Source organism: Pocillopora verrucosa, chromosome 12 (assembly GCF_036669915.1).
Source record: "Pocillopora verrucosa isolate sample1 chromosome 12, ASM3666991v2, whole genome shotgun sequence".
Lineage (NCBI taxonomy): Eukaryota > Metazoa > Cnidaria > Anthozoa > Scleractinia > Pocilloporidae > Pocillopora > Pocillopora verrucosa.
In genome coordinates, this window is record NC_089323.1 from 11917355 (window position 1) to 11989443 (window position 72089).

Sequence of the window (72089 nt, forward strand, 5' to 3'; positions counted from 1 at the left end):
GTATAGGAGAGATTAAAAAACCCTCAGATATACACCACCCAAGAGGCTATAGAAGTGATTAAAAATAACCCTCAGGTATACACTACCCAAAAGGGGTTGCAAGAGATTAAAAATAACCCTCAGATATACACTACCCAAGAGGGTATAAGGGAGATTGAAATAACCCTCTGGTATATACTACCAAAGAGTGTATAGACGAGGCTAAAAATAACCCTCAGGTATACACTACCCAAGAGGGTATGCAAGAGATTAAAAATAACCCTCAGGTATACACTACCCAAGATAGTATAAGAGAGATTAAAAATAACCCTCAGGTATACACTACCCAAGAGGGTATAGAAGAGATTAAAAATAGCCCTCAGGTATACACTACCCAAAAGTGCATAAGATAGCTTAAGAATAATCCTCAGGTAGACACTACCCAAGAGGGTATAGAAGAGATTAAAAATAGCCCTCAGGTATACACTACCCAAAAGTGCATAAGATAGATTAAGAATATCCCTCAGGTATACACTACCCAAGAGGGTATAGAAAAAATTAAAAATAACCCTCAGGTATACACTACACAAGAGGGTATGCAAGAGATTAAAAATAACCTCAGGTATACACTACCCAAGAGGGTATAGAAGAGATTAAAAAAACCCTCAGGTATACAGTACCCAAGAGGGTATAGAAGTGATTAAAAAAACCCTCAGGTATACACTACCCAAGAGGGTATGCAAGAGAATAAAAATAACCCTCAGGTATACACTACCCAAAAGGGTATAAGAGAGATTGAAAATAACCCTCTGGTATATACTACCCAAGAGTGTATAGACGAGACTTAAAATAACCCTCAGGTATACACTACCCAAGAGGGTATGCAAGAGATTAAAGATAACGCTCAGGTATACACTACCCAAGATAGTATAAGAGAAATTAAAAATAACCCTCAGGTATACACTACCCAAGAGGGTATGTAAGAGATTAAAAATATTCCTCAGGTATACACTACCCAAGAGGGTAGAGAAGAGATTAAAAATAGCCCTCAGGTATACACTACCCAAGAGGGTATGCGAGAGATTAAAAATAACCATCAGGTATACACTACCCAAAAGGGCATAAGATAGATTAAGAATAATCCTCAGGTAGACACTACCCAAGAGGGTATAAGAGACATTAAAAATATCCCTCAAGTATGCACTACCCAATAGGGTATAAAAAAAATTAAAAATAATCCTCAGGTATACACTACACAAGAGGGTATGCAAGAGAATTAAAATAACCCTCAGGTATACACTACCCAAGAGGGTATAGAAGAGATTAAAAAAACCCTCAGGTATACACTACCCAAGAGGGTATGTAAGAGATTAAAAATATTCCTCAGGTATACACTATCCAAGAGGGTATAGAAGAGATTAAAAATAGCCCTCAGGTATACATTACCCAAGAGGGTATGCGAAAGATTAAAAATAACCATCAGGTATACACTACCCAAAAGGGCATAAGATAGATTAAGAATAATCCTCAGGTATACACTACCCAAGAGGGTATTAGAGAGACTTAAAATAACCCTCTGGTATATACTACCCAAGAGTGTATAGACGAGACTTAAAATAACCCTCAGGTATACACTACCCAAGAGGGTATGCAAGAGATTAAAGATAACGCTCAGGTATACACTACCCAAGATAGTATAAGAGAGATTAAAAATAACCCTCAGGTATACACTACCCAAGAGGGTATGTAAGAGATTAAAAATATTCCTCAGGTATACACTATCTAAGAGGGTATAGAAGAGATTAAAAATAGCCCTCAGGTATACATTACCCAAGAGGGTATGCGAAAGATTAAAAATAACCATCAGGTATACACTACCCAAAAGGGCATAAGATAGATTAAGAATAATCCTCAGTTAGACACTACCCAAGAGGGTATAAGAGACATTAAAAATATCCCTCAGGTATGCACTACCCAAGAGGGTATAGAAAAAGTTAAAAATAATCCTCAGGTATACACTACACAAGAGGGTATACAAGAGATTTAAAATAACCCTCAGGTATACACTACCCAAGAGGGTATAGAAGAGATTAAAAAAACCCTCAGGTATACAGTACCCAAGAGGGTATAGAAGTGATTAAGAAAACCCTCAGGTATACACTACCCAAGGGGGTATGCAAAAGATTAAAAATAACTCTCAGGTATACACTACCCAAGAGGGTATAAGAAGGATTGAAAATAACCCTCTGGTATATGCTACCCAAGAGTGTATAGACAAGACTAAAAATACCCTCAGGTATACACTACCCAAGAGGGTATGCAAGAGATTAAAAATAACCCCCAGTTATACACTACCCAAGATGGTATAGAAAAAGTTAAAAATAACCCTCAGGTATACACTACACAAAAGGGTATGCAAGAGATTAAAAAAACCCTCAGGTATACAGTACCCAAGAGGTAATAGAAGTGATTAAAAAAACCCTCAGGTATACACTACCCAAGAGGGTATGCAAGATATTAAAAATAACCCTCAGGTATACACTACCCAAGAGGGTATAAGAGAGATTGAAAATAACCCTATGGTATATACTACCCAAGAGTGTATAGACAAGACTAAAAATAACCCTCAGGTATACACTACCCAAGAGGGTATGCAAGAGATTAAAAATAACCCCCAGTTATACACTACCCAAGAGGGTATAGAAGAGATTAAGAATAACCCATTAGTTATACACTACTCAAGGGGGGTAGAGAAGTGATTAAAAAAAACCCTCAGGTATACACTACAAAAGAGGGTTTAGAAGAGATTAAAAATAACCCTCAGGTATACACTACCCAAGAGGGTATAGAAGAGATAATAACCCTCAGAGATTAAAAAACCCCTCAGGTATAAACTACCCAAGAGGGTATAGAAGTGATTAAAAACAACCCTCACGTATACACTACCCAAGAGGGTATGGAAGAGATTAAAAATAACCCCCAGTTATACACTACCCAAGAGGGTATAGAAGAGATTAAGATAACCCATTAGGTATACACTACTCAAGGGGGGTAGAGAAGTGATTAAAAATAACCCTCAGGTATACACTACAAAAGAGGGTTTAGAAGACATTAAAAATAACCCTCAGGTATACACTACCCAAGAGGGTATAGAAGAGATAATAACCCTCAGAGATTAAAAAACCCCTCAGGTATAAACTACCCAAGACAGTATAGAAAAAGTTAAAAATAACCCTCAGGTATACACTACCCCAGAGGGTATGCAAGAGATTAAAAATAACCCTCAGGTATACACTACCCAAAAGGGTATAAGAGAGATTGAAAATAACCCTCTGGTATATACTACCCAAGAGTGTATGACGAGACTAAAAATAACCCTCTGGTATACACTACCCAAGAGGGTATGCAAGAGATTAAAAATAACCCCCAGTTATACACTACTCAAGAGGGTATAGGAGAGATTAAGAATAACCCATTGGGTATACACTACTCAAGGGGGGTAGAGAAGTGATTAAAAATAACCCTCAGGTATACACTACAAAAGAGGGTATAGAAGAGATTAAAAATAATCCTCAGGTATACACTACCCAAGAGGGTAAAGAAGAGATAATAACCCTCAAAGATTAAAAAACCCCTCAGGTATAAACTACCCAAGAGGGTATAGAAGTGATTAAAAACAACCCTCACGTATCCACTACCCAAGATGGTATAGAAAAAGTTAAAAAATAACCCTCAGGTATACACTACACCAAAGGGTATGCAAGAGATTAAAAATAACCCACAGGTATACACTACCTAAGAGGGTATAGAAGAGACTAAAAATAACCCTCAGGTATACACTACCCAAGAGGGTATAGGAGAGATTAAAAAACCCTCAGATATACACCACCCAAGAGGGTATAGAAGTGATTAAAAATAGCTTTCAGATACATATTCTCTTGGATAGGGTATGTAAGAGATTAAAAATATTCCTCAGGTTATACACTACCTAAGAGGGTTTAGAAGAGAATAAAAATAACCCTCAGGTATACACTACCCAGGAGAGTAGAAGACATTAAAAAAACCCTCAGATATACACTACCCAAGAGGGTATAGAAGTGATTAAAAATAACCCTCAGGTATACACTACCCATGAGGGTATAGAAGAGATTAAAAAAATCCTCAAGTATACAGTACCCAAAAGGGGTATAGAGGTGATTAAAAATAACCATCAGGTATACACTACCCAAGAGGGTATAGAAAAAATTAAAAATAACCCTCAGGTATACACTACACAAGAGGGTACACAAGAGATTAAAAATAACCCTCAGGTATACACTACCCAAGAGGGTATAAGAAAGACTAAGAATAACCCTCAGGTATACACTATTCAAGATGGTATAGAAGTGATTAAAAATAACCATCAGGTATACACTACTCAAGATGGTATAGAAGTGATTAAAAATAACCATCAGGTATACACTACTCAAGATGGTATAGAAGTGATTTAAAATAACCATCAGGTATACACTACCCAAGAGGGTATACAAGAGATTAACGATAACCCTCAGGTAAACGCTACCTAAGACGGTATAGAAGAGATATACACGGTATACACTAGGTATACACTATCCCAGAGGGTATGCAAGAGATTAAAAATAACCCTCAGGTATACACTACCCAAGAGGGTATTAGAGAGATTAAGAATAACCCTCAGGTATACACTACCCAAGAGGGTATGCAAGAGATTAAAAATATTCCTCAGCTATACACTTCCCAAGAGGGTATAGGAGAGATTAAGAATAACCCTCAGGTATACACTATCCCAGAGGGTATGCAAGAGATTAAAAATAACCCTCCGGTATACACTACCCAAGAGGGTATTAGAGAGATTAAGAATAACCCTCAGGTATACACTACCCAAGAGGGTATGCAAGAGAGTTTAAATATTCCTCAGGTATACACTTCCCAAGAGGGTATATAAGAGATTAAAAATAACCCTCAGGTATACACTACCCAAGAGGGTATGCAAGAGATTAAAATAACCCTCCGGTATACACTACCCAAGAGTATAGAAGATATTAAAAATTAATCCTCAGGTATATACTACCCAAGAGGTATGCAAGAGATTAAAATAACCCTTAGGTATACACTACCCAAGAGGGTATGCAAGAGATTAAAGTTAATCCTCAGGTATACACTACCCAAGAGGGCACGAAAAATTGAATTCACACTAATTTATATCAGGAGACCGCTCTTTGTCTGGACTCTTTCTTTTGATTGAAAGTTGAGGCATCCACCATTAACTTATATAATTATTATCTAGGCTAGTTTCCGAATGTCTTTGTCAAGCTCTGCTATTCTTGACTGACATCATTGCAATTTCCCATGATATTTGGACTTGAGGCATTTCCCGCCTAAAGTGTACGGTCGAGGGCGATTTGATTTACCGCATAAACAACAAGATTATATTTTGAGACCTTGCGAATCCATCTGCTGGATTTCTCCCTGTCTAATTAATCTGGCACAAGGACCAATTGAAGATATAACATGCATGTTATTTGGTTACCTGGCGTTGAACGAACAGCCTTTGTTGGCGCGCTTGAGACCTGCTGGCGGGACAGAACGTATTGTAGTCATCGCGGAATCGACGAAACAATTCGTTCTTTGCAAAAGCTTTCGGCCTGATTTCACATTAACTTTTCGTTAGCAAATGCCAGGACTTTTTGGGGTCGAGATTGGATCCCATAACTATAGAAAGCTCAGCCGATCGATCGACGACTTCAGCCTCCATGATAAGATCGCGCCAAGTGATTTTGGACCACATTTAGTATCTGGGCAACCGAGCTCGATTCATGTTCACCGTACTCGAATAGCAATTCGAGTACCATTTCAAACCAACCTCGGTTCAACGAGCTCGAAATGCAGACAATTCTATTCGAGCTCGATTCAACTATATCGTGCTCGATTAAAAAGACGAGCTCGACAAACTCAATCTGCTCTTATCGACCTCAGTTATTTTTATCGAGCTCGGTTTGCCACGTTTTCTATCGAGCTCGATTTGGTATCGAGTTCGGGGACCACATTTAGTATCTGGGCAACCGAGCTCGATTCATGTTCACCGTACTCGAATAGCAATTCGAGTACCATTTCAAACCAACCTCGGTTCAACGGACCACATTTAGTATCTGGGCAACCGAGCTCGATTCATGTTCGCCGTACTCGAATAGCAATTCGAGTACCATTTCAAACCAACCTCGGTTCAACGAGCTCGAAATGCAGTCAATTCTATTCGAGCTCGATTCAACTATATCGTGCTCGATTAAAAAGACGAGCTCGACGAACTCAATCTGCTCTTATCGACCTCAGTTATTTTTATCGAGCTCGGTTTGCCACGTATTCTATCGAGCACGGTTTGCCTCGCATTCTATAGGTTTCATATCGAGCTCGATTTGGTATCGAGCTCAGTTTAATCTTCATTCAGCAAATGAGAGGTAATCTGGTACCAAGACTTGGGAGGGAGCATGGGACGAGCGAGAGTGGCCATGTTTCTGGCAAATTTGTCGAGTTTAGTTCGTGAATTCAGTACTTTTTAGGAGTATGTTTTCGGTCGAATTCGAAAAAAAAGAAGAAGAGTGGCAGAAGAAGAGCAAAGAATGATTTATACTGCTAAGGAGATGAAGGAAATGACACTAAGGTGAGCATTGGCTCTTTACGGGAGGGTGTTCCGAGTTGCTGGTTCATAGTTTGTAGTAACGTTTTGTTCAGTTTCAAACTTAAGCTCAATCCTGGAGTGTACGGTTCTCGGTTATTTTAAATCTCAGTAGTGTAATAAGAAAGTGTCTCCCTCCATTTTACCAACCCCAAGTTTATCCCACAAAAAAGTATACATAACAACATGCAACAATACACACATTCTATATTTATTATATAAGCTCAATACACTTTCGTGTTTCTATTTTAATTGGTCGTTTGTAACGAGGAAAGGGACAGAACTCTAATGAAATATGAAAATCTTTTGGAGAATATGACAAAAAAAGTCTGAAAAGTAATGTATGTTCATCTCTTGCAATCAAATATTAACTAAAGAAGATTGACGACATTTCACGAAATTAAGAAAGTGTGGCGGGCTAATGTAATTGTTAAAAGAAGCTAAATTTTTAAATATAAAATAAACATACAGTTCAAGCTGTGTTTATCAGTGAGAGAAATGTATTTTTGAATCCAGATTGATTAAATGTTGCTAGATGAAGACAGATTTGCCAATTTTGTGAAAAGTGAGTAATTTTCAGGAATTGGTTTGATAGTTGAGAGCAAAGAGGTTTCCATTATTAACAGGTCTTAAAATGTTCGATCCAGTTATGAATGTGTTACTAGATCCACCAAAAAGCCATTAAACAACTGCAACACTTCACTTTTAACAAAATGATCAATGCTTGTTGATCTAACCTTGGTTTTTAAACGGCCTGACCTAGCCCTCTTTATAGACTGCAAAAGCCATAAAGGGGATAAGAGACTTAGATTAAGTGTGATAAACAGTTAAGGAACTAAAGTGCTCCTTTGACTACATGGTATTTGTGGCTAATTTTCAGGAAGCTCAACACTCCTAAGTCTCAATGTGAACAGTTTCCTCAAAGTGAGATTTTTTCCTCAAAAAAATAAAAACAAAACAACAACAACAACAAAACCTCCAAGAGAGAGGACAAAGTCCTTCAAACGAGGAGCGTATATCACAACATACAAGAAATAGTAATAGCTGACACAAGTAAACCAGGCCATACTGCATGTGCAACACTAACCCTATAACTCCCATGAGTGACCAAGACAGAATTTCTCCTTACGATAGTAACAAGATAAGTGATGAGAATAAAGAAAAAGATCAATTGGGGGATAATTAGTAGATCCAATACTAAATTCTCTGAACTAACATTAAAAGAATTGTACGGTTGACATTGAATAGAATAACAAATTTGATCTGGGAGTTAAAGGGTTAACTTTTAATTTCAAATCATAACTATTACTGCATTAAAGTAACAACTTGTACATCAGTTTCTGAAAAATTGAAAATCCAAAAGTAAACAAAAACAAAAGTGCAGCTGACCAGGGTCCCTTTAAAATCCTTTTTTTTAACAACTGTCCTCCTTTTCCTTTTTTCTTTTTGCTGTTGTTCTTCTGTCCTTCTTTTTCCTTTTCCTTTCAAGTTTACTACTGGTATGTTCCTTCTCCTCTTCTTCTCTATGTTCCCTCTTTTCCTCTTCTTCTTCATCTTCTACCTTCTCCTCCTCTTCCGTGTTCACTTGTCTTTTGGCCACCAGTACTTCCTGTCCTTCCTCTGGAACAAAAATATAATTTTAGAGGTTGTAGTTGACAAATAATTGTCTTTTTCTTGCTGTTGATTTAAATTATATATTACCCTATTTGTAGGATTCCTAGATAGGACAGAAGTGCTTTATACATTGCCAGTTTAAGTAAGGGCCTAAGCAAAAAGGACCTGTAGGAAACGCCCATAATCCATGGTCCTCGGGGCAATAACACTCCGTAACGCATGTTTTCTAATAGAGTATGATAATTTTGCGTGACTTGCTGATTAATTGCTTTTGGCGTAATGAATTTTGTGATGAAAGACTGCCATTGCCTCATAACACAAGGAGCTGTAATGATATATTATTATGACATAATCCCATAAAATGCAGTAGAATGCCAGTGGATCAACTACTGTCAGGGCTGGCCATTTTTACCAACATTACAATCAGGATCCTTACTAGTAGGTTAAATACTGAGTATTATACTCTTATCTATATGCTTCTTACCTGCTTGCGCAAGAACAATTCCAGGTACTGGGAGCAATTCCTGAAATGAGATAAAAAGAAAAGGGAAGTATGCCACCCACAGGAGTCACGTCTAACTTACTTTTAACAACTAACAACTTAGCCATAGCTCACAATAAAGATCACCAACAGTTAAACCAAGACATGACTGGCTCCAGCCCTTATTCCCCTTAATAGCATGATCATTATTATGAAGAGATAGTTTTATAAATTTAAATATAAAAAAGATAGATACTAATGAAACTTACATGAACTTATCTAATTCCATGACCTCATGTTTCAATGGTAAATCAAAGTGAGACATTCAATACCATTTCTTAAACACTCAGTAAAAGATGTTACTAAGCTAATTACATAAAAACATGATCTCTATTTCATTATGTCTCTAATTAACTTATGTTGATAAGTTGTTTATATAATGTCATGACCTTTATTTAAAACTATGTGGTAATATATACTGTCAGTTGCTCAACCCTGCTGTTGTAAGTATTATTTGATTAGGTGTTAATGTTAGTGTTATGCAGGAGGAAGCCATGACAGTTCTTTTTATTCACGAAAGTTTTTTTGTTTGTATGCTATTTGACGTCTTTTATAAGTACTTCAGCCTAAATGTGTTCAGTTAACATAAGTACTGTCACAAGAGGACCAGTCAAGTAAGTCTGCACCAAGTATTGCTGCTTAGGGAGAGCCTTGTCCCAAGAACCAGTCAGTCTGCCCCAAGTGTCCCGGCTCACGAAGAACCTCGTCCCAAGGGACCGGTAAGTCTGCCCCAAGTGTCGCGGCTCACGAAGAACCTCGTCCCAAGGGACCGGTCAGTCTGCCCCAAGTGTCGCGGCTCACGAAGAACCTCGTCCCAAGGGACCGGTCTGTCTGCCCCAAGTGTCGCGGCTCACGAAGAACCTCGTCCCAAGGGACCGGTCAGTCTGCCCCAAGTGTCGCGGCTCACGAAGAACCTCGTCCCAAGGGACCGGTCAGTCTGCCCCAAGTGTCGCGGCTCACGAAGAACCTCGTCCCAAGGGACCGGTCAGTCTGCCCCAAGTGTCGCGGCTCACGAAGAACCTCGTCCCAAGGGACCGGTCAGTCTGCCCCAAGTGTCGCGGCTCACGAAGAACCTCGTCCCAAGGGACCCGTCAGTCTGCCCCAAGTGTCGCGGCTCACGAAGAACCTCGTCCCAAGGGACCGGTCAGTCTGCCCCAAGTGTCGCGGCTCACGAAGAACCTCGTCCCAAGGGACCGGTCAGTCTGCCCCAAGTGTCGCGGCTCACGAAGAACCTCGTCCCAAGGGACCGGTCAGTCTGCCCCAAGTGTCGCGGCTCACGAAGAACCTCGTCCCAAGGGACCGGTCAGTCTGCCCCAAGTGTCGCGGCTCACGAAGAACCTCGTCCCAAGGGACCGGTCAGTCTGCCCCAAGTGTCGCGGCTCACGAAGAACCTCGTCCCAAGGGACCGGTCAGTCTGCCCCAAGTGTCGCGGCTCACGAAGAAATTATTATCTTTAAAACATGACAATGTAACATGCTATTTGTAGGGTTTTGATAATAAAGGCATACCTCCAATAATTTTACGTGACATGTCAATGTGCATTACTTCCCTTACCTCATTTTTATTTCCGGTGTCTTGATCTTCATCTGTTGTGACAATAATTAGTCTTAGTATGCAATATTATATAATTAATTAGTTAATGGCGAACTGTCATCCGACTGCATGACAGTTCGCCATCATTAATTTTTATGGTAATGTATTTCCCATCCTACTTCGATTTGATAAGATGAGCTAGTTGTTGGGAAAAAATCTGTGAACCAAACACTTTTGAACTTTATATTTTTTATTTCTTTGTAAACTTATGCTATTTGCTGTAATGGCTCAAGCAACACACGTGATGGTTATTAATTCATGAAATGCAATGAATTGTGTGGTGACCTCTAGACTTAAGCCTGTGAAAAAAGTGTTAATGTAATAAGCCTGTCAACATATAACATGATATATGATAGTGTTGATTTTTGGAATTTAAAGGCCATTTCTTGTGAAATTTGTTAAGAAACATGTTTTCCTTGTATTTAGGAACATTGTTAAGTCCTCATCGTTATCTCAATTTCAGCTTATTATCTCTGAGAAATGCAGGTTACCTGCAATTTCCTTTTGGATTGCATTAACCCATGTTAAGACTGGGCCTGCTTTTCTTGTCTGGTCTTAATATACTTCATCATGATCTTAGTTACATGTCTTCATACTTTGCTTCCTTTTGTCCAGTGTCATTTGAAGGTACTTCATTTTTATTCTTCAAACTGTTTTTTCATTTTCTTTTAATTATTTTTTGATATAATATTTGTATTCATCACCTGGTAGTGTGGATGACAGTTCGCCATCAGACTGCAAATCTGGGACATTTCCTTGGAATGTCACCTGTGGTAAAAATAAGGAAGGCCATTAACTGACCCAGAAGTAACAAGTCTGATTTCCTCACCATTAGCAACTTCAAAATTAATGCTTAACCCTATGAATAAAACTAGCTCATAACCCAAACTGTTAACCTGGGCATACAAAATGGATTGTCAAAAAGAGTAATGACCTAATTGAAAACATTACACTGGGTTGAAAAAGGTAGAATTACATATATGCTTAATTGGATTGATTGATTAATTCTGCAGCATTTGAGACATAATCACTTGTGCCATGTTGCTTCATATCAGCATACACCTATAGGCAGATAATTTACTGTAAATTGGCCAATTCAAGCATGCACTTTACTTATGTTGCATAGATAATTTTACTGAATGTAATTATTTTTTCCTAACCTTTGATCCCAGAAGTGATTCAATTTCTGCCTCATCCTCGATAAAAAGGATAAAAACAACATGTTAACAGAATCAAGACAAGGTTTGATACTTACTTAAACTGGCAATGTATAAAGCACTTCTGTCCTATCTAGGAATCCTACAAATAGGGTAATATATAATTTAAATCAACAGCAAGAAAAAGACAATTATTTGTCAACTACAACCTCTAAAATTATATTTTTGTTCCAGAGGAAGGACAGGAAGTACTGGTGGCCAAAAGACAAGTGAACACGGAAGAGGAGGAGAAGGTAGAAGATGAAGAAGAAGAGGAAAAGAGGGAACATAGAGAAGAAGAGGAGAAGGAACATACCAGTAGTAAACTTGAAAGGAAAAGGAAAAAGAAGGACAGAAGAACAACAGCAAAAAGAAAAAAGGAAAAGGAGGACAGTTGTTAAAAAAAAGGATTTTAAAGGGACCCTGGTCAGCTGCACTTTTGTTTTTGTTTACCTTTGGATTTTCAATTTTTCAGAAACTGATGTACAAGTTGTTACTTTTATGCAGTAATAGTTATGATTTGAAATTAAAAGTTAACCCTTTAACTCCCAGATCAAATTTGTTATTCTATTCAATGTCAACCGTACAATTCTTTTAATGTTAGTTCAGAGAATTTAGTATTGGATCTACTAATTATCCCCCAATTGATCTTTTTCTTTATTCTCATCACTTATCTTGTTACTATCGTAAGGAGAAATTCTGTCTTGGTCACTCATGGGAGTTATAGGGTTAGTGTTGCACATGCAGTATGGCCTGGTTTACTTGTGTCAGCTATTACTATTTCTTGTATGTTTTGATATACGCTCCTCGTTTGAAGGACTTTGTCCTCTCTCTTGGAGGTTTTGTTGTTGTTGTTGTTTTGTTTTTATTTTTTTGAGGAAAAAATCTCACTTTGAGGAAACTGTTCACATTGAGACTTAGGAGTGTTAAGCTTCCTGAAAATTAGCCACAAATACCATGTAGTCAAAGGAGCACTTTAGTTCCTTAACTGTTTATCACACTTAATCTAAGTCTCTTATCCCCTTTATGGCTTTTGCAGTCTATAAAGAGGGCTAGGTCAGGCCGTTTAAAAACCAAGGTTAGATCAACAAGCATTGATCATTTTGTTAAAAGTGAAGTGTTGCAGTTGTTTAATGGCTTTTTGGTGGATCTAGTAACACATTCATAACTGGATCGAACATTTTAAGACCTGTTAATAATGGAAACCTCTTTGCTCTCAACTATCAAACCAATTCCTGAAAATTACTCACTTTTCACAAAATTGGCAAATCTGTCTTCATCTAGCAACATTTAATCAATCTGGATTCAAAAATACATTTCTCTCACTGATAAACACAGCTTGAACTGTATGTTTATTTTATATTTAAAAATTTAGCTTCTTTTAACAATTACATTAGCCCGCCACACTTTCTTAATTTCGTGAAATGTCGTCAATCTTCTTTAGTTAATATTTGATTGCAAGAGATGAACATACATTACTTTTCAGACTTTTTTTGTCATATTCTCCAAAAGATTTTCATATTTCATTAGAGTTCTGTCCCTTTCCTCGTTACAAACGACCAATTAAAATAGAAACACGAAAGAGTATTGAGCTTATATAATAAAAATAGAATGTGTGTATTGTTGCATGTTGTTATGTATACTTTTTTGTGGGATAAACTTGGGGTTGGTAAAATGGAGGGAGACACTTTCTTATTACACAACTGAGATTTAAAATAACCGAGAAACGTACACTCCAGGATTGAGCTTAAGTTTGAAACTGAACAAAACGTTACTACAAACTATGAACCAGCAACTCGGAACACCCTCCCGTAAAGAGCCAATGCTCACCTTAGTGTCATTTCCTTCATCTCCTTAGCAGTAGAAATCATTCTTTGCTTTTCTTCTGTCACTCTTCTTCTTTTTTTTCGAATTCGACCGAAAACATACTCCTAAAAAGTCCCGAATTCACGAACTAAACTCGACAAATTTGCCAGAAACATGGCCACTCTCGCTCGTCCCATGCTCCCTTCCAAGTCTTGGTACCAGATTACCTCTCATTTTCTGAATGAAGATTTAACCGAGCTCGATACCAAATCGAGCTCGATAGAAAACGTGGCAAACCGAGCTCGATAAAAATAACTGAGGTCGATAAGAGCAGATTGAGTTCGTCGAGCTCGTCTTTTTAATCGAGCACGATATAGTTGAATCGAGCTCGAATAGAATTGACTGCATTTCGAGTTCGTTGAACCGAGGTTGGTTTGAAATGGTACTCGAATTGCTATTCGAGTACGGTGAACATGAATCGAGCTCGGTTGCCCAGATACTAAATGTGGTCCGTGATTTTAATGCCAGATTTCTTGTGTTTTCGTAATTGAAATTCGAGCATAGATGCAGTATTAATAATTAGGTGAACCTTTAACTTATAATCAACAGGTTTAAGTAACCGCACAGACACTTACCGACCGCAAACGTTGATGTAATTCTTCACACTGATGACAGAAATATAGCGCCTCCGTAGAATGAATGCTGCGAAATTTTTTCGGAGCCAAAGCTCCTCATGGTTGAAAGTTGCGTAATCTAATTAGTTGGTTTGAGACTTTCCCTTTTTCTACTGAAAGAGAACTATTACATGTGTGTGTCTCGACATTGTAAGACTTATAATGGGGAGGGAAAGGAAGAATTTGAACAATGTAAACTTCTAATGAAAACTAACTTAAAGGTGCCAGAAGCCATTTGAAGGCTAGTGTGAAAAAAGTGTTGTCGAAGATTGAAGATGCTGGTCTTGATTGGTGAAACGTTAAATTTTACGTTGGTAAAAAAGCTGCTGAAAAACTTCGACAAAACAGCTAAACGGCTGGACTATTTCTTTAAAGTCGTTATCAATAAACACTCAAAAGTTGCGCAAGACACTGATCTACAACATTTCTGATCAGGTTCAAAGAAAACGAGACGAAGCGAAGAAACGTTCCGACCAAGAGGTTTTTCTTATGTGGAAAACCTAGAAATTAATAACTCGCTAAAACGGGTTTTTTTAAATACTCGAAGAGAAATTCCATATCTAGCGCGCCCAGGTATTATTTCACCATTTATTGTGCAGCTGGAGTTTTTAAAATAATACATGGTTGCTTGTAGATATGAAATTTTTCTTCTCGTTTTTAAACAGACATCTCATTCGTTCTCTGCGCTTACTCGTGAGCTATCGAGTTAGGTAGTAATGTAAACATGAACTTTCTCACCACAAGGATTCCTTTTTTTTGATATGATTAATTTATGACTTTGTCACCGTTTTGAAGACTGGTAATTTTCCAAGGGGCGAAATGTCAACACTGTCTTGCTGTGTGTGTTTTTAACCGAGAGGTGGTAGTAGAATGGCCTCCTGTGCTCCTACAATCAATTCTAGACTGGGGAATTTCGTTCTAGCCTAAAGTAAAATGCCTAGATTATGATAACGGGGAGTAGGACCCTGTATTTACTTCATCCGTGATAGATAATTTCGTAGTCGACTCATTAATATCGTTTGCTATTCCTTCGGTTCACTGCGCTCGGTGAAAAAATCCATAATAAAGTTAATCAATTTTTTCATTATTTTTTTTAACAGTTTTTTTTTAAACATTTTTTTAACAGTTTTTTTAAATAAAAATTAATTTTTTAAATTATTTTTTTTCTAAATTTCTTCACACAATTTTTTTAAAACCGAACTAGTGAGCAGCACTTTGCGAACAGTAGTTGTAAAACTTCTTTATTCTCTGACGCATTTTTTCTAGTGTCGTAGACTTCGTCAGGGAGTTTTACAAGTTAAAACTAAATGCCTGTATTTATAAGTCACAGCTAGCGGCTATACGGGGGCCAGTGACCATAAAGGCTTTGCCAGACATACGAACAGGAACAGGCGAAGTTGTGAAAAATTTGAAAATTTTGTGGGCCAGGTGAGAAAAATATTTTGGGAGCCACGGTTTTAGCTAAAACCGTGGCCCCCAAAATATTTTTCTCACCTTTCCCAGATAATAAGTGAAATGCTTATGATTATGAGAAAGGGGAGTATGACCCTGTATTTACTTCATCCATGATAGATAACTTCATAGTCGACTTGTCAATATCGTTTGATATTTCTTCGCCTCGCTGAACTCAGTGAAAAAACCAATAATAAAGTTAATCAGGTTGTTCGTTGCAAAAGATTAAAAATTAACGAGACACTCTACCTTCTCTCGAAAAAATATCCTGTCAGGCAAACGGTTGTACTTAGGTATTATTTCTTTATCTCCTGTGGAGAAAGTTAATTAGTGGTAATGACCTGCAATTCATTAAAATGGCAAAACAGACTGAAAAAGGGCTTCTGTGGATACTCCTTTGAGACAGTGAAATACCCAGAGTGCGTTTGATTGTTGTTCGACCGGCTGATTTTGATTTGGACTTATGAATTTTCATTAAGCCATCATCTTTGGGGCCTTTTTTGACGAGGAAGCTGGTGGCTGTTGGAGTAGTTCATCCGGCTACATTTTAAAATAAATTGCAAGCAGAATTTAAAGAGCCAGTGTGAAAAAGGTATCAATATTGTCCATTGTACCTCAATGTTTTGTCTATATGTTTCAATGTATTGATCCAAGTGAAATTTCGATTTTAAAATGGATCACGTAACGACACTTCGTCAAGTTAAAGTGAACCAAAATGTGGATTTAAAAATGGTTTTAGGGAAAAATATTGAAATAGAAAAGGTGAACAAAGAGGGAATAAGATGGCTGAAAATGAAAAGATAGACAAATGTATAAAGTGGCGGTCCTTGAACTGATGAAACGTACATTCCACTAAAATTTACGTTTTTCCTTTTTTTCTTTCTTTCTAAAATGAATCGAAATCAATGTCAAAGGCTTACTGAATTGTAGCGATGGTGGGACGGAAATCACGGCTGCTGGACGATTACGGGATGATACAAGATAGATCTTAATCCGCTTGGATGTTTTCTTTTTTTTTTTTTTTTTTTTTTTTTTCATTATAAAGCTTTAAATATATTCATTGAAGGTGAACATTTTGTTTCCAACAATTTGTTAATAAGACACACTTTTTAAAGTCGTTTCTAGGATAAATAGTATTCATCGATTGTAATACGGGTCTGTAGTAATTAAGTTTAATTGCTAATTGGATTGAACCTGTAGCATTCCTTTATCACGCCCATTGATGTCACAAATAAATTATATATTCTTTGAAAACGTTTATCCTTCGTTTAGGAAAGGCGTTCATCCGGAGGCCTTGCAGTAAAGATATCAAAGCGGGATTCTTACGACTTTGAAATGTAAGTAAGCTACTGGGTGTCTGTCTACAATTCCAGCGGGTAAAATAGCAAATCCCCATGCGTCAGACAGAATCAAATGCTTGATTCTCGAAGGATACTTCAACGTAAACCATTTACCTATTTACATCTATTACATCTCTATTTCCTTCAGTCTATCGCTCTATCGTTAGTAATTCTGAATACTGTAAAAATTAAGTTAGCTTAAGTTTGACTAAACTGCGATATAAGTTAGTACTTGAAAGTGTTGGTTAATTAGAAATTGGTCTCTTTTATGGCAATTATCAACTATTTAGAGAGATTTTCATTCAGCTACATTGAAATCCAGTTTGCGAATCAACAAAATTTACAAAAGTAAAGAGCACTGTTTTGAAGTTGAAAGATAAAATCTTAACTGGAGGCGGAAATCAGACAGGTAGAACGAACGTAAACAACTCACCAAACGCCTTGGTTATCAAATATTAATTATCCCATGCCATACTAATGACAAACCATATTAATAATGTTGGGAAGGCTTTTTTAAGTAAGCTATGACTTTGGCTAGCTTTGGGTTGGTTTAGCCATAATACTTTTTTTTTTCTCAATTTCTTTGTGTATCGTTTTATCCTAAGTAATTCTAAATACTATAACAATCGAGTTTGACTAACTACGATCTAAATTAGTAAAATTTTGGTTGATTAAGAATTGGTTATTTTAGGCCAACTATCGACTACTAAGAAATATTTTCATTCGGCTACGCTGAAATCCAGTACACGAATTAACAAAATTCTCAAAAGGTAGTTGAGTAACAAAATCTGTACTGGAGGCGGAAATCAGACAGGTAAAACGAATGTAAACATTTCACCAAACACCTTAGGTATCAAACATTAATTATCTCATGCCCTGATAATGAAAAAACCATATGAATAATATTGGGAAAATTTTTCTGATATGGTTTCTGATACGTGTAGATACTGCTATCTTTTTCAAGGATTCCTTACAACTTTTCCACTTAAAAGTGTGTAGACAATTTTATGGCAAGGATATACCGTGATTACTCCGCAGGTGAAAGGTTAATTAAGGGGAGGAAAATTTCCTGTTGTGCTATCCGTTTGAAATGATACTCCTGAGGTGTGACCAACGGCAGAACAAATTAGCTTCGCAGTTTCGTAGCAAATCATGAAAAGAGTCGGCCGATAACTCAGGGTTAAGCAAACAGTTCTAAGACAAAATAAATTGCTTGCCCTATACGGGCTCGTGCAATTTGTTTTCTTTGAAAAATTTACTCGTGCTTATTTACTCCAAATTGCACTCGAAGCCATGTTATGACCTATAGTTATGGCAGATACGATCAGGTAAATTTGTCGAGACATAATCAAAGTCCTCCAAACTTCTCCCCGGCCATAAATAATGACTGGACCGTGGCAATAAAAAAACAATCTGTTTAACAACAGATTCACGATAGGAGAATGTGTTCTCTGATCAAATTCGTTGTCAACCTACTAAAAGTATTTGTAAACTTGCAGCACACTATTTTTTCAGTAAGACAAGGTATCGACTGATCTAAGTTGTGACAGAGAGTCGTGAACAAAAAAATATGTTGATCAACTAGCTTTCATATAAGACACGCCCAATAGTTTAATAATAGGAGCCCTATTCTTCAGGTCGAGACCAACCGGTTCATTGTGCTTGGGTAAAACACTTTACCTTTAGCAGTGCCTCCCTCCACGTAGGAGTATAAATGGGTCGCGACCAATTGTCAGGGATGCCGAATTAAATGCGGGAAGGTAATCTTGCGATGAATTTGCATCCCGTTCAGGGAAGCGTGGATAGACTCTTAGTCGCTTCATGCTACGTGGAAACCGGGATACGCTCGGGCTGGATAGGCCACTTGGCTTGGGTACAGACTTATTCTTTTACCAACTAGCTTCTGTACTTTGGCTGAACGCTTCTAAACTTAGTATATTCTTTATTTCAAAATTCAGATTACCACCGAATAACGAAATAATTAAAATGTTACACCATAAACTTTACCCATCAACTACAAGCTTATTCGCAAAGTTGAAAGAAAGGAAGAAGGTAAAGTCTTGTCACCAGCGGGGAAAAGAAAATAATATCCTGAGGCTTTCTCCACAGGTTTCTATTTGTTTTTTTCTCAACTGTTGGAATATCTAAAAACGTCGCCATGGGTTCTTGCAGTATTGGTCAGTGTTCCACTAGCTTTTCCTTTATCATTGGGAAGAACATGGTGGATGGAAATGCCCTGATTGGTTACGTGTTTGCAAATGTTTCCGTGGCAGGAGTGATGGATTGTTACAAAGCATGCCGACCAAACTGTCGGTGCATCTCGTTCAACTTCTTGACAAATACCAACCAGGACAACTGTCAACTGAATGAAGAAAACAGACATCTGAAGCCTGATGCGTTGAAACCAATGGATGGTTGGATGTACTACGACATGGTTATTGAATATAGGGTTGGTTAAAAACGATTCAACAATATTTTCCCTTGCTGTGTAAAGAGGTATTTAACGCCATTCATACTTAGACCCCGATATATTTTTAACAAGAAACAAGGATTTTTATGTGTAGAAAACCGATTAAAATAACCTTCAAAATTGCGGAAGAAAAAGAAGCAGAAACATAGTGAGAGCAAAAATGGCAAAGCAAGGGGCGTAGTGGGGGAGGTGGTGGTTGTGAGATGAATTTGGTTTTGTCAAACTGAAATTAACCTCATTTCTCTTGCGTTGTCTGTAGTATTCTAATGACCCAGTCCCCCTCCATAGGTTCTCAATATACCATAGTCCCCCCCTTCAAACTCAGTTTGAGACGGTTCATCCCCCTTCTATGTCCTACCTGAACACAATCTAGTTTCCCCCCCCCCCAAAAAATCCTCTGAGCCCCTTCCCCCAGGCGACGAATAATTACAAGTCCCTAGATTTCCATTTCAGAGGGATATTAGAAACTTTTCTGTCATTGTTGTATAGGCTTGTGCCTCGTGTTATAACAAATGCTGCAAAGATCAGCCGTGTCTGAATGGAGGAACGTGTCGGGAAAACTGTCAGGAGACTGGAAAACGATTCATCTGTGATTGTCCTGTCAAATATACTGGCCAGTTGTGTGAAAGTGGTATGAATGCACTTATTTATAGTTTTAGAGATCTTCTAAGGAGTGGCTATTGAACTTCAACTAGGCAGTCCTTGGGGAGCCATAATGATTTATTACTCTCACCTGATTAACAAAGAAATTCTTTTGAGCCAATGAAAACATTTTGTAGTTAGAGGGTGCCAAGTAAGTGTTCTCTCAATTAGGTCAAGTTAAAAGAAAATTTCTGGCTTCTGTAAGAGAGAATTCTTAAAAGTCTCAGTTCTAATGAACCCTTTTCGAATGAGCCTATTTTTTTTATTTATAAGATAATTTTCTAACTGGTTATGGACCCTAAAGACCCTGACCGAAGTATAGGTTTCAGTGTGTGATGAATACTCCCCTTATTGACTTTTATACATTTCGTTGTGCACATGTTTTATCATAGATAACCTTCTATCGCCAAAAGCCTTTTTGTCATTATTACCCGTTGGCTGGACAGTACATTTATATATATAATTACCGATCCCAGTAAAATCCTATTGTGCGCCCTTATCAGGGGTACTTCTAAACGGGCTAGAAATAATAAAAGCAATAATAATAATAATAATAATAATGGTACATCCAATATCCAGCAGTGTAGAAACCAATCCCCCTACTAGCCCCAGTCCGCGCGGCTATCCATATAAGTTTGACTTTCGCGCGAATCATGCAAATATAACGGTGTTAGCTCGAGTAGAAGGTCACCGCAAGTACTTTCTTATGCAGCCGTATTTCAAAATCGTCAAGTAAATTGCTCTATTATCGAGTATCCCGTGTTCCTTATGTTATTAGTATTGCCTATGTTATACGTATTTCTTGTTATTTCCAATCTTGTAATTAGTCGTTCCGTTCTTGATTTACTATGTTCGTAATACTCTATTTAGGAACCACTGGCAATGGCGTGTAACTAGAAAAGTTCGACCATGTCATCAAGAATTAAATTCCTCTCAAATTTATTGCTGGTGCGTTGGTCACAAGCAGTATTTTTAATATTGCAGCCGCGAACGCTTTCGATTTTATTGTTTTATTGCTTTATTTATTACAATTACACATCTTACAGCAGCAAAATTTCTTTCTTATATGAAATAACAATTTTAGTAATATTGGTTCTAACTTCGACTGACTGATTCTAGTGCTCTACATTGTTCTTTTCCTCAAAAGCTTACGCGTTTACTCTCATTTTTTTCTCTTCATTGTGTTTAACATGATTCTCAAACAACTCTTTGTCTTTTCCCTCGACATCCTTTTCAACAATTGACCAGTGACCTGTGGTTTCTACATTAACTTGTTCTGGTACACCGCTTTGGTACAACCGCGTGGCGGAACTTCGCCTGTGAGAGTGGTTTGTGAAATTCCCCTCAAATCCTGCCTTCGTCGTGATTTCCTTACTACATTTCCTAACCTTTCTCTTCGCATTGGGTTATTGCCACACTTCTCCTCTCGGTTTGGGCAAAGCAAGCGAATAAAATGCGTAATCATTAATTTCTTTAGGCACGTGAGACAAATATCTCTTATACAGCTCGACTGGGCAATGTTCTGCATAATTTATATTTTTTATATGCATATATATAAATATATAAATATCTCGAGCCAAGTGCCCCCAACCACTCGGCCACATAACCTCCACTAATAGAAAGGGATACACTCTTCATATTATAACCAATTCATCGACCATTTAGATTGCAATCGTGCTCTTGGTATGGAGAATGGTGAAATAACTGACGCACAGATCAGTGCCTCTTCGGAATACGATATTGATCATGCCTCCGTACAAGGCAGATTGAACTTCATGGGAAATCACATCAAGCAAGGGGCTTGGGTCGCTTTCCCTAGCGATGTCTATCCTTGGCTACAGATTGATCTGTTGAAGCACAACACCCGAATAACACGGGTGGCAACTCAAGGAAGACATAACCACAATCAATGGGTAACAAAATATTCGCTGCTGTACGCCAATAATGACACTGGTATCTTCCAATACTACAAAGGACAAGAGCAACAAAATGCAACTAAGGTGGGTTCGTGTTCTCGCGTAAAGATTAGCTGTAACTAAGAACAGGATGGGGCAAACCCGCTGGGTGAATTTGATTTAGACCCAGCTTTTGATCAAGTTCCCGACCTTGAAGCCGAGAGAATACATTAAAAGATTAAAAAAAAAACAAATTCTATCAAACGGCATGGTTGTAGGAGCCAACCATGCGGTGATAACCGAAATAGACATAGGAAAAAGAACATGTTATATTTTGCTTACTTAGGAATTTGCTGGAAACACTGATAGTCACACTGTTGTATCACATGACCTCATTCCATCAATTACGACGCGATATATCCGTTTTCAAATCATCACCTGGTACGCGCATGCATCAATGAGAGTGGAAGTGTACGGTTGTCATGGTAATATAATTTTTATTTTATTGTCATTTTTTTTTAAGCAAGAGAGATAGACAGCTTATAATCTCTTGTCTCAAGTCATTTCATATCCGTCAAAATTGGTGTTCAGTTTCATAGTCTGCTTTTAATTCACCAGAGGCTCTATTCCGCTGAGTTGAGAAGTCCTATCGATTAATTCAAATCAGTTAAGAACATATAATGTTGGACAAATAAAAACACTAGATAAACGTAAAGGCTTGACAGTCATACCACTATATCAGTCTAAAGGCTCGACAGTCATACCACTATATCAGTCTAAAGGCTCGACATTCATACCACTATATCAGTCTAAAGGCTCGACAGTCATACCACTATATCAGTCTAAAGGCTCGACAGTCATACCACTATATTAGTCTAAAGGCTCGTCAGTCATACCACTAGATCTGTCTAAAGGCTTGACAGTCATACTACTTTATCAGTCTAAAGGCTTGACAGTCATACTACTATATCAGTCTAAAGGCTTGACAGTCATACCACTATATCAGTCTAAAGGCTTGACAGTCATACCACTATATCAGTCTAAAGGCTTGACAGTAATAAAATTGAGGTTGGGCCTTTGAACTTTTCTAAGAACAAATAATAAGAAGTATGTAGCTCGTGAGCAAGTTCTCATTATTAGCGCTGCAAGCGAAGATAAGCGTTTTTCCACCTCCGAGAAGATTGGGGACAAGTCGGGGAGACGTTTGCCGGGGCCCTGGCAGAAATAATCATCACCAGGATTGGACCCCCTGCGAACGTCTAAACGACTCGCGTTGCCTAAGGCTCTTGCCGATCGGTAATAATCAGGCTAAGGAATATCTTAACTGTCTTTCGTTTTAACATGACTTTAAAAAGTCGTAATTTCCTCAGCAGGACACAAAAAGAACTTTAAATCTAGGAGGCAGTACATGGCGAAAAATTCGACGAGAAAACGAATCGTTTGCAAGTCGGCTTGTTGCGACAAAATATAAAATTTCATATGAAAAAATGATAGAAAAGGAATGAAATTGAGTTGCAAATTACCTTTGCCCAGCAACGAATGTAATGGAATTGTTTACTTTATAGGGAATCTTAAGAAGATGCTCCATTTTAGTTCAAAACTAACAAGAAAACTTTGACTGCTCTGAATCTGACGTTCGCACTACGCTTTGCCCGCACAAGTGCACGTGGTTTTGGAAATTCGGGAAAGTACCCAAGTGTCTCTTGTGGCTTACCGTTAGCTGCATAAGAATTAAGAGAGTGATTACCCCTTGAAGCAATTTTAAAGTGGTTGACTTGAGAACTCCTAAATCATGTCTTTTTTTTTCTAAACAGAGAACTAAAGATGAGGTGCACTTTAAGAAGATTGAACTGCTCACAGCGTGTGATTTTCTGAAGTTTAGACAAAGGCGAGGTCCTGCAACCTGTAACACCTCACCATTTGAGAGATTTTTTCTTCAGTCAACAAGAAACCTTGTAATTAAGGGGATAAAACCGAGTATATCTTTAAAAAAATAAGAATACCGTTACGGAGATTTGTATGGGTAAGTGTATATGCTACATCACAAGTTATCGAAAACTGAACATTTAAATACACATGGAGTATATCTTGAAATGAATTTGAATAGTGGTACAGAACTTTTTATGGGAAGGGTATGTGCTATATTACAAGTCAATGGAGATGTTTAATTATAAACAATTCACATGTAAACTAGGTTATGTTTGGGATCATGTACGCTCTTGTCACCGGGCTATTTTTTCTGTAAGAATAAAACTTATTACTTTTGGTGGCAACTTTTGAGATCAACAATTTCCTGTAAAATTTTCCGACGCTGAAGTTTTCGAAAGGTTAGATTGGGGGCCATGAGACTTATTTTTTCTAATAATGAATTTTTACGTTTAGGGCCATTTTGGCAATTGTGAATCATCTTCGTAAACGATCTTACACTACCATTTTTATTGCATGATTACTGCGCGGCTGAAGTTTCCTTTAGGTAGTAATGTACACATTCACTTTCTCACCACAAGGATTTCTTTTTCTTAAAAATATGATTAATTTATGACTTTGCTCCCGTTTTGAAGATTAGAAATTTTCCTAGTGGCGAAATGGCAACTCTGCCTTGTTCTGTGGTTTTTTACCCAATAGCTGGCAGTGAAATGGTTTCCCTGTGCTTTTAACATGAATTCTAGATTGATAGAAAAGGGGAGAGAGAAATAAGAGTAGGACCCTGTTTTTACTTCATCCGTAATAGATAATTTCTTGGTCGACTCGTCAATATTGTCTGTCATTCCTTAGTCTCGTTGCACTCCGTAAAAACATCCCATAACAAAGTTAATTAGGTTGTCCGTTCCAAAAAGAGTAATAATTTATGAGAAATTCCACCCTATCTCAGGAAATTGTCTTGTTAAACAAACGATTGTATTTTCATTGTTAATGTTAATATTTTTGATCTCTTGTGGAGAAAGTTGATCAGTGGTTATAACTTGCAACACACTTAAAGGCAAAACAGGTTGAACAAGGGATTCCATGGGAACTAATTTGAGACAATTAAATACCCGGAGTTTGTTAAACTATTATTCAACCAGCTGATGACAATTTGGAATTATGAACTGTTATTAAGCTATCCTATTTGGAGGCTTTTTCGACGAGGAAGCTTTTGGCTGTTAGAGTCCTTCGTCCGTCTACGTTTTTAAGTAAATTGCATGCAGAATTTGAAGAGCCCGTGTGAAAAAGGTATGAATAGTATCTATGTTACTTCAATGCTTTGTCTGTATTTTTAAACCATTGTTTCAGTGGTATTGATCTAGGTGAAATTCCGATTTTAAAATAGATAAATCGTCAAGTTGAAGTGAACCAAAAAACCAAAGTGGGTTTAAAAGAGAGGTTTACAGAAAATATTGAAATAGAAGAGGTGAACAAAGAGGAAAAGATGGAGAAGATAAACAATGTTAGTAGTTGCGTCCTTGAACTGAGGAAACGTATATTCCACTAACGTTTACGTTTTCTTTTAAAATGAATCGAAATCAGTGTCAAAGGTTTACTGAATTGAAACAATGGGGGGATGGAAATCACGGGTGCCGGATGATTACGGGATTATACACTATAGATCTTTATCAGCTTGTATGGTAAGGTTTTTTAAAATGATGAAGCTTTAAATAGATTCAAAGAAGATAAAAAGAATTTCCTTCTAACAATTTGTAAATAAGACAGATTGTTTTATCTTCGTTACTAGGTTAAATAGAATTTTCGTCGATTGTAATACGAGTCTGTAGTGATGAGGTTTAAGAACAGTGTACAGGTGTGTTTTCCTAACTGTTGGTGCTAATTGGATTGCACCTGTCGCACTCCTTTTATCAAGCACATTAATGTCACAAATAAATTAAATATGCTTTGAAAACATTTATCCTTCGTTTAAGAAAGGTGTTCACCGGAGACCTAGCAATAAAGATATCAAAGCAGGATTCTTACGACTTTGCAATGTAAGTAAACTATGACTTTGGTTAGCTTTGGGCTCGTTAAGCTATTATCCTCTTTTTTCTCTCAATACCTCTGTCTATCGTTTCATCCTGAATAATTCTAAATACTTTAACAATCGAGTTTGACTTAACTGCGATATAAGTTAGTAAAATTTTGGTTGATTAAGAAATTGGTGTCTTTTATGCCAACTATCGACAACTTAGAAATAATTTTCATTCAGCTACGCTGAAATCCAGTACACGAATTAACAAAATTCTCAAAAAGTAGTTGAGTTAAAAAATCTGCACTAGATGTGGAAATCAGACAGAAAAAACCAACGTAAACAACTCACCAAACGCCTTAGGCATCAAATATTATTTATCTCGTGCCATTATAATGAAAAACCATATAAATAAAGTTGAGAAGGTTTTTCTGATATGGTTTCTGATACGTGTAGACATGGTTTCTGAGACGTGTAGACAGTGCTATCTTTTTAAGGATTCTTTACAACTTTACCACTTGAAAGTGTGTTAAAATTTTAAGGCGAAGATATAACGTGATTACTCCGTAGAGTCAATGGTTAACAAAGGGGAGGAAAATTTCCTGTTGTGCTAAGCGTTTGAAATGATACTCCTGAAAAGAAGAGTAATGCTAATGTGCATTTCAGTTGAATGTGGTGCAACTAAAACCAAAGTCATCAAAAACAAAAACAAAAACAAAAAAAAAAGGACTTGAAATGTCAAAAGCTATTGGGGAGCTAATGAAAACTAGCTACCTGAAGTGTGGGAAGAGTGAGGGATCAAGTCGTGATGTTAATTTAGTTTTTCAATCTGATTGCTTGAGTGCGCGACCTGTTTGAACCAATCACACAGCGAAGTAATTTATCAAACCCAAACTGTTCCCGGGTTACACCTATTTCTGATTTCGTACACGGATTCTCTAAGACTAAACCTAAACTACAGCTCTTTTTTTTCTTTTAATTCCCTAACATTATTTTTCTCTATCCACTCCAAAATTTTTATGCTTTTTCTCGGGAATGGCCCGATAAATTTGAATCAAAATCCCAATTTATACGTAAAAATCATCAAAGTCGTCCTCATATTATTAGCGATTAAATTTCCATCTCAACAGGGAATCCTTTGAAGCCTGTTTTCATAAATCCGTCAGGCCGCTGCTGATAGTGTCTGCGTTTATGATTGTCTTCACCGCTGGTCTGTGTCGTATTGGGGGTTTTATCGGATGTTCCTTCATCATGGAAAGGAACATGGTAGACGACTACTACCTGGTTGGACACGTCTTCGCTAATTTTTCAGCGGCAGGAGCGACGGAATGCTATAAAACATGCCAAACAAACTGTCGGTGTATTTCGTTCAACTTCCTAAAAAGTATCAACCAGAACAATTGCCAACTGAATGAAGAAAACAGACATACAAAGCCCGGTGCATTAAAGCCAATGAATGGATCTCAGTATTACGATCTTGTCACTGACTACAAAGTTACGGTGAGACATTGTCTATGATTTTTTAAGCAACCAGTAATTATTTATCACGGGGGGGAGAGGGGTAGGGTAGAGGGAGAGGGTGTGTCACGATAAACTTTACCTGATCCCCGTTTTATACGCTATTTGCAATGACTGATCACACCTCCATTCCTCCTGAAACCATGTGATCCCCACAAAATCTTCCGTCTCCACTTCCCGCCCGCCCCCCCCCCCCTCCCCCCCCCGCGCTTTTCTTTTTTTGCCTGGATTACATGGATCTCTGGATCCCTGGATGATTCATTATCCAGTCCAGGCCTCAGACAGTTTTGTGTACACCATTTCCTGTGATATGATTGGTGTGGACAAAACCAGAACAAACTAATGTCGAAGCCAAGCTTTTTCTGTGCTTTATCAAGTGAACTGGATCCCAAGGGCCATAACTATCAGATACAAAAATACGGAACTAAAATGTGGGCCATTTGGACCGTAACACCAAGTTTCATGACGTCATGGTACAGAAAAAACTGTATATGACCCGGAATGACAGAATTACTGGATGTTTCTTGCTTTTAACACGTGTAGATACTCTTTTAAAAGCTTAGATGTCATGTATTTTGTAAAGTTTTGGACATCAAATCGCAAGTATAATGTTCTTACTTTGTACACGGAATCATGAGGGCATCAAATAAATGCAAGAAAAGCACAATTATATATACCCTCTCCTCTAGACGGCAGGTTCATCGTGTCCTTGTACCCAGTGCTCTAATAATTGTTGCAGAGATCAGCCATGTCTTAATGGGGCAACATGCCTGGAAAACTGTGAGGCGACCGGGAAAAGATTTGTCTGCAACTGTGATCCAGAGTTCACAGGCCAGTTGTGTCAAACCGTTGGTTAGTTACCTCAGATTTTATAAATAGACTGTAAATTATCTCACAGAAGTGAATTTAATCTTAAAATTAAGCTTTAACTTTGTAATTTTCACACCTTTATTACTGTGAATGGGTGACTGAGACCTTGGGATCTATTCACAGAGGGTTTAAACACTATATAAGAGGATACTACTATAAAGCTTTGAATGGCAGTTTAGACTCCACTTTGCAGTAGTGGCTCGAGATCTCAGCTAAAAATCGACAAAAACGGCCTGATATCGCTACCAGAGAACAGAAATATCATAAACAGCATTTCAAAAAAGCTTAAAGCTTATTTGCAAAACACAAACTAGTGATGCGGCATATATAACTCTACACCATATCACGGGAAGTCAAGCTAAAAAAGTAAATGCTACTCGATGCCTTACTCCAAACGTAGTTTTTGTCAAAGATTGGTGATCTCTAGACTTGTGGGATCATCAAAATCAGAACCAAAACAAACATTACTTATTGTCCATCCTTTTCCTTATAAACACAGCCAAGTATTGAGAACTCGCTCTCTTAGCTTTATCGTCTCTCGGTATTAAAATTAACAACGCGCTAAATAATTTGGTTGAGTGATTTAAAAATTCCCTTTCTCTCGAAAATGTTCACAATAAGTGTAGTCAGTTTAGAAATATGTTCACCACAGTAGTTATTGGAAAGATATAGAGCATACAAATGATTGTTGTCAAGTGACAATAGCGAAATGATCGTTGTCAAGTGCACGCGTCTCTATAACCATATACCATTAGCATGACAACAAGAAAACAATGGTGTCAACTCAGTGAGCGGAATTTCAAAGACGCTCAGCTACGCTCAAACATGTTATAGGCCGGTAACTTAACTTTTGACGATTAAGAGACAAAGACGAGAAAAGTTATGAATACTCTAGTGGAACTAATGCACTGAAAGTGTTTCGTAACTAAATTCCCTAAGAACCCTGATACAATTTCTTAGATTGACTAATTATAATCTGCAACATGTTTGCGAAGAGTTAAAATCGATTAGTTTGAATTGGGGGAGTAACAGTAGTAATAGCGCAACAATTGTGTTCTTAAATAACACGAAAGACGCTTTTGTTTTCTTATACTTTTAAGACATTCAATAATTTTATCATGACAAATTAACCCTCCCAACAGTTTACTGATATTTCGAACATAATTGATAGTAGCGGTAGTTCTTCGCTGCAGGTAAGCTACTTTCCCCGCAGCGGTATGTGTATTGACCAGAGTGCTTTATTCATTGTCGCTTTATTATGACAAAAAGAGGACTTCCCCTAGACGAAGTCTTCTTCCATGGGAATGACAAATACACAGAAACAATTTAGCGGTGCCGTTGGATTGTTGTACATGGTTTTTGATAAATGCTATTGAGACCTGCAAGGAAAAAACAATATCAGTCGCAGAAAAAGGGAGAATTGGGTTTGGGAACATGACATTATCGAAAGACGTTGGTCACCATCCCTTGATTTTTAAATGTGAGTGACTTAAAGCGATAAAAATGGGTTGGTTTGGTTGTGTCTTAAGTAAATGTGTGTATTCTTTTCCAGTTGAACGTTGCCTCGTTTCCCTCGGTATGGAAACTAAAGGAATCAGAGAAGGGCAAATCAGAGCCTCTTCAGAATACAGTGCTTCAAATATTGCTTCTTCCGGGAGACTACGGTTGCCAAGAACTTGGATATCTCAGGTCAATGACATCAATCAATGGCTTCAGATCGATCTGATGACTAATCTGTACGTTAGCGTGACACGTGTAGCAACACAGGGAAGATATGACTGGGACGAGTGGGTGATTAAATATCATCTGCTGTACAGCAGTGATACAGTTAACTTTCAGTACTACAGAGACCAAGGACAAAGTGAAGACAAGGTACTAGAACCATATTGATGTTGATCTTTTCCATGACTCGTAATTGAAATTGACGTTCAAATCAGTTGATAAGTTCGTAAGGTGGATAAATCTATATATCCACTGAGTAAATCCCTCTCCGGTGGGTCTCGGCTGAAGGCTTTGCTAACACTTATCAGCTGGATAGCGATTTATCCGTTGGATAGCGTTATCCGTCCTTTAAACAACTGAGCTCTGTGTAATTATGTGAAGATTGGGGAAGTGTGAACGGAAAACAAAAGGTCTTTCTAAGATTTCCAAAAAGTTTAATTTTTTTCTTTTTGCCGGGGGGCAAAAGCGAATTCGAACCATGTACAAGGGAGAGAGGGTAACTCACCCATATCATAGTAGTCCAACCACACGGTGCGTGTCCAAGAGCTAAAGACCACCTGGTCCATTAGTTGAAAACAATACTGTATTCTTAGAATGCGCGCGCGCTTACCCGCCTGATTAGGCGATTTTTACGCGCAATGGAAAATGCGCCGTGCAATACTGAGGAATCACTTTAAGATAAGCATTTTTTTATCCACACTTGCAAGATTTTTCCTCAGTAGCGATTAATGTCTCTTGTGCTTCTTTTACCCGTGGCGTGCTTACGTGGAAAATGAATAGAACACGTGTGAGCAAAATTTTCTTTTTCTAGATCAAGGTTCTTCTAAGATTACGGCAACAGATTTGAAATAAAAATATCTGAAAAAGAAATAACCTTGGAATAAAGCCTGGATGGGGAATCCATTATCTCAGATTTATGTTGTCTTGGCTTAGGGAATAAGGCCGTTAATAACAGTTTTATCCTTCCGATGTGTATAGGTTTTTTCTGGAAACTCCGATCGTCACAGTGTAGTGCAACATGACTTGAACCCAGTCATTAAGCAACGTTACATTCGTTTTCGACCTCTGACTTGGAAGGGAAGGATTGCAATGAGGGTAGAGCTGTATGGCTGCCGTGGTAAATATATTTTGTTTTAATCATATCCATAGCGAAAAATTTTGCCTTTTTTCTTGTAAAGCGCTGTGAGTTCCAGTGTGTGAGTTCAAGTAACAATCCATCCTCGTCAACTTGAAGTAAAAAGCCTACTCCGTGATAGAACGGTTCCGGAAACGCGAAAGGAGGTCATTCTCTATGAAGATCTCTTCTCTTTCCAGATGAATGTGTCACCTTTGTGATAATAGCAAGTCATAAATGAGCACTGAAGTTGTATCAAAGCATGCAATTCCTCTTTCTTCATGAACATCAAAAGTTTCTCGATAGTTAAATTGTGTCTACATACTCTCATTTATGAAGCCCATCGACCAACGTAAGCGCTATTACTTTTAAAAATCAATATCGGAATCTGACTTATCTGACTTACTCAATTTTCTTGACCATTCAGATTGTTTTGAAGCCCTCGGTATGGAAAGTAACGCAATTTCTGACGTTCAGATAACTGGTTCTACAGAAGTTAATAGTAATTACGCCCCTCCACTCGGCAGACTACATCTGCTGCCTGCAGTACGGGGATTATGTGGAGCTTGGGCCGCCGCCGGTGGTGATACCAACCCTTGGCTACAGATTGATCTGATTAAACAGAATACTAAAGTTAACGGTATAGCAACTCAAGGAAGGCATGACGTATCCCATTGGGTGACAAAGTATTCTTTGCTTTACAGTAACGATTCACTTGCCTGGCTCTACTACAAAGAACAAGGAGTGAAAAAGGTCGGGCCAGATATGTCTGCTTATACTGACCTTTAGTAACAAAGTTTATTGACAGCTATTCGTGGCTGGCGAAGTAAATATTGTTAAATTTTCCCTGTGCCGAAGTTGAGGGAATTATTTAGCAATATCTACTGCATGAGCATGAGGCAAAAAGTTGTTTTAGGAAAATATAAATTCATTTTATTTTTTCGCTTCCACTTGCCATGTATCAAAGAACAGATACATGGAGTCAGCGGTTAGATCACATAATCAATCTATAAATTACACATGACATAAGCGAAAAACTGATTGTGTTAACGTGCTTTTACGAAAAAAGGGAAGGTTAAGCAGGCTTAAAATATCTCAAAAGAGGCCAGTTGCAGCCAATCAGATACAGAACGTTAAATACCTCTGCTATGATCGTCTCCCATCATCTCACATGACCAATCAGAGTGCACCATCTATATTATCACTAAAGCAAATAAATGCAATGCGCGATTCGAGGTTGTATGATAACATGACGTGCGTCATTACATTTGAAACCACACTTCAGGCTGTGGAAAGCTATCTACAAAATATCACTAAAAGATGATAAATAATATAAAAGAAGTACTTGTACAGCAAGAAGGAAAAACTATTTCTACGGATGAGGAAAGTTATGGTGAAAAGCAAATGCTACACTTTAAAATTTTATGGTGAAACAAAATGCGACTGACATCCTTAAAAGAAAAAATTGAGGACAACTCAGCCAGAATCGAAGGCACTTAGGGAAGAATTAATTTCCGTGATTTTAGAGAGGATTCCATCAGCAATTAAATTTGCCATTTTACTTTTTTTTCCATTTTGCTCGCTCAGGATTTTACAGGGAACACTGACCGACTTACAGTGGTACCACATGACTTGAACCCTCCAATCACCACGCGAGTGATTCGTTTTCAAGTTCTAACTTGGTACAGCTGGTATGCGATGAGGGTGGAACTGTATGGTTGCCATGGTAATGAGTTTCTTATTTACATTCATCTTGTACTTCTCCAGAATTCTTAGTTTATATCTTTGTTTCAGCTGAGAGTTACTTTTAAAGTTATGTTATTGACAATAATGCTTTTACCATAACATTTTCTTTTCTTCGACCAGTGACTTGGGCAGGTTGTAAAGCAAAGGCAGAGAGCCTGTACGGCTGTCAAAGTAAGTGCAAAACGATGATCATTTTTAAGAAGCCGATAGCCATTTTGTGCTGAAATTTTCCATTAGTGTACCAGCCAATCTCTCTATATATACGACCGGGTAGAAATTTGAGTTTCAGCAAAAGAAACGAGGCAGGAAAAAATACTAACAAAAATTACCAAATACTAGTGTCAAGAATTAAATTAAGACTTTATTTAATAATTTCCTTTTCTGAGAAAATATCCATCTAACTTGCTTAAAAATAAGTTTTATTACAAAAGCTTAACGCAACTATCAATAAAGGGCTGATGTAGATTTACGTGGTTCTCTAAATTTATTCTGTACAACATAATATAAAATGCAAATAATCGGTTCAACAGTAACTTCAAATGCAATTTAATTCATCATCTGTGGGATAAGACAGCGAAATAGCTTTGAGAAGATAATGGCAATTTGACACGCCATCTCGCATACTATGGCAATGGTGCAAGTGGGAAAAACTTAGGAAATTGTTACTTTTTTTCCAGAATTTTATTTGAAAACACTCTGTTTTAATGGTCAGTACGTTCTGTTTTGGAAGTACTTTTAGGATCAAGAAGGATTTTTTTCTTGTTATTATTACCCCACTTACACCAGCAAAACATACTTAGTTAACTGAATGAAAGTAAGGTCTCAATTAGTCACTAATTTGCATTTTCAATGTATCAAATTTGAAGTCGACAAACATCGATTTAAGAAGCTCCTATGGTGAAAAAAAATTTATAAACCGCATCTAACAAAACAACTTTAAAACATGTTTTAAGCTTTGGTGTTAATGAGGCATATGATTGATTTTAATTGCCAGTTTGGAGAAGGGTTTATTGAAAGTATGTATGTTCACTGAGAGGTAATAATCATTTCGCATCATATAGATTGCATGGAAGCCCTTGGCATGGAGAGCTATGCAATTACTGATTCGCAAATCGGTGCTTCTTCAGAGTACAATGGCATTTACCCTGCAGTTCGAGGCAGACTTCATCTCAAGACCGTGCCAGGGTGGAGAGGTGACGCTTGGGTGGCTCATCCGGGAGATAGCACCCCATGGCTACAGATCGATCTGATTAAGCAGCGTATTAAAACTGTCAGGGTAGCGACACAAGGAAGACACGACTCACCCCAATGGGTGACAAAGTATTCCTTGTCGTACAGTAACGATACAAGTCATTTTTTGTTCTATAAAGAACAAGGGCAAAGTGCAAACAAGGTGAGTGTCACCTAAATTGACCATTTTTACGACATTAGCTGCAGTCTCTGGGGGCCTAATTCTCTCAGTTTCTCATACCAATACCGATTTATCCTCGTTTTGTTTGATTCATTTTTACCAAATTCTTATGCTTTGATGACCCAAACTTAAAAGGATACTCAAAATAGTTCCCTTTGCAACTTTTTTCCCTCAAAAACTTTAACTTCTCTGTCAAAGTATTGTATAGCATCAGATCAGTTTGCCTAGCTTTATAGCATAACAGGATTCCTTTTTTTTTATATGATCGCATGTCAGTTCGAGTCACCGGGAACATAAAGACATGTTGGACTATCTATTACTTAATTAGGAATTCAGTGGGAACACAGACCGGCGCACTGTTGTTTCACATGACTTGAGCCCAACAATCACTGCACGTTACATCCGATTTCTGGTGCTCGCTTGGAATGCCTGGCCATCAATGAAAGTGGAGCTGTACGGTTGCCATGGTAATGGAAAAACACTTTAGTGCGATATCTTGTGTCAACACTAAATCATTTTCAAAATCATTCTCTGAAACTGATTATATACAACTTCGCAGTTGTACCTTGCGTTGAACACATAAAATTTGAGTCTTCCTCACAAAACAGAGGACTACGGCATGTTTTCCCAACCTGACATCTGTTGAGTTTGTTTTCAACAAACATAAGACGTAGGATAGTTAAAAGCATGTAATCTGGGGCTAGTGTTGATGGTTGTTCAAATTTGACAGAAATAGGGTCATGACCAAGCAAAAATATGTTCGACCAATCAGCATCGCCGACGCTTACTAAATAATTATTTCGAGCCCTGTATCAGGAGAAGCTTCACGTTAATCACTTTTAGGAGTTGAAAGGTTTGTAGAATAGCAACAGTAACCCTCTATTTTTGGCTTTGATTAATTATGCACTTGATTAGATTGTCGTCGCGCTCTTGGAATGAAAAGTGGTGAAATTGCTAACGCACAAATTAATGCCTCCTCGGAACTCAATCGTATTCACGCCGCCATTCTGGGAAGACTAGAGTCCAGGGTAGTTGGAGACAAGAGAGGTTCTTGGGTAGCCCCCCACGAAGACCTTAGCCCTTGGCTACAGATTGATCTGCTGAGGCAGGACACTAAGATAACACTGATAGCTACACAAGGAAGATATGACACCGCTCAATGGGTCACAAAGTACTCGCTGCTGTACAGCAATAACACAAGTGACTTTATATACTACAAGGAACAGGGGCAACAAAATGCAAATAAGGTAGGTTGGTCCGACGGAGAAACAACTGAGAATGTTGTAAAATATATAATGACGAATGCGTCCAAATACGCTGGGACGTCTCTTTTACTCAATCTTTTCACGTGACCTGCACTGACAGCCCCGCGCATAGTATTTCTGAACAGCATCATTAAACAATCCCGTATTTGAGCCGCAAAGCTGGTTTAAGTAAGACCTACCGATAGATACGAGTTAAAATGTAAGTAGAGAAGGAAGAGAAGTAAGGGATGTCATACGATGATGAAATGATAATCGCCTGTCGCACAGGGCCGGACGTCGTGAAATCGAACCACACATTTTTATTTCTATGGCCCTCAGGCTCCCCTACTCAGTCAATGAATACAGTGCTCTTCAAAGTGTACCAGTTATCCGTTCTAAGACAAAAAGTTTATTTCTATCGCAATTTAGCAATTACAAAATTAATGAGATAAACTTATTTTGAACGATTTCTTCATCTGTAATGTGTCGATAGTAATTGCACTATACGAGTTATTTTCTGCAAGAACTAAAATCAATATATATCGAAATGTAAGAACGTTTTTATGCTGCAAGTAACGTATTGCTTTGTCAATAAATACGAAGTGAATACAAAATTGTCTTTATATGACAATACAGATTATTTTCTGCAAGAACTAAAATCGGTATGTAACAAAATATAAGAAGGTTGTATGATGCACGTAACCAATTGCGTTCTCAATAGTTACGAAGTGAATGTAAAATTGTTTTTATCTGATAAACATAAGACTCGGTTAGGATCAGGATAAGCATGACAGCAGTCTCTCTTTTTTTATTTCAACCATGTAGGAATTTGCAGGAAACACCGACAGTCACACGGTTGTATCACATTTCCTTGACCCACCTGTCACGGCGCGTTATGTTCGTTTTCAAGCTCTCGCGTGGTACCGATGGGCAGCAATGAGAGTGGAGGTGTATGGTTGTCATGGTAATGTCATAAATTCCGCCAAACTCTATTTAATTTAATCACAAGAGAAGAAATAGTCCAACTGGGGACATAAGTTCATAGGAAATCCATTTAACAATCAGAATATGAGCTCGACATTTCTACCGCACAATAGAAATCAAGAACGGATAATCTACATTGAATTGTTTATCATAAATCTACTAGTCGTTCAGAACTTGAAAACAGGGGCTCTAGTTTTTAATTTCATTTGGTACATATATATATATATATGAACACACTCTTTAGCTACTCACTCTAATCGTTATCAAGAAAAATTAATGGGACATTGTTCCTCTCGACAATATGGATCACGAGATTGGCAGTCAATCAAATTGTAACATTTGTGGTAGAACTTTATAACTATTCACGGTATCTTCATCTGTTTTAAATGTGAGATCTATTCACTTTTATTTTTACCTCTATTTTTTTTTTGCAACATTTAAATATGATACAGAGCTGTCTAAGGTTTTTTTAAAGCGCTTGTTATGTTACATGAAAGGAGGGGGTAGAATTCAAAGCTCAGCTAGCACAGGGAGTTTCAAATTTAAACAATTTGGATATTTGGAGAACTACATAACTGATTCCATTTAATTAACCAATGGACTGCCTGAAAGATCAATACCATCTCTGATTTACCCCAATGACGCTGTCTTTTTCCTCTACAGATAATTAAAGAAGAAGAGGATTTTAAAAAAATATGAACCTCACTGAACTATTTCATTAATTTTGTGATAGTCCTGAATATCAAGCGTAGTGATGTGTAAACCGTGACGAAACTACCTCAACGACTCGCAGCTATTGCGATATATAGTGACCACAGGGTCACCACACCAACATTTAACTTAACTACTCAAACATAAGTTCTTAACCACGAATATTGTACAGCCAGTAGTAATGAATAATTATTGGTATATTAATCAATGAAAGACATCGTAACTGTTTCATAGACCTGATTTGGTCCAAAGACAGTCGGCCATGTCGAATTTCGATCTTGCATTGACTTGTCCAGAATTCAGGTCAGTGAAGACAAATCAATTCACGTGGTGCATCATTATCGCAGTTTTCTCATTGGCCTTTTTCAAGTTCTTAGTGTGTATTGAATGAGATTTCTAAAAACGCTTTTAGTATGTTACCCCTTCCGACATACTTTCCAAATAATAGGAGTTTCACAAGATGAAAGAGCTGTCTGCTGACCTTTCAGAATTTGTAGAAGACACATTTTACATCTGTACTGGAATAAAACTTTCAGGCTGAAAAAATTGTAATAACGGAAAAAGAAATTTTAACCTCTCGGAAGCGTAGAAAGAGATTACAAAGAACTGGCCACAAGTACTTCTGTCAGAATGAAAAGTTGACTAAATAGGCCAGTATTCTTTCGCATTATCGCAAGGATGAAAAGGTTTCCATACATACATCAAAAATGTTTTTGGAATACTCTTATTATCACATAATATCTCCATGAACAGCTCTAGCTTAGCTGCCAACACTTTCTGTACGTTTTTTGCATTGTTAGTAGTGTAAATTTGTATTATCATTTTTGACACTCCTAATAATAGGTGTTACATTGTGTGGCTTAACATTTTGTAAAAGCGACCATTTGTTTAGTGCGTTTTCCTGCCGCGAAATATATTCTACTAAGTTGTTAACAGACCTTGAATTTTCTCAAAGATAATTATCCGAGGTGCGAGAAAACTAAGGACCACAAAGGACTAAGCAAATGCGAACGCAAGGGGTTGTGGGACGGGAAGTGAAAAAAATCGCTCTCGCACGCTCTTCTCATGATTCCTCGATTTCTCAAAATTCCTCGCTTCCGTACTGTGTCAAAAAAATCGATGAATAATCAGCAAAATAATGGGTCCTTGCAGATTCTAATCTTAACTTTGGTGGAAGAGGGTTCTTACACTGTCCCTTGTGTCATGGCGAAATTTTTTGTTTCGCTATGTTTTTAGGAATACAAACCCTGTAGATGTAATTGAAGGCAAAAAGAACACGTAGATTTATCTTTCAAGAGAAAAATGTTCCTCTCCGTACACATCGCCGGCTATCAAGTGTATTTTTGGCTCAATCACCGTTTGTATTGTTTGGCGATATGATGGAACTGGTTGGAGGTACGGTTTAACTTTTTAAGTCCCAGGACCAATTTGTAATTCTCTTCTTTGAGTGCCATTAATTTTATTGATTCCTCGATAAAAGAATCGTGTGCGATGCTAAGTTTTCACCCTCTTCCTGATAAGCTTGTCTGTTGTCATAGCCTGCTTGAAGGATAAAGTATTTTGAAATCACAAGGAGAAGTAAGCGGTGACTGTCATTTCTGAGTGCTGAAAGATCAAGAAGCAATCATCTCTTCGTACTTATTTGCTTAGGGTTAGGGCTAGGGTTAGAAACTCTTTACGGTGGACAATTTTCGTTATCAACCCAGTTGATAATACTAAACTACCCTTTTTTCAATTAATATGAAGATGGAACATTCATATACTGTAGTTTATTAAGTTACATAACTCCGATGTACTTTGTGTAACCCTGTTATGCTTCTCAGAGCGGCCAGTGTCCTGCAGAAGACTCTAACATCGCATGATTAAATCTGTTCTTACTCCTGTAACAATGTTGTTAAGAAAACAATTGGATTCAGATGTTTTCGCTTTTCATGTGGTGAGAGCTAATTAGTGGTTAATGTTATTATGGTTATCTGGATGTAGACCTGTAAACCAATTCTTTATTCTTTATTCTTTTCTGGGTTTTTCCCCTGTATTTTTTTAGGTAAATATACCACATGAACAATTTGACTTGACTGGCATACAATAAAAATCAACTCTTCATCAATTAAAAACTTTTGGCGAGGCTTTTAACTGCCCCGATCAAAGTTTTGGATAATAGTGATATGACTGTTATAACCCACCGAGTAATTTTTGCGCGACTCTATGGGCTACTTAAGCAAAATCACCCAACAGTTATCACGCAATTACCTTTATCTACTTCGATATTTGCCTATCGATTATTTCCGTCGAAAAGGAAACATAACCAATAAGAAAAAAGGCTGCTCAAGAGTTTCAATTCATTTTTGTTTCTTTACGTGAAAGAACACCGAACTCGTTTTGTAGATTCCAGGGAAAGTGACACTATAAAGTTGATTCATAATGCTGCTCCGGAAAGAACAAAAAAGTCAATAAATTTGCTGTTAACATGCGATACTGAGGGATTATTAATAAAACAATCCTCTCTCTGGTACGTCGACTAATATTTCCATGGCTGAGAGACTGTCCTCAAAATTCACAGCTTCGCCTCTGGGCCAAATATTCTTTGTAGGACAATATCTCAGCCGTAGCCATTATCGGCCCAAATACCTTCCGCCTGAAGGGGTTTATTTACTAGGCACTGCAGTATGCTCAATTCGATCAAATTTGAATTAACTTAGAAAATTCTGATAGCTTTATGAGAGAAAATTTGGTTCTAAGTTCTAAAAACAGGCTCAGCTAGGTGCATTAGAAATAAACCGGCCAAGAATAACCATATATATAGAGAAGAAGTCAAGCAGACTCCTTATAATATTGACATGATTCCGATGTAAAAATTTTCTCCATCCCGTCTCTACAAAGTGAACCAACTTTTAACCCTATTGGAACCTCTTCTAATTAATCACACCTTAACCTCTGTATAAACATTTTCCATATTGCACATTTCCTTTAGCACTGACAATGATAACTTCTTTAACAACCACGAACTTCTTCAGTTGGCCATCGTTTCCTTTATCCTCGAGCACTTAATAAGGATGATTGAATCGGAAGTAATACTGTGACGATAAATTTCGTAGATAATCGAAGTCGATTTTTAAAGCACTTTAACACAGGTTTGGTATACTAAAGTACTGCAGTAGATTCTGAAAATATTTATTTCATTCTGGCAGCGTGAACCACTGAATAACAATAGCAATTTCGTCCTCACGTCCTAAAAAAAAATGCCACAAAGTGTCCTTATGTTTAGAAATTAGTCACTGGGTCGAAGTAAATCTGATAATAGATGACAACAGATGCTCGGGTAGGGGGATTACTACATGGAAACGTAGACTAGTATTTACAAAACTATTATAATAATACAGTATCCAGTCATCGAAAACTCTCTCTTAAGCGACCATTGCACGAAATTTTCTCGATTTCTAAATTATAGAGGCAAGAAATTTTAAAGTCTCTTTCTTTGTGTGTCCAACAGCGACCATACACAAGGTTATACGAATCTCTTGCATCGCTGAGGTTTCACGGAGATCCGTTTTACAGAATGATGGAAATTGATTCGAAAAATAACTTTTAAGTGAGAGCGCAAAATCCATGAATGAATTAAAAAAGTAGCGTACTGAACTAGTTACTAATTCAGAAGACTCTTTTGTAAAGTGAGATAAGAAATATTAGAATTAATAGATCCGAGCGGTTTGATTTTTTGCATTAATTTTTTGCTTATGCGACTTCTTGTTCGTGCACAGGGTAGGTTACCATAAGATAGAATTGAATGTGTACACTCAATTGCAGAAGCGTTGGTTCCTAAATCGTATGATCCATGAGCGATGTGACCCAAGAGCGTTATGGGAAATGTTTGCACAGTTACGTAATTAGTGCTTTCCTTTTTCTATTATTTATGAAAAACCTTTTTTTTCTTATGAAAATTCTTTCCTTTCAGGAAAGCTTGGTTGGCTTCCATCGTTTAGCACGTGCAACTTTTTGTGGTTAACGCGTACATGAGTACCCATCAAGCTATTTGTCCTCGTCGTTCATTGCAAACGATTTTCACGTTTCAATGACTTTGCAATCGGGTGTGTGCAGTTATTACATGTATGTAATGCAAGTCACCCTTGTCTGTACGTTAAGTTAGAAATGTCAAACGCCAACTGTTAGCAAATGCTGCATTTTAATGATTTTGGCAATAACACCCTACTATCAGTAGTTTGAACAAACCAGATTTTCCCAATACTTAATTTTTTTCTCTGTATTTCAAGGAATACCCATAAAATTATGTTAACTATATATGTCCCAAAAAATATACTTGTCAAACTAATTATAATATCAAGTTAACCAAAAAATAAAATTTGCTTCCAGATTTCTTCAATGGGGAATTTTTTTTGACTTAGTTTAGACTTGAGAATTCCCTTGTTTCCCCAAAAACCAATCTACCCATGATTCCTCTGAGGCATTCAGTACCCAGTCCTCGGATTCATCATGTAATCTGGCTCATGGAGATTTAATGATTGTTCTTCCCTTCTTGATGGGACTAAAATCACAAATAATCTCAATTTGCTTCTTAGGCTGGCAAACCCAAACCACAATTGCAGGAAAAGTATTACATGTCTCACTTTCATAAATAATGATGGGGTAATATCTTAAATCTTGATTTAAAATATGGTAAATATCATTTTATCTCCTGAAATATAAAACAAAGTTTCTTTAAGTAAACTGTTGGGGTTAGACACCATGAGCCTAAAAGAATTCTTAGAACATAACACAGTGTCATTAGTTATCTATTGACAAGTAATAATAATTTCATATCTACTCGTAAGTTATCCACTGACAAGTAATAATTTTCTCACATCGAAGTAAATTGCGTTCTGCAAATGTGTCCAAGACAACTGTACATATCTTATAAGAACCTTTGGTGAGTAGCAACGCTGAGTGTTTTGAACGAGTGTGTCGTATTTTGAGGAGCCGGCCTATCTAATACGTAATTTATCATCCAAATGCTTTATTTTGTGCGCATTTCTTATAAGGCGTATAAAAGCGAAGCAGATAAAGAAGCGTAACTCGTGCAGCCGACTGGTAGAACAGGTGTTTTTATAGTCCAAAATAACCAACTGTCCAATATCGGGTGATTTTGCTCTCGACCCGCGCGTTACTTGTGCTCTGCTTAATGTAGTTGGACGATAAGATTTATTTAGTTCCTGCGTAATTTTCAACCTGACATATAAAAGTATACTCTATCGTCAGAGATTAAAGCAATTCCGTGATGCAGATGTAAACACAATAAAATATGATAAGTCATTAAAAATTGGATCAATTAATTATAAAATTCAAGAGGTTTCATTGGCTTCACCATCATGGGTTATGAGCCATTATACCATGTGCGCATATGAAGACGAGTTAAACCCAAAGTGTTTTTGTACATAATAACATTCCGTTTGTTCTTACAAAATGAATTTGGGAAGATTTATCTATATTTTGGGGCATTTTAATTACCACCGCTTGTGGGATATGAGATGAAAACAGCCAAATTATCCCTGCGGGCCTTGGCCTATCATCTCATATTCAACAAACGCCCACGGAATAGTTGCTCATTAACCGGTGATTTTTTATCTTCATACATGACAATATTTTCTTTAAAATTAATGAGATGTGGTTGTGCATGGAATTTTTTTCTTTCACTCTTAGGTGCCTATTTAAATACGGAAACTATTTACAGGTTGAAATTATTTAAGATGTTGGAAGTGACATCTAAAATCACTTCATGAACCATTTTCACCCAAAAATAATATGTTGGAGCAAAGTCCCTCGTAATTTAATCAAGTTCTAGCATAGGCAGACCACACTATGTGTTTGTGGTTAATAATTGTTGACATTAGATGAACAAAATCTACGAGGGTTACAAATAAAGCTCTGAAAATTGCATATCTAAATTGCATCTCCGCCTGAATATCTCAATAAAGTTAAATGAAATGTTGATCGACGCATTTGTGATATTTTTTAGCCTTCATCAGACGTTTGAAGCGTCTTTTTACAATTATTAACCTCAAACCCATAGTGCGATCTGCCTGTGATTCTAGGTCTCAAAATTCAGGCCAACAAAAAGGGAACTATAAATTATGATTACATATGAAGCAAATTGTAATAATTATCACCAATTTGTTTCAAAATAAATATATCATCGAATCGGCGTCTAGTGTACAATCTTTTACGCGTATCCGTAACACATAATTTTGTGACCAGTCACCATTGTTCCCAATTAGCGACGCCACGAATTTCAACACCGGAACAGCTTTGCAATGGCTTTGATGCAGAAGCTGAACTTCACGCGTACCAAACTATATGTCCTATACTTTATTACACTGAAGCCTTGTATAAGACGTGTAAGATGTGTGTCAAATTGAGAGAAAAGTTGCAGCACTGTTTCTAGCCATTAAGCAGTGGCAGTCTGCTTTTTTGCATCACTGCTGGCTGTTGCACCTTGAGTCGAGGGAGGATCTTTTTCTCTGAATGTGATGTATGAATAGATCACACTTCCAAAAACACTGCGTGGAGAGTAGCAGACATTTGTTTTAAGTATATGCTCATGGAAATGCAGATTAAAAGTAATTAAATCATCTCTACCATATAGATGAATGTTGGTCGGTAAAAGAAGACAATCAATTATGTCTTCATGTTTTGTTGTGTTGCTTTTGTTGTTGTTGTGGTTGTTGTTGTTGTTGTTGTTGTTGTTATTGCTTGTTCCAAACCTATGGGTTAAGTTATCTTTTTTATTATTTTTTTCTATTTTCCTGTATTTTTTTGTTTTTGTTTGTTTGTTTTTTTGATAACCCACAGTGTACTTCTCCTCTCTTTAACAAGGATAGTAATAAACTTGGAGAGTGTGCGTTCCCACAAAAGAATACTTTACTGACAGCTAATTTTCAACTAATCATATCTATCTTTATTGAGTCACTTACAGCATTGAGATCAGCTAGAACATTTTCTGCATGACAATTCTGTCCGTTAATCAATTGACAGAAATGAAGCAAGCAATTTGCATTGTTGGTGTTACTGTGATTTAGTGTCATACGTCTACATGAAAACTTGCTAAAACCATTTTATCACTGGTACATTTTTGCCCTCACCTTACATTGAGCCCCATAAAGTTTCGCACTGAAAAGACATAATCTCCTCCAAGGAACATACCCAAGTAAGTCACTAAAATATTCTGGAAAGAACAAAATATCCTAGTCATCAAATTGGATGCATTGACAACACAGACATAATAATCATACTATGTAATCTTGGAACTCATAACACATCACGAGATGCTGAACAACATTTCCAGTTGCATTTCACACACACTCACACATGAATTTAACATGCAACCCTTAACCTCTACGGTACCAACAAGGACAAATTGTTTGACAATCAAGAGCTTAAAAGGTGATTTTAGATATATGAAATTCATATATTTGCACTGCGGTGAAGAAATGAGATTAAGAGATCCTCACAGCTAAGAACACTACTGAAACGAGTAGTTGAAAATAGGACCTGAAAAAAATTCAGGCTAGTATGGGATTTGAACCCATGACCTCTGTGATACCAGTGCCGTGCTCTACCAACTGAGCTCACAAGCCAACTGGGAGCTGGTCAATGTGTTGGGTCCAAATAAACCATCCAAGTGATGAAAGGTGAACTTGGATGTTTTATTTGGACCCAACACATTGACCAGCTCCCAGTTGGCTTGTTAGCTCAGTTGGCAGAGTGCTGCACCAGTATCACAGAGGTCAGGGGTTCAAATCCCATACGGGCCTGAATTTTTTTTTAGCTGCGAGGATCTCTTAATTTCGAATCAAGAGCTTGTTTAGTCAGCAATCGTTTCCTATATTCTCGTATCCTTAACGTTTGATTTGGGGGTGATACTGTAAGACATTCGATGTGTTATGCACCCCCACAGCTCTAAGGGTTAAAAGAGAATCAATTTAGTGTGTTTAAAACATCTATACTAGAAGATGTTTTATGGCAGTTTACCTTCAGACACCCAACAATTGTGGTAGTGAGGGCAGAATTTGCTTGAGTACACAGTACTATAGAATACATCAAGATAAACCTAGATTTGGATCAAGAACAGTTCAAGAGATGATTTCATGATGTTTGTACACACTCAAGACATGTACACCTCAATTATTATCAATGATAACCAAGGTAATTAGGATATGGGAAAAGAAATCTTTTTCACAAAAATCAAAAGGCATGATTGGCAAGATGTTATTTAGTAATTAATGGGCAGATAAATAATTGTAATAGATGGAACTTAATTTTTCTGATCCAAATGGAAGTCCAAATGATTAACCATTTAAAGACAGTTCATTATTTTCATTTGGAAGAAAAAAAATAAATAAAAAAATAAAAAAAGGGAAAATTTTAATCTCGTAGAAAGACCTGACTCAAACTTATTGTCAGAGGAAAATTGCTGGCTGAAGTAAAGAGAGTTGCGATCACACAACATATCATTACACATAATAGTTTACTTACCCCATAATACAAGAGGAAGTGAAGTGTAAAAGAAATATTGGATCTTTCCAGTTATCAAATTGTAAAACCTAAAAATACCAGGCAGATAAAATTAATCAGGTCACAATACTGTCTCTATCAATTATTTACTGATCATGCCAAGTAGTAGTTGCTGGCTCATAAGAGCCTCCAAAGTAAGTACAAAGACTATGTGAGTATATTAAGTTTAGATAGACTTTTTTCATTACCATATATTTATGATACAGAGTATAACATAAATTACCTACAGTGTTAGGATTAGTTAACAGATGATAGTTACATAATTATAGAGTCTGTTTGACATCATTTATTTAGTAAACAAAAGTCTTATTAATTTGGTTTGTACAACAGTGATCTATTACTGCACAGACCCATGGCAACATGGAATATATTACTAAGCAGTGGCTCAGATGAATTAAATTTATGTTCTACTAAGGGTATCAAAGCAAACAGATCTCCTTGTGACTGAGTAATCATGTAATGGTTTATCTTACCTTATCAAATTCTCCTGTAAAGTAGGAAATAAGAAAAGCTGGAAACAGCATAAACATGGCATTGTAAAACAATAAACCATATTTTCCTAGTTCCTAGATGTACAAAAAAAAGTTTGTTTCCATGAATGATACAGAAAAGCTGTTCAAATTGTAATTTATTGAAACTGACTTCAGTCATAAAACCGTCTAGCCCATGCTGTAATCTCTGATGTACTGCTATGCTGTAATTAGGTCAACTTTACAACTTTAATTTATAGTATCAAGTAACTCAAGGTCAAGATGTTTGGTACTGGCTTATGCAGACTTTTCTTTTACAGAGAATACATGTACAGTAAAAGTAAAAGCCAGAAGTGAAAACTTTTGCCTGAGTGAGCAACTTTGCTCGGAAGACCCCAGATTTCTGAGAACAAGAGCCTTCAGGCACCCAGTGATTCATACAAAAGAAAGAATTGACATGTATAGCTTTTTTGCTATTTTTAAAATTTTTTCTTGGGGGGGAGGGGAGGGGGGAGGGGGAGGGAATTATTCTTATGGACCAGGGCAAAGAGAAGGTCTGCAGCTTTAGGCATTCATTGCATCTCTCATGTTTGAACTCCAGTCAGGGTTAATGATCTGTGAAACTGAGTAAGACTATTAAATATACTTTCTGGGCTTCCACCATAGTGTAAATCAAACTGGCCATAGAAAAAAGCTAATTGATAAAGAAAGAGTAGAATTCCTGAACTCTCTGACCAAGACATTCTCCACACTTATAAATTGATAGTATCTACTACAATCATTCAAGAGCCAAGGTCTATAATTTACTTTATTGAGTTTAACAGCAATCAACACATGTACATCACTTGCCTTTGACTCTAACTTTTTCTTGACAAAAACACCTGGTGTATGAGAATTAGAAGTAATTTCACTGATACAAAATTTATCTACGTATATGATCTTAAATTTCACCTAATAATAATTAAAAATATTAATAATAATAATAATAATAGGGATTTAGCAGTGGACATTTCATGAGGTCCAATGTTTCCTCGCATAACTCAAATTTCGAAAGTTGGTTTTAGTGGAGGCAGGAAAAATTGAGGAGCCTGAGCAAAACCTTCAGAGAAGGGACAACAAACAACAACAAACACAACCTACAAGTGCAGGAATGTAACCCAGGCCCTAGCAGTAGGTGGTGTGTGCCGTTCTTGTGCATGTAGCTTGGGAAACCCCTCTAGCACATACAAAATATAGACTGTAACTGTACTCACCATTTGCCGCAGTGAGAACATCATTGATGAGTATATATATATAACCAGTGGCATCAAATGCAAGATCACCACTGAAACAAGAAAATACGTATTAAACATGAGGACTTTGTGATCTTTTCAAGTACAGATTGTCAAGTATTACATTACTTTCACATGCACTGTGGTCAACAGCCACATGTTGGCTTTCACCAACAGCTTCAGAAAGTAAATTTTTACATGAAAATTGAACTGTCTTCCAATGTGTCAGTTACTTCTATGCATATAAATTATACAATTCTATATAAATGAAACATGATGAGAAAAAATACAAAAACAAAACAAAACAAAAAAAGGAGAGGAACACTCAGTGTGTACATCAGCAATCTGAATACCCAAGTGTTATCTAAAACTTCCCCATAATCATCACAAAAACAACAACAGACACAAATAAAACACATTCCAAATTGCTATCTCATGGCCACTAGCTTGTATCAATTGAAAAAAACATATGAACATGTGTTAACCATTCTTCTCATGTATTGACGCATATAGGAAAAAGGTTGATTACTGGTACATGTAACTGTGTGGAGTTCAATTTATCTTTTGTTATCATCTACAGGAACATATATGACGGAAGCATAGTCATGCTGTTACTAATATGAAAAATCCAACATCTATCATACTTTAACCATTCTTTCCATCTAAATTTTAATTTTACGAATCATAATTTAGCAACACAAATTTTTTATTGATTACCTTGCTGCCATAAGGGCACCGAAAATCATAAGGAACACTGTAGCCTGCACTTGAAAGGTTGCCTTTGACCTAAAAATCATTACAGTCAGTTTAGGTCATATGTAGAAGAACTTTTATTTAGTGTTCAGTATCTAGACTACATACATGTATCTCATGTGACTTTGAGACCAGTACACAATGGAGTTCATGCAGAGGAAAAATACATGAAATCAGTCCCAGGTTTCATGGCAGTGTGCTGTGTTCTAAGGGGTGACACTTAACTTCTTACAGTGTCTCTCTCTCTGTCCCAGGCATGAATGGGTACCAGTCATTCTGTCAAAAAGGGCAGAATGGGAAAAGGAATACTCCTCACTACTTCATATCAAAGAAACTGGGGGAGGCTTCAGTCAGGCCCATAGGCAAGATCTCTTGTGCAACCATTTTTTTTTTAATGTTCTTTCACTGTGAAGTGAGCCTGTTACTCACCCTAACAGCCACACCTCTCCTATCATAGTAAACAAAATGGAAAACCTTCGCAGGACAGTAAACATGGGAAGGCTGAAAAACAAACAAAATATAGCATAGTTATAATCTAAATGATAAAATTCCAATTTTATTAATTAACCTACATTTAGCAAGTTTAAGGAAAAGGAAAACAAAAGTATTAATTTAAATGATATTTTAACCCTTTCACAACCATACCATGATTTGAAAGCTAAAATTCCCTCAACTACATGTAATGGTTATATTACCTTTAATTTATTTTTTAGGGGGGTGGGGAGGGTAGACCTTACAAATTGGCTTTGCTCAGATAGAATATTCCCTTAATTGATTCTTGTTGTTCTTTCTCCTCAACTGTTAGTAAGGACTGAGTTTGATATATTCTAATAACATGTTCTCCTGAGAAAATTCACTCCTTCCTTGATTTCCTCAGGTAAGTGGGCTGCTGACAACCATCAGCGCACATATAACACAAACTGTTAAAAACACTGGAACCACTTACTTGAGTCTCTTAGTGCTTCCTAATCCAAAAACAAGATTGCCAACATAAAATAATGGAAGTGGCCAAACCTGAAAATATTGTGTAAATGGTAAAAAAAAAAAAAAAAAAAAGAGAACAGAAAATGAATCCCCTATACATTGAAAATGACAATTTTAGACATTCTTGTATCTGATGTACAATAATTTAACTTCAAAATTATCCAGCTAAGGATTACCATGTGCGTGAGGTGTATTGGTGTCATTCAATTTTGGAATTATTCCCAAACAAAGCAAAAGCAATGAATTCAAAATAATTCAAACTTCATGATTGAGACCAATTAACTCACCATTTACATTTTTTTTAATCCTAACAAAATAATTTTTTAAAGAAAATACACTGCCTACAGTACAGCTCAGAGGTACTTGGCCCAAAACGCATGTAAAAAAGCATGCACACGCACGTAGATCACAAAAAACAAATTTTGAAATTAATTTATATCAAAATTTATATAATAAGCTCAGTTATGCACGCGTTTTGATTGGTTCTCACTTATGATCTATTGGAGGATAGGCGTATAGATGACGTCATTAAAACTTTTTTTAATTCTTTATTATATAAAACAAATAGATTCCAAGTTGCCGTGTGTCTGTTCAGTAATAGATCACAGAGGACGTCAAAATGTGGTAAGAACATCAGTGACACACTCGGCTGCGCCTCGTGTGCCACTTTTTTGTTCTTACCACATTTTGACGTCATCTATGATCTATTACTGAACAGACGCATGGCAACTTGGAATCTATTTGTTAATTCAATCGCTATTTTGTGAATGTCAACAAGTAAGTTAATCCATTAGTTGGTCTCAATAAAAATTGACTGATGAGGTGAAAATATTCATTGAACATTAAAATTACATAGTAAATGACTGTACAACTTACTTTTTGAAAAGTTGACAGTGAATAATCTGGAAATGAAACAACACCACCTAACTTCAGGCAATAAAGGACTACAACTGTGGCAAACATCTATTGATGAAAAATAAAAATAAAATTTATTTATATGGTTAGTGAAATTTTACCCTGATTCTTTTTTTTTGATTCACAATATCAACATTAATGAAATTCCTAAGAAATAATGATGGTGGGTTCTTTTTTAAGTCTGACAGTAATACTAGGAAGTAAAAGGCTGAAAGGCCTTTCTGAATGCTTCCAATGGCAATTAAACTTGCTTGTAAGATTTACCAACTCAGTATTTGCAGTTTTGATGCTCAACCACTGATCTTAGAAGAGCTCAATGTGGTGGTCAGGTTATCAATGGTAAATTTAACCCCTCCAACTCTAAAGAGTGAGAAACATCTACATGTAACTTCTCCTGTACAACATCACCCCCAAATCACACACAAAGGTCACGAGAGACTAAAGAAGCTTTCAACTGTTAAACTAATACTCCAGTTCTTAAAAAAATATGAAGAGAACAGTATGGAAAATTTTCATACTGATGTTAGGGCATAAAAGATCAAATCATGAATGGTTTGGTTCAATTTCATCACTCATTCATTTATTTGTTCTTAGTGGAGTTACAGGAAGGGGGAGGGAAGAGTTTGACCCTTTCAATGACAAGATTTCATCAGTAATTCTTGTAAGTGACTGCCATACAATTCCTAGAATTTAGTTCTGAGAATTTGTTATTGGATCAACTAATAATCCCCTAATTGATATTTCTCTTTATTCTCATCACTTTTCTGCTTTACACTATAGGGATATTGAAACGAGAAATTCTGTCTCGGTCACTCATGGGAGTTCAAGGGTTAAGAAAACAAGGCCACTAACATTTACATGTACAGGTAATTTGAAATAATACTTTAACCCCTGAGAGTGACTAGCATCTAATTTCTCCCCACAGTATCACCCAGAATCAAACATTAAGGTTATGAGAATAAAGGAAATGATCAACAACTAAAAAGGTTCTTGATTGTTAAAAAAATTCTCCCTTCAGCACCTAAAGAAATGTGATAAGATCAGTATGGAGAACATGCACACTGATGTATCGGTGTGAAGGGTTGAAGAATGAGGAATATATATCATAAAATGTACAGTTGCAGTAATATCATTAATCAATATGATTTAAATACAGAACAATAGATATTATTATATTTGCCTTATTTTCTTTTATATTTGGTATGAAAAGAACATACGAAACATGTATGAAGAGTGGATAATTTTTTACAAAGCATGTTTTTATTGACAACTTATTCACAAGTTTCTTACGGACAGTTATGACGTCTTAAAATTTTTGAAATTTACAAAAGAACTCTTTATGTCATTATAAATATTATTATTTTGGGGAAGGAATCGCAAAGCCAAATAATTCATGTTACGTGGCGCTGCTTGAAACACATAGCAAACAGTCTTACTGCGATAGGAGGTCTGTCTTGGGCATCTGAGTAAAAACTACTGTTCATCAAACACGATTAAAAATTCAGAGTCAAAACAGCATCAGACCACTATGTCTCAAACAGTCTAGATGTATACATTGATAAGTTCTTAAAACGGTCGTGCCCCAAGAGAAAATGATTTATGGAACCGACAGCAACAACAAATCAGAATCTAATCAAACAAGAAACCAAATTCATGGCCTATTAGCGCCACGTACACGCGGCTACGTTACCTGTCCAATTCCGAGAAACTGGAACGATGGAAACCTATAAAATACAACAGGAAAATTTAGCCGTGCCGACATTTCGAAGCTTACATCAGAGCACTCATTCAGGAATAATCACTTTACATAAGAAATTAATAAACTTACTTGTAAGTTGTCAAAACAGTTTTGTTGATTACCACGATCAAAAAAGAGCAAACGCCATAAAACAGAGCAGTCGATATTCTAGTGAGAGCTGAAGCTCTTTTTCCCTCCGTCATAATGCTTCCTAAAGTAACTTCTCGACAAAATCTTTATATTGGTTGCTAACCTACGGATCGAAAATGTCCTCTCTTCATTTCTATAGTAAATATCGCAGACCAGTTTGAATGGTCGCGATCTGGAGCCCAGGGTCATTTGGCTCTTTGTCAGCGGTATGGTCGCCATAACATTATCGGACGATTGAAACCGCTGATGAATGAAACCTGTTTTTCGTGTTTAAGTCACGTGATTTGTATTCCAAGAGTTATCGACAGGGAACCAAACAAAGATGGCTACTGGTGCATGCTGTCTTCACTTTTTGCTTGCCTTTGTTTTGCTCTCGATCTTGCAGTGTAGTTTCGCTGATGAATCGTCGGGTATCTTAGATGAGTGCAAGGAAAGCTGTGAGCGGAGCTACCCGTTACATACATACCCAAAGGTAGTAAATCGTAATCTATAAATTATGAAGTTGTTTGCGTACATTTCTGAATTCTGTTGAGGATCTCGCCACTCCTTGCTGGTATACAAAGCATTTATGTAGCAGCTGGCACTTCTTCGCCTCAGTGTGGTTGAAATTAGGATTCTTATTTTTTTTCTCTCTTATTAATTCAGGAAGAACCTTCGCTTGCTTGTAAGCAAGGTTGCCGGCTATCTGCTATAGCACAATTGAAGGCTGGATACTCAACCTCCGAAAATTTTACAGCAGTCTGCGTATCAGGTAAACTTGTAGTCCGTTAGATAAGCCATGCTTTCAGTTTGGCTAGATCTTATTCTTCACTGAATTGAGAAGAAAACTAGTGTGTTAAACATGCATTGTAAGTTGTCTGTACAGGGTTGAAATACGCATTTTTATTTTCCAACCTTGTTTGTTTTCGATTCAACCGAAGATTTATTCAGGAAAAATTCGGGAGATTCTTTTAAGTCTGTCTTCGTTGCCTGGATACATATTGTAGCTGAGGCAGCAGCATTTATTTGTTTGGGTATAAATCCTTTCATGGGTATTCGGTGGGAAGCTTTATAAAAATGATGGACAACCACACATTCTTAAGTTAGGACAGGGGACAACTTTTCCTAGTTGCCTTCAACGCAATTTTACAAGCCAGTGCACGTTTGAGATGATCAAGCGGAGTATCAAAACCATTTGATTAAAGATGATGTGAAGTGTTATCATTTTTTATAGCCTTTGATGTTTCCCGTAGCTTGCTCTATTTTGTGCACGAGAAGAATGATTTTTTTTCCTTTGTTTCTGATTCCTCATTTAAGTCTACAAATATTTGAATATTAAGGTAACTGTAATTTTTTTTCCACTCTCTGTCGGCCTGATTTCATAAAAAAACTGAAGCCGGATGCATATTTCTGCCTCTTGGTTCTTTGGGGTTATGGAAATATTTAAGATTCAACAAATGTAAATTTGTCCATGTGTTATCAAATAACAACCCATATACAGTGTAGCTGTTTTTAGTTTTATGCAGGAAGTGTCAAATTTTTAGTTTGACCAAGATGTTTGCTTTCTGTTGGTCATTTTTGAAACCAGAGCATTTGCATCCCATCTTAGTTTTGAGACATTGCTTAAAAGGGTCCCATTTAAGAAGACGTTACTAAACTTAAATAACACCTGCCAAAGGTGTTGCTGGTAACTACTTGCACATTCTCTTGTCGTAAACCTTTTAAGAAACCAGGGAAAAGTTTCATTAAAATATCATTAGATGAAAATGATGATTATGTTATTTTAGTGTCAAGCTTAAATCAGTTTCCCTTGTGCTATGTGAACAGATGTTGTAATATACAGTGCAGGCTCAGTGGTGTAACATGTTTAAATGATTTTTTTTTTCAAAAAAAATTACAACAAAATTTGGCACATTTACCCGCAAGTGCAGCTGTGATTTCCTTTTTTGTTTGTTGGGTGTTTTCTGTTTTTCTCTTCATGATAAAATCATAAAAAAATTTATTTCCTCGAGAGTTACTCCTTAACTTCACAAGGCTATTTTTGTTTGGGAAAAAAAATTAAGTCAGAAGATGATGCAATTTTGGAGATAACAGGTTCTTTGAATTAATGGTTAATAATTCAAGTGAACAAGAAAACTTTTTTAGAAGTTTGTATAAATTTCAATGATTGTCTTACACCTTTCTTCATTTTGCAACTTAGTGCAAAGGTTGCCTATTTTCTTTATCCATTCACTGACACAACTGCTAATTGTAGAAGTAAACAGGATACTTCTTCACATGATAAATTTACCAATGGCAGGTGTGTCAATAGCAGCTGTGAAGCGGGTGGAGTTGTTGAAGATTTTTGTTTGTTTGAAGGAAACCTTAAGGAACTCTTTCATTCTTGGGAGTGACCAAAAATAAATTCATCCTTACAATGTTAATATATTTTCAAGTAAAAAAGTGACAAGAAGGAAGGCAAAATAAAAATCTGGGGATATTGTTTGATTTGACTATAAATTCTTAAAGAGTCTACATGTAGATCTTCCAAGTTTCCCAACAGAGCCCAGACATTCCAAGGAACATAAGGTTTTTCGAGCCTTCAAAACTACCCTCTTGTTGGTCCTCTGGCTATTCTAAACCCTCTATTTGCAACTTATTGTACTTAACCCTTAAACCTTTAAGAGTGATTAGCATCTAATTTCTCCTTACAATATAACCACTGAACCAAACATTAATGAGAATAAAGGAAATGATCACCAACCGAAGAAACTCTTGATTGTTAGACAAATTCTCCTTGTCAGCACCTTAGAACAGTAGGGAGAATATGAATACCGTTGTTAGGGTGTGAAGGATTAAACCACTGCTAATGGCCCAGCTTGCAGTAGGTAAAGTGTATCTTTGTACTTGTACAATGCAGCTCAGTGTTCAAGTATTTAGGGCAAAATGTTGATGTCATGGGCTTGTTTCGTTATGGAGACTTATTTTTTTTGTCCCCCTCTCATGAAGAAACTACATGTAACAACATTTTTCTTTATGTATTTTATGTTTAGGCTGTAGAGAAAGTTATGAAGAAAGTGAAAGCCTTTATGCCTGTGTTGTGGGATGTAAATCACAACCTCTCATCCCTTCCCCAGAGACATACCTGGAGGTAGGTTGTTTTTAAAACAAATCATAAAAATGATATAGAATATTTTATGCAATTTTCAACATGTAGTCACCATAGTTTACTTCGTCCTCCCTTCAGAGTGCAAGTTATGAAAGGAAACCTGCATGTTGTTGCTTTATTTCAATCTCTTTAGATAGCACTTTTGCAAGATTGATGTCTGAGTATGGTTAAACTTTCAAATCTGTGGCCTTCTCTCAATCTCTCTTTTCCTTTCCCCCCCCCCCTTGTTTTCCTTTCTATTGACCTCATTTTCAGGCACAGAAGACCAATGGATAAAATGGGTATATTTGCTAGAAACCCTTCATGTAGAGTCCACTGTATGTAAAAACTGTATTGTTTTATACTGATTTTGTACATCTTTTGAGATAACAATGGTGCAAATAAATGAGAAGCTAACTTATTAACTCTGCGCACAGCAAGAGTCAAAGCTTATGCAAAGTACATAAATTTATTTCAGGAAAGAATGCCAGATCAGTGGAGTTTCAGGACTTACATGGTGTATGTATACCCAGTGTTGGACGTCAGCAAGTATTGCCGTGGGTTCATGAACAGAGTTGGATATTACTACAGGATGTCATCATCCTATTATTACAGCTATGGCGATAGCAATGGTATCAGCATAATTGAAATTAATGAACCACCACGAGAGTTTATCACAGTACAAAAGTTTGATGAAATAGATGTTATCGAGAATGATGATCCACAAGTAGCCAGATACAGTGGTGAGTTATATGCTAAACCTGATTGTGCAAAGAGTGCCATAGTAAATTACTTCATGTACCATTATGCCTTAACCCTTTAACTCCCATAAGTGACCAAGACAGAATTTCTCCTTACAATATCAATACAATATCACACAGATAAGTGCTGAGAATAAAGAAAAGTATCAATTTAGGGATGATAAGTTGATCCCATACTAAATTCTCTGAACTAACATCATAAGAATTATATGGTTGACAGTCAGGAGAATTACAAAGTTGATCTGGAAGTTAAAGGGTTAAACTCTCAGAAGGGATCAATAAGGAACTTCTCCCTGTAATATCTTTACAGTGTCCAGTAATGCAAACAGGTCTTGAGAATACTCAAATTTATCAGGTAGAAGTTATCTTGATCTAACACCAGATGCTCTAAACTAGGAAATGTCTCGCAGCTTGAGGATAATTATTAATCAAATCTTGGGAGTTAAAGGTTTTTTACAAATTTTAAAAGGAGATGTTTGCCTATATGTAATGGATTTGAAATAAATTTCCCACTTACTGAATTAAGACAATCCATTTAATAACTTTATATGTACCATATAATCATTCAAAGTGTCTTCAATTGTGCAAACAGCTTTAACATTTGAAACAACCTTTTCAAAAACTGCCTTGTAACATAGCCATGTACACAAAAACTGCATCACATATATACAGCTCACAAACAATTGTAATACTGGTGTTCACCATTTGAGTGATGAATGCCTTAGTGTGTAGCTTCCAATTTTTTTAAACAGTGCACAACAAGTTAGATTTTTTAATTTAAAATAGAAGTATCCATGTTGTATTTTTAACAGATAATTATCTGATGTCAGAATTACATGTACATGTACAGGCTGTACATGTACCTATTGGATCTGTTGAATGGCTGAGATGAAAATTGTATAATTTCTAGGGCTTTAGAGACAGTTGTTGTCACCATTATCTTAGTTTTCACTGGTAGTGTAGTAACACTTGGCTTTCGGGTCAATTTACAGTACACACTCTATTTATTTTTTCAGATGACAGTGATGATTCATACTCTAGCACTGTTGTTAATAGAGGACACCAGTGGCTTCAATGTGTTTCACAGCGTTCAGGCCTTCCATTCTGGTTGTTATCGTCCACCCTTTTCCTGTCCATTTTCTTCTTGATATGGTTATGTTGTGCTACAGCGACTACTACTCCTAGAGAAAAGGGCAAGGTACAGTCTGCAGTGTTGTGTACTGTGTTGTCATAAAAAAAAAAATAATAATAATAATACATTGTAGTATTAAACTTTGAACAAGAAACTGAAGTGATACAATCACTGTAAAGCATGAGGCCCTTCTTCTGAGCATTTTTCTTCTTTCCCGTGAGTGACCTAGACAGAATTTTTCCTTACTGTATCTATACAATATCATGCAGACAAGTGATGAGAATAAAAAAATATCAATTATGGGATTACTAATTGATCTAAAACCCAAATTCTCCAAACTTACATGATGAGAATCATTTGCCAGACAGTAAGGAGAATTACTAATGAGATCTTGTGAGTTAAAAAGTTAAGAGCAGGGCTATTGTTACCTACAGTAATATTGGATATTTTCTGCTCCTTTGCATAGAATTTGATTGGCTACTTTTGATAAAGAAGCAAATTGAATTAAAAGTGATGTCATTCAGGGAGTGTCACAGCATAAGTTCTGTCAAATTAAATTGTTATGCTCTAGACATACTATGATTAGTCAAGAGCCTTCAGTCAAAAGACAAAAGACAAAGTTGACACTATAAATGAAAAGTCTGCAGTGGATATTGCATTGATCATGCCAAGTTCAAAATCTTCTAAGTTTCTAAGCCCCTCATCCTTTTAGTGTCATTAAACGTTTGTAGAAACTCAAAATGGCTGAATACTTGTAAAAAATGTAAATTTAAGCAATTACTGAATATGGTTTTGCATGATATCATGCTTGACCTCATCCAATAGTTGCTTGTTATTTTATGGGAAGGTAATCTTGAGGTAAATCTGAGCCTTCTTATTGGTTCTTTGGTACCTGATCCCTCAGAATATACAAGTTCAGTCTGAGTGCTATATAGTACACTACTCAATAAAATTGCTTGCTTGAGCTGTAGTGACAAATACTGGGCCTCGTCCTTCGCTGCTTTCAGTCTGTACTTGCACAACCTTGGGCCAATATTCACCTGTACAGCCCTTTTGCTTGATTGTAAAAAGTTCTATTCATTTTACAATTAACATCAGTTTTACAACTCTCAATTTCCTTGTTAAGTGATCGTGCAGCTACAGTAGTTGTTTTAAAACAGGTTGCAAAATTTTGTCATAATCATGATGTGTTACTGATGTAAAACAAAATGATCTACTTTGTTTAGGCATCTGTTGTTGGTGAGCTTATGCTGTTAGATGACGATAGTCTGTTGGAGAAAATGCCGCTGGTTACAAGTGATGAGAATGAGGAAGCAGGCCCACTTCCTGTCAAACTACACATTGATGCAACAGTGCTGTAATGGAAATTTGATCAGCAAGTCATATGGCTGTGATCCATGAAGAGGGAAATAGTTACTTAGTTTATGTCTGAATGGGTACTTCAGCTTCCTTACTCTCTCCATGTTGGTGGAGGCCTATACAGATTAAGCATGGCTACCATATAAATTTAAGGACGTTGTCTACTTGCCTCAAGGAAAAAGTTTCATTGAATTAGTTAAACCTTATTCTTTTTACTCCTCTTCAGTCACAGCATATAAATTATAGTTCATCTTATCCTCTCTGGTACGAAATGATCTTTGTTTGTAAGAGGAATTACCTGTAATGATGAATCGCAATAGTGTTTTACTTCGAGAGGGACTTGTAAAAGACTGGTTTTTCCGGTTTGTTTGTTTTTCCTTTTCTTTTTGCACACAGCTGATGCTCATGTGCTGTAACTGGAATACTTCTTAAAGGGTTTACGAACTACAAATATGAATGATAAAAATTTCTGAAGCTAATTAGAATTTTGGACAAGAAGATTGTTGGAAGATTAATGCTATCAATGTTTGGAAAGTAGTGACTGAGTAGTTATGGAATGAATCCTCTTTTATGCCTTGTAACTTATTTCTGTAAATAGAATCAACAACACAGCTTAACTATTGCATAGTAGGGAGAGATGTTTGAGTAAATATTTTAACTGCACAGTTTTCGACTTAAATCACTGTATTTTGACCTAAAAGACATGCTCAGAATTATTCAGGATTATTAGAGGTTAGTGTTAGAAAGTTCCTCTCTTGCAAAATGTCACTTCCAACATATAATCTCATTATATGAAATTTAAGGGGTGAAGTTACCCAACTTCTTCTCATGAATAATAATGTGTACTCTGTTGATCTAGATTGTCATTACTTTGAATGAAGATGTTTTTTTTCCTCTCTCTTTCTTTAATTTTCCCCTTTATTTTAATTTGGTTATGTAATTTATTAATAAAGTTTGCATTTAGGAGGGAAAGAGACGGTTTTATAAATAATGAGCTTAATTTGCATGAGTTAAACTTTTGGAATGTAAAACAGTTAGAGGTTCAAAACCAAATAAAAAAAAAAAAAACATTGCCTAGTACGTAGATTATTGTAAAAATCTTGCAAAACTCTACATGAATTTTGATGGTTCCGACCCATTATTTATCAGAGAATAAACACGCAGGTAGATGGTACATCAAAATTTGGGATTTCTGTTGTCTCCATTACCCAGTCACCAGGAGTTTTGAATTTTTTTTGTTGTTGTTGTTGGTAATAGTGTCGATCTTGTAGCAGCATTGAAGAAACACTCTTTTGTGGTTTACTTGGTCGTTAGTTGTTTGTCTTTCCCGCTCTCTGGTGTCAGAAGTGATAAGCAGTTCCGAGGCTCCCGTTACTCCTACCTTCTCCTTTCCTGTCGCCTGTTTCTATCGGGATGGCGAGTGCTTTCTTTTCGTATTCTTTAGCCTTGTGATATTCCCCGAGGGAGTCGAACATATTTCCGAGGTTCCCGTTACTCATACCTTCTCTTTTGTGTCGCTTATTTCTATTGCGAAGGCAAGTGCTTTCTCTTGATAATCTTTAGCCTTCTGACACTCACCAAGAGGGTGGAACGCAGGGATTAGATATCAGTTCCTAGGTTCCCGTCACTCTTACCTTCTCCATTCCTGTCGCCAATTTCATTGCCATGACAAGTGTTTTCTCGTGACATCCTTTAGCCTTCTCAGGATATTCGCTAAGGAAGGGAGTAGAACACGGTTCCGAGGTCCCCGTTACTGGTACCTTTTCCTTTCCTTTCGCCAATTTCTATAGCGAAGGCAAGTGCTTTCCCGTGATATTCTCTATTTTTCTGATATTCGGCTAGGGAGTTGAACACAGTTCCGGGGTTCCCGTAACTAGTTCTTCTTCCTTGTCGATCGCCAATTCCCATCTTGATGTCAAGTGCTTCCTCGTGATGCTCTTTTGCCTATTACTTCTCACTGATTTTATTAAAAATTACATTCTAAGTCTTCCATGAGCCACTGCTACTTCTCTGCCATGGCCAGCCGTTTTCATGATTGCGATGGCGCTTTCAAAAAATTAGTATGCTCCACAAACCGACCGTGTGCTCGGTATTCGTCTCCCTCTTGTATGGTTAGCATTCCAGCATGGTGGAGCGTGTCAAGAAGTTAGGTTGCGAATCTTGCCGCGTATATGTCACTATAGATGGCGTAGAATGCATTGAATATATTTAACGCATTCTACGCCACCAATATTTCTTCAGAGATATTAAGAAAAATACCAGAGTTAACATTATGGAGTAGAATTGTATATTCATTACCAGTGGCGGATTTAGGGGAGGCGCCCCCCCCCTCCTTATTTGGTCAAATTAAAAAAAATCGCAGAGGAAAAGAAAGCCGGCAGGGCAAGCGAAACAAAACCGGGCCCTCCTAGCTTAAGGTTTGCATCCACCACTGATAACATAGCCAAGTAGCTTGTAGGTCACGATCAGTATTTAGAAGAAATGTGGCGACATGTAAACAGTATCCAGACTGTTTTTAAGGTTTCTACATGATTTTTCATGACTGCTGTCTCCTGTGTGTGAAGAAGAATGGTCGATTTCTCATAAAAAAATCAAACAACGTAAGATTGCAGAAGAAAATAAAAACAAAATTAAAACCAAAAAAAAGTGGGATTTTCGACAAAATGTAATACTCGCCAAATCGAACCATCTTGGGCAATTTGTGAATGAACAACACAAAACAAAGCAAAATAACTGTGCTCTAGATAAAAAAAAAAAAAAAAACTTGAAATGGAACTACGCCGCTTTCCAGCTTCCCAATAATTTATGTAAAATAACCTCATGCGAATTTCTGTTCTTCTTGCATCAAAATTTCCCGTTACTTCCGGACATGATCTGATTCATGCATAAAGTGTGTCTGCTGTAACTCTCACTTTCTGTCAACTGTTCCACTCATAACTTCTCCCTGTAGTACCCATATATTATACAACCAACAGTTTTGGAGAATGAAGAAACTTATCAGCTGGAGGGTGTTATATTGATGTAACACTTCATTCTCTAAACTTATTTACAGTGACATTTACGGCAATTGGAAAGGAGACTTGGTAATCAGATCTTGTCAGTTAGAGGCCCAATATTCAGTTAATAGTTTTATCCTGCAGACTGTTATATGCAATATAACTTTACCAAAAATTTTGGATTGTTTAGGGCCTTAAATCGTCTTCTGTTGAATGTTTAATTTAAAATATTTCAGTTTTGCAAAGTGGGAAAAGATTTTTTCTAAAATCACACTTTAATACTGCATTCCTTTTAAGTCAGAAAAGTGTCTTTTCTAGTATTCTGATCGAGTGGCTGTGGAAGCTAAGAGTAAGTAGCAGAAATAAAGCTTTCCCTGCAAAACAGAAACGAGTAAGAATTTATAGTGTGGAAAAAGGTAAAACAAAAGATCGCTAAGAAAATCTTTAACGGAACTCCGTCTCTTTCCCGCTTCCGATGGTCTAAAAAGAACGTTTTTGTTCCTTTTACTTCACAATTTCTCGTCCCCACATCTAATTCATGCAACGTGTGTCTGCTTTACCTCTTTCTCTATCAGACTGTTCAACGAATAACTTCTCCCTACAGTTCTAATTTATTATCTAGCCAACAGTTTTGGAGAATAAAGAAACTTGTCAGTTGGACACTTCATACTCCAAACTTATTTACAAAAGTGACATCTAAAGTCGGAAACTGGAAGGGAGACATTGTTATTAAACTTGGAAGTTAAAGGCTTAATAATGAGTTACTCGTTTTATTCTGCAGAATATTAAGTTTAAGTCTATTTCTCTGCGATCAATCTTTACCAAAATCCAAGATTATTTCGGACATTTAAATCCTCTTGCTGTTGAATGTTCGTTCCGAAACACTTTAGTTTGTAAAGTGGGAAAAGATCGTTTATAAAATCCTATTTTTTTTTTACTGCTTACCGTATTAGTCAGAAAAGTGTCTTGTTTAGTATTCTTATCCTAATACTAAGAAACCAAAATTAAGAGACTGAAATGAAACTTTCTCTGCAAAATAAAATATATGACAGCTTGGTGGGGGAAAAACAATCAGTAAACCAAAAAGGGAACAAGGGATAGCAAGTGTGTCGAAGACTTTGTGATTCGTGCGCATGTCAGATGATGAGTGTGAACATTATGTCAAGAGCTAGATGCACCGCCTGTTGTGATTTTGGGACATTGATCGGTTTACATAGTCAACGCAACCTTGAATGACCTTTTAAATCAATACTTGGCAACAACCAATCACAATGTAGAGAATATCGTATAAGAGAGTGATTTCTTACTAATTTTGCAAAGTACCTCTTTACACAGCCGTTGTACATAAGCGAATACAAGAGTGGAATAAAACGGTTTGATTGAGTCTAGTTCGTTAGAACTAGTAAACAAGGCAAAGTTTACGAAAAGTGAAACAGTAATTGTTGCTTCGTAAAGTAAAGCATGCAGCTGAATTTATAAAAAAGAATCACCAGCTGATGTTTATTTAGGTTATGTTACGAGGGGCGAATCTAACCCCACCCCTGAGGCGCCGAGAAAGAGTGAGTTCCCCCTTGAACGTTATGTCCTGTATTGACTGAACAGAAAGGCGGGGCCGGGAGGGGGTGAGGATTGGTAATGGGAAATCGACCTTCGATCTGGTCAGAGTGCACGATATGTACCTCTTGAAACCGTCATCTTCCTACAAGGGACTTCCTCGTAATAATTATTCATAATCAGCTTACGTTAAATTGGGCATCAACAGAGTTGCGTTACTTAAGGAAGTGCGTCACGTTCTATTGATTCCTCTTTTTCTGGGGCGCAGAATTTCCTTAAAGTGAAAATATTACTTTACAGAGTAGACGAACACTGCCTTTGCTTGAATATACCAGACAGAAACATGGATGGCTAAATCTAGGAGAGTTTGACTCGGATTGGGCAGGGCTTTCATTTTTCAGACGCCGTAGCCGTAGCTTAGCAACATCAGTTAAAGTGCGATTGACCAATCGTTGACTCCACTCAGGTTTCCCTGAAAAATACTCATAATCTGCCCTGCTCTTGAAAGCGAAGAGGTAGGCCTCAGATTAACTGAATTACATAAAAAGCGTATTACGATTTCTTTTTCACAACGTAAAATCATAGAGTTTGTGTGATCATGGAAACTGAAAGCAAAACTCAAGATTATAATGGATACCCTGACACATGCATAAAAAAAGAATACTACATTTTTCATCAATATGACAAAGGAGTGGGGACCATACTTCAAGGGGTCCACAGTTGCCAAGACATTTCCTATTTCTTAACTGGTAAAATAACAACTTTTCAGTAACTGAAGTCTAACCTGGGAGACTCCACTAGAACTTAGCGGGTGTAGGTTTCAGCATCTTTTTGGGTGCATGAGACTTTAGCATTTCAAATTTCGTACCTTAGTACTAAAATGTAATCCTTGAAAAGATCTCTTTTTCAAAGGATGTACACCGTCAACGATGATAGCTTTACCAGCCTTGAATGAAGAGATTTTTTTGTTTGTTTGTGTGTTTGGTTTATTCTTTTTTTTTTTTGTTTTTTTTTTGTTTTTTTTTTTTTGCAATGTGTCGGGCAATCGCTTGAAGGGAGGGTATTGCGTAATGCGTCATACGAAAACATATTCGTTGCGAAATGTGGCTTAGAAAGGTAACTAAAACCGTCGGAGAAACAAAAGGGGGGCGGGAAAAGGGACGACAGAATTATTTTGATCTTAAATAGAAGCTTATTGCCAGCATTTTAGTGATCGTTAATCAAATATGTAAATTACTGTTGCAATTGAATGTATCAAGTTGCGAATCTATAAATACAAGAAACACTCAACTAATGCATTTTTGGCACGCAAGAAACGCGACTTTCGCTCCATGTAAACATCTACGACTACAAATAGGAAACGAAATCGGCTACGGCCAGCTAATACAGGCTTCTGATCAGTAATGATCTCAGTTTTTTTTTCGTGATCCTTCATTGCTTCATTGTACGAAAATTGGCCCCAACGCATGTTGAAGAAGTTTCTTGTCATCAATGATAGATGATGACATTTATGAGTTAATTAAGTAAAGTTATTGTTTTGGAGGCAAAAAGCATGAAATTGGAAAAAAAAGAAAAATAGTTCAAGAGTTTCAAGTGTCCTTTGATCCAAAAGTAAACAACATCTAGTCACGTCACACACTTCGGAAAAAAAAAGACGAAGATCCCACTCTGAGAATAAAAAAATAAGTTGCATGTGATAATTTTCCTTTTTTTCTAGTACTGGTAGTAGTCAATGTTAATCCTTAATTCCTTTATATCAGTATGCATATTCTCCTCATTGTTCTCCGACAGTTTCTTCGGTATTGAAAAGGAGAATTTGTTTAACAGTAAACGGAGCACCTTCAGATATTGATCATCGCCTTTATTCCTATGACCTTATGTTTGATTCACCAGCAACATTGTGAGGAGACATTTGATGCTAGTTACTCTCAGGGGCTAAAGGGTATGATGTATCACAATAAAATAGACCTGATTCCCCTAAAGCTCTCTAGTATTCTTATGAACCTCCTCACTCCCTTCATTTGCAATAAATTTTCTGAACCCCCACTTTACACTCTGTTAGAGACGACAGATCCCTCTCTGATCGCCCTGAAAACCATGTGATGCCCCCCTAAAATCATCTGACGGAACTTATTCGAGTGGCATACGCAGACGGACTTAAACAAATCTTAATCGTTATTCAAATTTCAAATAAAATCTTTTTATTTTTTTATCAATGGAGTACGTCAAAACACAATGTATACCTTTGTGCTGATCAGCGCCTGTATTCTATATACATTCCTACTTAACCTCACAGCCATTTTAGACAGGAACAAGGCTGTAGAATAAACTTGTGGTACTCAGGCGTTAAGAAAAATCTTGATTCAGCGATTTTGTCGCAAAGTGTTTCGCAGTCCGTAGATTACAAGATACCAATAACGTAAGGAATGACAAGTAATCTGTCAGAGAGTCGGGACTTGCATCCTAATCACATCAACATCATAAGCTAAATTTAAATAATACAGGGCCAGTTTAAGTTTCTCTTGACAGTCCGAAGATAAGGATAGAATGTTCCGTATCATTTTCTTATTAGTTTCTGTGATAAGTTCCAGCCTCAGTCTTACAAATTAAGGCAATTGCTTTCTCTTTATTCGCAGTTCCAATAAAGAGCTACAACCGAGGAAGAACGACTTCTGTGGGACAGAAATGACGCAAATATCTCAGATGTCATCAGTTATAAATGCTGACCAACAAATATCGTTTTAAACGGTAAGAGGAAATAGAGAGGTGCAACAGTTCCAAATGCTGTTTCCACCGAAAGGAAACCAAAGTTGTTGCGATAAGAATTTGATTAAATCCACAGCCCTTGGCAACAAAGAGAATTTGAATTTTTCAGTGGCTTATGACAGTCACTCCAATTGATATTGGATTCCAATTTTTATCTCCGAGTCTTCCAATAATAAGGTATGTCTGCATGTCAGACGTGAAAACTAATTCACAATCCTGTTTTGAAAATGAGTGACTCAGAGCTAAAATATTTACATATGCTACTTTTCCAGTGTTTCTGGGTGCATTTACGAAAACGAACGAAACTATTTCAGTTTAGGTCTGCACTCACACAACTCCAGCTACTAATGGCAATCTTAGGGAACTTTGTTTAATAACGGTATCCTACGGAATTTTGTTCGTCATCGTTAAATTACAAACTGATAACCTTGCAATGGCGGCGGAAAATTCTCTTAATGATAAAAATCAGCGCTATAAATTAAACAAGGATGATAACCTCCCTGAGTATAACGATGAATGTCTTCTGCAGGCAATGTTCGTTCCAAAACAATTCAGTTTTGTAAAGCGGGAAAGATCGTTTATAGAACTATATCTTTTTACTTCTTACCGTCTTAGTCAGAAAAGTGCCTTGTTTAGTACTCTAATCGTATTAGAGTACTAATACTCTATAAAAATCAGCGCTTTAAGGTTACACAAGGGTGATAACCACTCTGTGTATCCTCCAGTTATCAGCGGCCATCCCAGGGGGTTGACCCCGGGGACATACGGGAAAATAGCGCGGGATTTGCTGACTTTTGTAACCAATTTTTGGCCCGGGACGGGGGCATTGGACCGCTTTTGCAATTCCGAGGCAAGATACACGGGGAAGGACCCGCGGGATTTGTAACATCGCCGCCATCTTGAAAATGAAAGATCCGGACCGCGGGGACTGGGTATTACCGTTGAACGGCTTCCATAATGGCGACGGAGAAAAAGGTAAGCGTGTCTTACGTTTCTCTCGTAAATCTGTCCCCTTTTGTTGGTCATCCTTCCCTAAAACAGCGAAAATATTTTTCGCAAAAAATCGTTGAAATTGTCCTTCTATGACTTACAAGGTATAAAGCTGAACCTCGCTTTGTGCAGAAAACAGGTGGACAGGCTATTCTTGTTTACTGTATATATCATTGTTAAACTTTTATTAAAAATTATGCAGGAAAATATGTTACAATTTGGTAGTCCTTTCAGATTATGCTCCTGGGGGGGGGACAGTGGTAGCTTTTGTGAAAAAATATATGGCCCTGGGTAGGTGGAATTTGCAAATGTCTTAGTGCATATGCCCGGGGATTCCCCGGGGTCAATCCCCCGGGATGGCCGCTGATAAGTGCATTACGATGAATGTCTTCTGCGGAGAATGTTCGTTCCAAAACATTTCAGTTTTGTAAAGCGGGAAAAGATCATTTATAGAATTTTATTATAAAGATACTGATGAAATACCAGGATTTTTCCTTTGACTAAAAAATCATATCTTCATCGCGCGCAGTGAAGATACTATTTTCATCTTTCGCGTGTGAGGATCTTGGTGTCGCCATGGTAACTAACATGATTAGCCGATTACAAGGGAGCTTCCTGCTCAGGTGCGCGGCGGCAGAACATTACATGGACGCTTGGGGACACGAATTTTATCTTCTCGTGCTGAAAGTATCTTTCACGAGTGAACGAAGCTCATTCGTGAGAGATACTTTCAGCACGAGCAAACCTAAAATCAAAGCAAACCTTTAGCATACCTAAAATTGATCGGTTTCCATCTTCCCGGCTTAAGCTAAACACAAAAGGTGAACATATCAAACAAAACAGATTTTCCCGCCTTGCATTAATATGAAATTTAGCAACAGTGAACGATTTGTAAGTACGCCGCTTATGAAAACCGCCGACTCTGAAAAACTTTAGGCTATTCATTACAGTGAAGGCAACAACATGAGACGGAAGCAAACTCAAATTCTTCACGAGAAGAAGAACGTTGGTTGCCCATATGCTGAAAAGTGTCAGTTTTAAATGGCCGTGTTTATTCATTTCTTACATTGGAAACATCGACAACGATTTCCGTCTTCCTGATTCTGAACATTGCTTCGCTAAAGACAACTTGAGCTGAGCGTGAAACGCATTGGGTGCATTCCACGTCAGTAAACTTCTCAGAGCGTTCTTTTCTTCTTTTTTTTGTTTGTTTATTTGTTTTGTAATTCCCTTCCCTTTTAAAGTGGAGATAATCACTTTACAGACCCGACGAACACTTTCAATGCTTGAATATACCAGACAGAAACACGGATGGCTAAAACTAGGGATGTTTGACTCAGATTTTTTCAGACGCCATAGCCGTAGCTTAGCAACATTAGTCAAAGTATAATTGACCAATCATTGACTCCGCTCAGGTTTCCTTGATAAAGACTCATCATCTGCCTTGCTCTTGAGAGCGAAGAGGCAGGCCTCAGAATGATTGAATTACATAAAAAGCGTGCTATTATTTCCTTTTCACAACATAAAATCATAGAGTTCTATGAAATCATGGAAACTGAAAGCAAAACTCAGGATTATAACGGATGCCCTGATAAATATATTACACGCTGGGCCATCGCTTGAGGAGAGAAGATTGTGTGATGCATCAAACGAAAACACAGTCGTTGTGACATGTGACTTAGAAAGGTAATTAAAACGTAGGAGAAATAAACGGCAGGCGGGAAAAGGGACGACAGAATTGTTTTGGTGATCGTTAATCAAATATATGTAGCCTTCACTGTTGCAGTTGAATGTATCAAGTTGCAAATCTATAAATACAAGAGACACTCAACTAATGCACTTTTGGCACGCAAGAAACGCGACTTTCGCTCTATGTAAACATTTATGACTAATGCAGACTTCTGATCGCTAATGATCTCAGTTTTTTTTTGGTGATCCTTCACTGTACGAAAATTGGCTCCAACGCATGTTGAAGAATTTTTCTAGTCATTAGTGATAAATGATGACATTTAATGAGTTAATTAAGTAAAGTTCTTGTTTTGGAGGCAAAAAGCATGAAATTGGGAAAAAAGAAAAACAGTTCAAGAGTGTCAAGTGTCCTTTGAACCAAAAGTAAACAACATCTGGTAACGTCACACACTTTTGTTATAAGAAAAAAGACAAAGATTACACTCTGAGAATAAATAAATAAGTTGCGATAATTTTCCTTTTTTTCTAGTACTGGTAGTAGTCAATGTTAATCCTTTATTCCTTTATATCAATATGCATATTCTCCTCATTGTTCTCTTACAGTTTCTTCGGTATTGAAAAGGAGAATTTGTTTAACAGTAAACGGAGCACCTTCAGATATTGATCATCGCCTTTATTCTAATGACCTTATGTTTGATTCACCAGCAACATTGTGAGGAGACATTTGATGCTAGTTACTCTCAGGGGCTAAAGGGTATGATGTGTCACAATAAAATAGACCTGATTCCCCTAAAGCTCTCTAGTATTATTATGAACCTCATCTCTCCCTTCATTTGCGATCAATTTTCTGAAGTTCCTCCTTTACACTCTGTTAGAGACGACAGATCCCTCTCTGATCGCCCCGAAAACCATGTGATCCCCCTGAAATCATCTGACGGAACTTATTCGAGTGGCAAACGCAGACGGACTTAAACAAATCTTAATCGTTATTCAAATTTAAAATGAAGCCTTTTTATTTTTTTATCCGCGGAGTATGTCAAAACACAATGTATAAATGTATACCTTTGTGCTAATCAGCGACTGTATTCTATATACATTCCTACTTGACCTCACAGCCATTTTAAACAGGAAACGGTTGTAGAATAGACTTGTGGTACTCAGGCATTAAGAAAAATCTTTTTTCTGCGATTTTATCGCAAGGTGTTTCGCAGTCCGTAGATTACAAGATACCAATGATGTAGGGAATGACAAGTGATCGGTCAGAGAGTCGGGACTTACATACCTAATCACATCAAAATCATACGCTAAAGCAAAATAACACAGTGCACGGGAACAGGCCAGTTTACGTTACTCTTGGCATCCGCAGATAAAAGTTGGAATGTTCCGTTCCATTTTATTTTTAGTTTCTGTGATAAGTTCTGGCCCCAGTCTTACTAATCAAGGCAATCGCTTCCTCTTAATTCGCAGTTCCGTTAGAGAGTTACAACCGAGGAAGAACGACTTCTGTGGGCCAGAAATGACGCAAATATCTCAGGTGTCATCGGTTATAAATGCTGACCAACAAATATTGTTTTAAACGGTGAGAGGAAAGAAAGGGAGGTGCTACAGTTCCAAGTGCTGTTTCCACTGAAAGGAAATCAAAGTTGTTGCGATAATAATTTGATTTAATCCACAGTCCCTGGAAACAAAGAGAATCTGAATTTCTCAGTTGCTTATGACAGTCACCCCAATTGATATTGGATTCCAATTTTTATCTCGGAATCTTCAAATAAGCATATGTCTGCATGTCAGACGTGAGAACTAATTCATTAATGTAGCAATTTTCATCGATACAGTTCAAGTTCCTGTTTTGAAAATGAGTGACTCAGAGCTACGTTACCGACATAAAATAATTGTACTGTATTGTATTGTATTGTATTTTGGTTCGTGATCGTTAAATTACTAACTGATGACCTTGCAATGACGGCGGAAAATTCTCTTAGGAATAAAAATCAGCGCCATAAGATTAAACAAGGATGATAACCTCCCTGAATATTACGATGAATGTCTTCTGCAAGCAATGCTCGTTCCAAAACATTTCAGTTTTGTAAAGCGGGAAAATATCGTTCATAAAATGTTATTATATAGATACTGATGAAATACTAGGATTTTTCCTTTTACTAAAAAATCATATCTTCATCGCACGCAGTGAAGATACTATTTTTAACTTTCACGTGTGAGGATCTTGGTGTCGCCATGATTACTAACATGATTAGCCAATTACAAGAGCTTCCCACTAGGCGCGCGGCCGGTTCTTTTGAAATTTCATTCACAAAATGGCTTCGAGGTGCGAAGACGGTACAGTTACCGGTGACTTTCTCGATGAGCTGCCAAATTTTCACATCGATACTTATTCCGAGCGTGAAGAACATTTAGGAAGATTTGCCGAAGTCCGAAAATGAAAAATGTGGTCGTCTTTGTAGGAATTTCGTCAGTATAGAAAACAGATTTTCCTGCCTTGCATTAATATGAAATTTGGCAACAGTGAACGATTTATAAGTACGCCACTTATCTAAACCGCCGACTCTGAAAAACTTTAGGCTATTCACGACAGTGAAGGCAACAACACGAGATGGGACCAAACTCAAATTCTCACGAGAAGAAGAACGTTGGTTGCCCATATACTGAAAAGTTTCAGTTTTAAATGGCCATGTTTTTTCATTTCTTACATTGGAAACGTTGTCAACCGTTTCCGTCTTCCTGATTCTGAACATTGTTTTGCTAAAGATAACTTGAGCTGAGCGTAAAACGCATTGGGTGCATTCCACGTCAGCAAACTTCTCAGAGCATTCTTGTCTTCTTTTTTTTTGTTTGTTTATTTGTTTCGTAATTCTCTCTTCTTTAATTTCCTTACAGTGGAGGGAATTACTTTACAGGGCCGACGCATAGACGGAAACATGGATGGCTAAAACTTGAGAAGCTTGACTCGGATTTTTTCAGACGCCATAGCCGTAGCTTAGCAACATCAGTCAAAGTGTGATTGACCAATCATTGACTCCACTCAGGTTTTCTTGATAAAGACCCATAATCTGCCCTGCTCTTGAAAGCGAAGAGGCAGGCCTCAGAATAATTGAGTTACATGAAAAGCGTGCTAAGATTTCCTTTTCACAACATAAAATCATAGCGTTTTGTGTGATCATGGATATTACGTGTCGGGCAATCGCTTGAGGAGAGAAGATTGTGTGATGCGCCAAACGAAAACACAATCGTTGTGACATGCGGCTGAGAAAGGCAATCAAAACTGTCAGAGAAATAAACGGGAGGCGGGAAAAGGGACGACAGAATTGTTTTGGTGATCGTTATGTCACCTTTACTGTTGCAGTTGAATGTATCAAGTTGCAAATCTATAAATACAAGAAACACTCAACTAATGCACTTTTGGCACGCAAGAAACGCGACTTTCGCTCCATGTAAACATCTACGACTACAAATAGGAAACGAAATCGGCTACGGCCAGCTAATGCAGACTTCTGATCACTAATGATCTCAGTTTTTTTTCGTGATCCTTCACTGTACGAAAATTGGCTCCAACGCATGTTGAAGAATTTTTCTTGTCAATAGTGATAAATGATGACATTTAATGAGTTAATTAAGTAAAGTTCTTGTTTTGGAGGCAAAAAGCATGAAATTGGAAAAAAAGAAAAATAGTTCAAGAGTGTCAAGTGTCCTTTGAACCAAAAGTAAACAACATCTGGTAACGTCAC

The 72089-nt window shown here is 37.1% G+C and overlaps 3 protein-coding genes, 1 long non-coding RNA gene and 1 pseudogene across 5 annotated transcripts; 4 read left to right on the top strand and 1 right to left on the bottom strand.

Annotated features, from left to right (window-relative positions):
* Positions 1 to 6152: 6152 nt before the first annotated feature.
* On the top strand, positions 6153 to 12184 carry LOC136277314 (uncharacterized). Of its 2 annotated transcripts, none has more exons than XR_010715856.1 (3): positions 6153 to 6391; positions 6453 to 6655; positions 11810 to 12184. It is a non-coding gene; the product is annotated as an uncharacterized lncRNA (long non-coding RNA). The 2 variants fall into 2 exon arrangements; XR_010715857.1 differs by lacking the exon at positions 11810 to 12184 and adding an exon at positions 7187 to 7534.
* A 6860-nt stretch (positions 12185 to 19044) lies between these two features.
* LOC136277184 (lactadherin-like) lies at positions 19045 to 22428 on the top strand (annotated as a pseudogene).
* Positions 22429 to 25454: 3026 nt separating this feature from the next.
* Positions 25455 to 37163, top strand: LOC131785077 (uncharacterized). Its single transcript, XM_066158878.1, has 13 exons — positions 25455 to 25498; positions 26961 to 27330; positions 28038 to 28200; positions 29771 to 30090; positions 30919 to 31057; positions 31482 to 31807; positions 32642 to 32780; positions 32921 to 32971; positions 33862 to 34193; positions 34540 to 34678; positions 35127 to 35458; positions 36281 to 36419; positions 37103 to 37163. The coding sequence occupies exons 1-13, from the start codon at positions 25455 to 25457 to the stop codon at positions 37108 to 37110; spliced, it is 2502 nt and encodes an 833-aa protein (XP_066014975.1). The 3' UTR covers positions 37111 to 37163.
* A 4166-nt stretch (positions 37164 to 41329) lies between these two features.
* On the bottom strand, positions 41330 to 52140 carry LOC131785100 (nucleotide sugar transporter SLC35D2). Its single transcript, XM_059101942.2, has 13 exons — positions 51934 to 52140; positions 51796 to 51829; positions 50067 to 50153; positions 49153 to 49220; positions 48636 to 48707; positions 48171 to 48239; positions 47436 to 47506; positions 47032 to 47063; positions 46186 to 46278; positions 45674 to 45741; positions 45170 to 45248; positions 44281 to 44363; positions 41330 to 43698 (listed from the first exon to the last, which is right to left on the bottom strand). Exons 1-13 carry the CDS (start codon positions 52044 to 52046, stop codon positions 43587 to 43589), a joined length of 981 nt encoding a protein of 326 aa, XP_058957925.2. The 5' UTR covers positions 52047 to 52140; the 3' UTR covers positions 41330 to 43586.
* A 156-nt stretch (positions 52141 to 52296) lies between these two features.
* LOC131785078 (transmembrane protein 59) lies at positions 52297 to 59421 on the top strand. Its single transcript, XM_059101925.2, has 6 exons — positions 52297 to 52465; positions 52639 to 52744; positions 55005 to 55102; positions 55578 to 55842; positions 56877 to 57058; positions 58219 to 59421. The coding sequence occupies exons 1-6, from the start codon at positions 52316 to 52318 to the stop codon at positions 58351 to 58353; spliced, it is 936 nt and encodes a 311-aa protein (XP_058957908.2). The 5' UTR covers positions 52297 to 52315; the 3' UTR covers positions 58354 to 59421.
* Positions 59422 to 72089: the final 12668 nt, after the last annotated feature.

Excerpts from the sequence above, each read along its gene's own strand:
- LOC131785077 (XM_066158878.1), top strand. The coding sequence starts at position 25,455 with ATGATTACGGGATTATACACTATAGATCTTTATCAGCTTGTATG. Across the intron at positions 27,331-28,037 it reads TCACTGACTACAAAGTTACG|ACGGCAGGTTCATCGTGTCC; the intron begins GTGAGACATTGT and ends CCTCTCCTCTAG. Across the intron at positions 32,972-33,861 it reads GAGCCTGTACGGCTGTCAAA|ATTGCATGGAAGCCCTTGGC; the intron begins GTAAGTGCAAAA and ends CGCATCATATAG.
- LOC131785100 (XM_059101942.2), bottom strand. The coding sequence starts at position 52,046 with ATGACGGAGGGAAAAAGAGCTTCAGCTCTCACTAGAATATCGACTGCT. Across the intron at positions 46,279-47,031 it reads AGAAAAAGTTAGAGTCAAAG|GAACTAGGAAAATATGGTTT; the intron begins GCAAGTGATGTA and ends TTGTACATCTAG. Across the intron at positions 45,249-45,673 it reads ACTTCCTCTTGTATTATGGG|GTTTATCTTGATGTATTCTA; the intron begins GTAAGTAAACTA and ends ATCCAAATCTAG.
- LOC131785078 (XM_059101925.2), top strand. The coding sequence starts at position 52,316 with ATGGCTACTGGTGCATGCTGTCTTCACTTTTTGCTTGCCTTTGTTTTG. Across the intron at positions 55,103-55,577 it reads CCCCAGAGACATACCTGGAG|GAAAGAATGCCAGATCAGTG; the intron begins GTAGGTTGTTTT and ends AATTTATTTCAG. Across the intron at positions 57,059-58,218 it reads CTCCTAGAGAAAAGGGCAAG|GCATCTGTTGTTGGTGAGCT; the intron begins GTACAGTCTGCA and ends TACTTTGTTTAG.